Consider the following 72,089-nt stretch of genomic DNA (forward strand, 5'->3'; position numbering starts at 1 on the left):
GAAAAGGAAGCTGAGAGATCAGTGACTTTTTAATGCTGACAAATGTTGTCCACTGCAGGTAAAATTTGGTGCTTAAAGTCATAATGACCATTTTATATACATTTTCTTGAACTATCATCAGTGAAAAACAGCTTTTCTACAGAAATGTGTGTTTGATAATCCTAAGGCTCTCCTAATCTACCCCAGCAAGCTGATGCACAGGATAACTTAAAAACTAATTTTTCCTCCCCCTCTTTGATTCCTGTCCCAGTACAGTTACTGCAACCAGAGACCTATAGAGTGGATACTCAAAATGCAGCTGCATCCTGCATCTTCAGTGCCTGTAGCTCTGTCCTCAATTTTCAGAATTAACTCAAATAAATTATGCATTTCTGCATGCTTGACCAGGAAAAGTCTGCACAGTGACAGTGGAGAGTCACTCAGAAGGGAAAAAAACTCTGACCCTCTTTCGCTATGGATGACAGGTATTTTTGCCTTTTGGCTGGTACACTGCCACTTGGGATAATTTATGAAGAGAGAAAATAATGAAATTACTGGAGTGCCAAACAAAGAAGGTAAAACAGCCAGAAAGAGGAAAAGGAAAACTACAATAAACATCACACTACAGAAAGATGAAAATGCCTCCCACCTATAAGCTTCTTGAAAACTTTTCCATGGAGTCCCAGCTTCTAGTTTCACCCAGTTTTCCTCTACCCTGAAAAGTTTACCTTTGCACATAAACTGCAATTATCCCATTCATCTGTATCACAGAATCACAGGATAGTTAGGGTAGGAAGGGACCTTAAAAATCATCTTGTTCCACCCCCCCGCTATAGGCAGGGACACCTCACTAGAGCAGGCTGCCCAAGGCCCCATCCAACCTACTTAAACACCTCCAGGGATGGGGCAGCCACTACCTCCCTGGTAGTGCCTGTGCCAGTGCCTCACCACTCTCATAGTGAAGAAATTCTTCCTAATGTCCAGTCTAAATCTGCCCCTCTCCAGTTTATAACCATTCCCCTTCATCCTATCCCCACAAGCCTTTATGAATAGCCCCTCCTCAGCTTTCCTGTAGCCCCTTCAGGTACTGGAAGGTCGCTATAAGATCTCCTGGCTCTGTATTGTTTTTGAACTAACTTTCTTGCAGTGTTGTCCAAGGCACAGATGAATTGGCTAAGATCCTTCTGGGTAACTGTGCCAGGTGTACAGAGGGAGCAATGATGGCTCTGCTTAAGATTATTCTAAAATTGTTCTTTTTCTATGTGCTGACAATTATTCATAGGCAGTTACATTTGTACTTGTCAAGGAGAGCCCACACATATGGTGAAGTTCTTGTGAATCAGCACCCTTTAGGGTGAAATGATGAGGTAGCTGTAATTTTAGAGGAGGATATACATTCATCTCTGTGTCAACTTCACAGACTTTACACATTCGTATATTAATCTGATCCACAAATATACACCTTTCATTTTTTCATGGTCTTCTTTTCGTGGTCACCTTCAAAATATGTCTTTTGCAAGTTTATGTTTTTAAACTCCCTTTTTTTTTTCTCCTTCCTGTTTTTTTCTCATCCTAAAGCAATTACTTAAATTTTGTCCTTTGAAATAATTTAAAGAATCTGGTCTTGTAGTGCTTACTCATGCACACTATTCAGCTTTCCTCTGAATAAATATTTTGCAAAAATGACAGCACAGAATGGCACTGGTAGGAAATCAGAGTCTAGCACACAGGGAAAGATGTCCTCAGCCTGCTGAAAACAAAACATCACAGGCCCTGCAAGCTGAGCCTGTACAGTGAGACTCAGCAGAACGGCAACTTTATTGTGTAATATTCATATAGTGTGTATTTTAATGCTGGAAGGCAACTCTATTCTACCTACAAATGAGAAAGCAGTATTTTTTTTCACCAATTCAATCCCTGTTTTAGCCACAGGATTACCTGACAAACTCCCTCCTGCAGCAGCAGTGGGGAGCAATCCTCATCTACCCTAGAAAGCTGCAATGGGAGGAGGTGCAGGTGAGAACTGGTGGCTGACCAGTGGCAAGGAGCCTGCTCAGCCAGTCTCCATCTGCTCCCTGCCAAGGGTGGTAACTTTTCTAGTCATACAGTGAATAGTGTGAAACATATGAGAGAACCTGAACTTGTTGGTGAGTCTTCCCAATGTAGTCCTAGTAACAGAGAGTTAAGAATTTCTCGGGTTTGATTGTTTGAAACCTATAGAAACTCAAAGAAAATAAGGGAACCTCTGATTCCACATCGCTCCTTCTGCTGCTTTTTTTTCATGTGTGGGCAGTTTTCTTAATTGCAGAGCTTAAAACACAAGCTTTACTACAGCTCTGACAAGATCATCATGAACAAGCGAGGTGTGACACGCAAGACTAGCAGAAAGAGAAGAAGCTACCGTAATTCCCATTCTGCAGACGAAGAGGTAAGGTGGTAGTATGCAATAAGTCTGTTTCTGTCTTTAGCAATCTCAGTTGATGACTAGGAAAGAACTTGTGAAATAACCAGACAGACACGTTGTCAGCCAAGAAGCTATTTAAATATGTTTTTTCTGAAATATCATAGGACAGTGGCTCTGATTTCTTGCATGGTTTTGTTTGGGAAGTAGAAGTTCTGCTACTGTCAGCTGAACTACTGTTATGGCCTAGGTACATGGATGCTTACGACATACAAACCCCACTGGGCAAATATTTTGCCATGATTTGAACATGATGGGCTGAGCAGAGAATTTTATGGTTATGTCATCCTCATAACTCCTGTTTCTGATGGGATAAAGTTGTTTTTCCTTTTACCTTCCTTTACCTCTGCACAATGTCAGTCCAGAAAAGGAGACATGCTGAGGATATGTCCACAGACTAAAACACATTTATCTTTTTAAATTCCCAAAATAAGGTTGGGAAATTCTCTTTCTCTTCTTGGACTTTCTGCAAGCTGGCAAAGAAGCTAAATTAACTGCATACATTATTCATTGCAAGTTATTCACTCTGTGCAGCACGTACTGATTGTTTAGAAAATTCATTCTTTCTGTCCTAGAAATGTCACTGGCTGTAATTCATTACCTCATCATCGACGAATTCTGTTGATTGCTTGACTAGTTGCTTTAACTAATCCAGGATTATGGTTTGCAAGAATATAATAGCCATTTCTCTAGCACTTTGCACATCAGGATCTCAAAATATGATTTTGAAATGCTAATTAATCCCCAGAGCACCTGGAAGGTGAAGTATTCCTATCCTTACAGCAGAGTTGTAGCTCTCAAACCTTGTTGGGAGGTGGAAAGTCATTCTGCTGACTCATACAAGCTGCCAGGTCAGGCGCCTCTCATTAAATCCAACCAGCCAAGATAAAAAGGTGAGCTTTAGAAAGAAAAGGGGAAAAAAAGGAAATCAAGTGGGAGGAGGTGGGAAGGGTGGAAGAACAGTAGGTAGTACTTTTATTAGCTGCTTTAGGCTTGAGGAAGCATTGATAGTCTGTTTGATTTCAAAGTCTTGTTCTTAGTGTAGTTGTTGAGGTAGCTGAATAAATTATAGAGAGCTAAATGGGAATGCACAATTCCAGTTGAAGTCACAGACTAAGTTGAATCTTTCAAGCCTTTCTTTATTTATTTTGCAGGGCGTATTTTCAGACTTGCCTACATTAGCAGTCCAGAAATTGTATGAGAGGCATTTACAATGTACCAGTAGCTAGCCTGTGCAGCTGCAAAAAGTTGAAGTTGCTGTGTGTGCTATGCTAAGTGTGTAGTGATTATCTGTCTTGACCATCTGTGTGTTTGGTAGCCTGAAAATCTCTTGCTCAAAGATAATGACTAGTAGAAGAAGCAGTCTGTCACCTAAACTGGTGAATATGGTAGACTAGCAAACTAGCAAGATGGCCAAGGATTTACTTTGCTTAGGATAACTTCGATGTAGCAGAATATCTACAGTGGAATTCTAAAAACTATATATTGGACCATATATAAGCATCCCTTATGCTCTTTCACTCTCTCATCTATTGGGGAACTGAGGTAAACAAGGCAAGAAGAACACGTTCACAGAAAGATGTGGAAATGTTGGGATTGGGGTCTTATCTCCAAGTCCTTAATGAAGAACATCATATCTTGTGCCGTTTTAAATTTTGTCTGCATTTGTTGGCTTCTTAAGAGATCAAATAATATGACAACTAAGCACTGCTGTTAAGTGAAGCTCTGAAAACAAAGCATGTTGTGCTCTGCAGTAAAGGAACATCGAGCAAAAGCACCAAGTAAACCTCATTCATTGTCAGTGGGTTTTTCCACTAAAAGTGAAGAGCAGAGGTGCACAAACGTGTGTTATTCCTTTAAAAGTAAGCAGAACTGGAGATTTGGTTAAAACAAATACTGAAAGAACTGGATAATTTGATGTATCTTGAGGAGAATGAAATGGGTGAGTGGGTGGGTGACTCTTAACCCTGCCCTTGTCTAGAATTGTGTAGTGTGGCTGCTAGCATTTGTGCTTTAAAAGTGTACTTGCCATCTGAAGAAGTACAATCAGATAACCAGCAAACATTGACAGAATGAGAGGTAGGGGCCAGTCCATGGCTATAAGCTGTAGCACATGGATACTAATGTTGTTCTGAAACTAACATTTTTTTTTTTTAAAAGAGGAAGGGAAGGAAACAATATAATAATCCTGAAAGCCATGAGTGTTCATGGTTCAAGGCAAAACCAATAGTCTGTGCTAGGGGCATTTTATATAGAAAAAGTGTGATGAACCAAAGCTTACACATTGCTGCAGGTTATACTGCAGGGCTCTATGGTATTGATGTAAGTACTTGATTAAATAAGAGCAGTAAGTGTATAGAGAACTGCTGCTTAAATTTTTGGTAAATGTGCTTGCCAACCTTCATTGATATCAAAGAAAGGACTGACTGGGTGTATATCATGTGATTCGACTTTTCCTTACACCAGCAGACTAAAGAATCTCTTTCTGGAGGCTAATGGCTTTAGACTTGTATGTAAATGAGGGGAAAATCTGATCTTAAATCTCCAGGAAGAAAAAAGTAGTGATAGGATTTACTGCAGACCTCTTTCACAGAGGAAGACCATGGGGGCTGGCGGGGAGATATTGTGCAATTACAAGAGCTGTTAGCAGTGCCATTTGTCTTCCCATTTCAGTGCTGGCAAGCATGGGGGTTTGAAGAAGAAGTTGTTGACAGAATAGCTGTGGATGGGACCTGAAGAAGGTTGTTCCAGATCCTACAAGGGTGTGTTCGCATTGTCCTTTCCTGATGATGTTTTTCAGGCCAAGGTACTTGACTGTGCTGACTCAACTAGGGGTTGCATTTGGGCCATGTGAGAAGTGGCCCAGTTGGGGAGTCAGGGGGAACTTGGGCAGCCTTGAGCTCCTCAAGCCTTGGTGATAGTTCTGCATCTGTGACTGTCTGAGATCACAAACACACACACCACTACGTGGTGCAGTGGCGTAGGTGACGTTACCACCCCATTCCCCCATTGGCACTGCAAGACTCCTTAAAACCTTAGCAAGGTGGAAGGGGACCAGGATGATGGATAAACAGCCTGCTTCTCCCATGGATGTGTCGTGTGTTGGAGCAGCATAAAGATGATCAGATTTAATTTTGCCCAAGTGGTAATGAGGAAAGAGCTACCTGGCAGGATAGGACTAACCACTCCAACTGTCCTCATCTTCAGTTCTCCACAGCTACATGTCCCAGCCTGGCTTTGCTCTGGTTTCTCTTTTCCTTTCATAGCCAGGCCCTGTAAATCAGAGGCTGTTGACTGCTCGGTCTGCCCCTGGCTGATGGTACTGTGCCATTTCTATCTGGGTACCAAAGCTGCTTGCTATGCGTGAAGCTCACAAATGCATGCAGGCAGAGAAAGGTCTGGCATACAGGAGATACAAACCCTTCCTTATGCTGACCTGTACCTTTCTGTGGTACCTTTCTCTCACCTGCGTGACAGCAAGGAGGACAAGCTGAGCCCAGCTGCAAACCAGAGAGACTGAACAGCCACTTTGTGCTAAATAATGTGGTTTCAAGTCAGGGAGAATTGCAATAATTTTCATGTTCAAAGGCCAGAGAAAACAATAGCATGTTTACCACGGATGTCAGATATCTGAAAACCCAAATGGGTTTGTTTTGTAGCTTTATGGGCTTCAACAAAATTATCCTGGGACCAGTAGCAAGCAGAGACTTGAAAGTTTTCAGGTGAGAGTTAAGGGCACACCACTTTGCTCTCTGTGGAATGCATAATGTGGTTTTGCTTCTTGTCATCTTCAGGCTCAAAGACCTTCTGAGGTTGGCATCCATCCATTCATTCTTCTCTTGGAAAATATGTACATGCGCTCAGAAGCCCAAGGTCCTGCACTCTGTGTAGCTGGGGGCGGAAGGGCAGTACTAGTAATGTACTAGGCAATGAGACTGAACTCTCTCTCCTCTCTGAGTGAGGACTGGAATTCCCATGTGAGACAGGACAGAGAAGTAAGTACTACTAAACCCTGTACTGCTACCTCTGCTATGTGTGTTCAGTGCTATTAGAATGGAATTTCCCATATACACTTTCATTCATTCTTCAGGACAGGCGAAAAAATAAATAACATATTCTGGCATTGTCTACATGACATAGGATCCTATCTACCTTAATCTATTCTTTCATTTGCTCTCTGTTCGCTACCTCTGACCTGTTTCTTGGTTTGTTTCTTAATGGAATGTGATTTCCATAGTTTTCTGGTTCCATTGAATCATCAACAAAAACCTGGCATGAATTTTAACGACTTGCTACCAATATACTTATAAAATAACTTTAATCAATGCTACCTCTTCGGGAATTCCTAAGTAATTGCTAGAATACAACTAATTATTGTGCTGTTACTTTGCTGTTCAGTCCTTATTCTTCTGTGTAGTTGTATCTTTTGCTAGCTAATATTAGCTCGCTGATGAGCACTCCCATTAGGCTATGTTTTTTTTTCTCAAGAAAATGTGTAATTTGCTTAATTACTTTCACTCATCTGTTTAACTCCTCTGTTACCATGTTGCCAATTTTGAGAACACCTGGCATTTCTAACTTAAAAGTCTGACAGGAACTTCCTAAGGAACAGGTAGGTGGTTTCAGCTTTGAGAGAGCTCACTTACTGTGGGGAAAATGTTCAGCAGTCTTTTCCAAAACAATAAAACTCCAAAATATCAAAAGCTTTAATTTCTCAAGAGTATCAGAAAAGGGCAGGGGGGCTTATTCAGGAGAGTTAAGAGGGTGCTGAGTCGTGTGGTTATTGTGTTCTTTTCAAGCTGAAATTAAATATTCTGTGCAGGATGTAGCCAATGTTGGCAATTCAGTTTCAAATGAAGCATAATTTATTTTTTTCTTAAACTTTAGACTCATAGAACCATAGAACAGCCAGGCTGGAAGGAACCCTGAAAGATCTGCTCCAACCTTCCGCAAGAAAGCGAGCTTAGATAAGATTATTTAGTACCCTGTTTTATTGCATCTTGAAATCTCCAGTGATGGGGACTTTACCACATCCCTGAGAAGTTGTTCTAGTGAATCATTTTCACCAGTGTAAAAAGAATTCTTTTATATGTCAAGATGAAGCCTGTCCTTGTACAATTTGTGCCTGTTTTCCCTTGTCTTCATGTGGCTCATTGTGAAGAGAGAGCCTCCATCCTCTCTGTAGCTTCCCTTTAAATACTTGTTCTGATTTGAGCTGAAGTAGAATCAATTTCCTAACTTTTCAGCTAAGCCTCGTATAAGTAACTTCATTTTCTGAAAGTTAACTGCATGTTTTTCAGATAGTGTTTTTCTCTAGAAGTGATAACACAGAGCATTAGTATGCAGAAAGACCTTTGCTCGTACTTATTCTTATAGAAAACAAGGCCATCCTTGAGCTGGTGGAGTCCTCTAAGTGAAGGGCGAAAAAGGGTTGCACTGCAGGGAGGAGTGGGCTGGATAGTTGACCTCAAACTGACCAACAGGGTGTTCCATTCCATATATACCATACTCAGTATAAACCTGAGGGATCACAAGGGTCAAGACCTCTTCCTCGATGGCTGGTGTCCTATATGGACCTTGTCTGTCTTTTTGCCCTGATCCTGGACTTGTGTGTACCTGAATCCAGTTCCCAAGACCAGGTCCTTTCTGCTGCAGAGTCCAGCCTGGGACCTGTCCCTGCTCTGGAGCATCTGTGGTGATGTAGTTATCAGTCATTGAAAGAAACAATTTCATATATATATATTATTATTTTCTTATTGATAGTATTTTACATATCATTATTATTTATTTCATTGAAGCTGTTTTAGTTTCCAACCCGCAAGTCTTTTCTTTCTTATTTCCCTGGGGGGAAGAAGGGGAAGAGAACTGGAATGATAGCTGCTTGAGTTTATCTGCCAGTCAAGCTGGGCTGGGTCTAAATTGTGACAGTACTCTTTCTTCACAGAGAAGGTTCTCCAGCCCTTTAATTATCTTTGCAACTCTGCTTTGTCTACAGTCTATGACTTTCTTCAATTGTGTGGACCAGAACAGGACATAGTACTCACGGTGTGGCCTAACAAGCACTGAGTAGAGTGGGATGATCCTGTCTCTACCTCTACTAGTGGTGCCCCTGTGGATGCAGCCCAGGATCTGATTTGCTTTTGTTGCAGTAGTGGCACGCTGCTGACTCATGTTCAGGTTGTTGTCCATTGGGACCCTTGAGTCTCTTTCAGCAGGACTGCTCTCCAGCCACTGGTCCTACCCTGTAATGGGCCCTTTGGTTATGTCATCCCAGATGCAGGACTTTGTGCTTCTTTTTGTTAAATTGCATACTGGTTTTGCTAACCTGCTCCTCTGCCCCATCCAGGTCCCTCTGTAAGATGACTCTCCCTTCTGTCATGCCCATCTCACTACCCAGTTTGGTACTACCAGCAAAATCAGTAAGGGTGCTTTCAATCCCATCATCCAAATAAATTATGAAGATGTTGAACAGTGTGGAGCCTATTATTGATCCCTGTGAAACTCCATTCGCATCTTTAAGGTCCCTTCCAACCCAAATGATTCTGTGATTCTATGATTCTATTGTAGTTTTTAAGGTGGTGCTCTTAAAAATGTAACTTCGTGAATTGCAATGTGTTACTTTGTATTTTCCGAGTATTATATACAATATGCGTTTTTTTTTCTTAGCAATAACCTTGGCTTTTGACTGTTTGCAATGAGGTCGTGGTTCATTATTGTTATGATTGCAGTAAGTATATTAGTAAAACAAAGCTATCACTAAGATCTGCAATACCAGCAGGAGCTTCTCTCTTTGTCTTTCAATTTCTTTAGTGCTAGATACTGACAGGTAATAATGACTTGAAAGGGTGCTCCCAAAGCATAGAATAGGATAGAAAGGTTTTTATGAAATTATTGTAAGCATCAGATCTTACTTAGATTCAATCTGTTTAATAAGAGATTCTCATGTAATATGAGAGTGTGTTTTCCTTTATCAAGTTTCTGCTGAACTTTTTAGGTTTACTTCTACCTCCATTCCAAGTAAACACGCTTTAACAATAGTATAAACCATATAAACCCCATGACAGCCAGATCTCCAGTTTGTTTAGCAGTAGAGGCCATGCCGGCTTAGCTGACGTGGGAAATCCCTGCTCTTGCATCCCAGTTCAGTGGTGCATGGCTATGGGTGAAGAGCGCAGACCCAAGGGGCAAAGCAATGTGGGATGTGTACTGGCTATTCTGTTTTCTTAGCACTTTTTTGCTCCTTGATTTGCAGAATTATATTAACAGAGACCCTGACTGACTTGTAAGCAAGGGAGAGAGAACTGGAACTGATTATGTTTGCAGAATAAGGAGAGGGAAGACAACTATCCTCCTGTGAGGCCACACGGGGGCCTAATCACAAATAAGAAAAAATGGTAGTGTTGATAGAATTCCTCTTCACTCTGGTGTTTTTTATATTAATATGGAAAATTCTAGGCAGCTTAGTTCTCATCTATCTATGATCTATTGTAAAAAAGTCCTTCTTTGATACAATCTCAATCTCTGTTTAATGAAGAGACAGGCACCATGAGAACAGTCTGTAACAAATTTATTAGCCAGTCTTATGCATTTAATTAATGTATATCTCTGTATTCTTCTTATAGGCAACATTAATAAAAAGAACAGAAACAGATGGACATTTTTTTATCTCACTGAAAATGAAGACACACTTAATTCTGTCTGCTGATGATGTAATTCCAGACTGATCTGCTGCCAGAAGTTCTGGTTGTAAATCCATCTGCTGAATTATTCAGGGTGTAAAGAGAGTTCAGATCAAGTTTGCCAACTTAATGCCAAACAGCCTGCCTAGGAGAAATGGAACTTCATTCATTCTCTGAATGAACTGACAACCTCACCTGCCCTCTCCTTTACCTCCTACGAACAGTGTTGTTCCAAGTGTTTTCTTATTACATGGACAAACCTTACTTGGGGAGTCAAGAACAGTCAGGGTGCTCATGCCAGGAAAACACAGGCTGGTTATGACCTAAATGATCATCTATGAAGGTCAGATAAAAGTTTGCAAATTTGTCCCATGTATCAGAGGCCCCCTGGGGATGGCTCTTCCGTTGTGGTAGTGGCTACGAAGGGTAACTGCACTAATAATCTCTCATGCTTTCTCTGGTGTTACCAGATAGTCATTTAGCATCCTAACAACAACTTTGATCTGATTAATGCAGCTCAGTGAGGGTTTCCAGAGGAATCAGTGGTGTGGTTCTTTGGAGTGTGTGAACTTAGCATTAAGTAGCTATAGGTGGCCTTTTGGTATTAGAGGGGTAAAAAATGTAACTTCATATTGCTGAATCCTCCTGGAACTTCACACTGTGAGGAACTTAATCCCTAAGAATGCATTTGTGTTTTCTTTAGTCTTGAACTCACTAATCATCCATGCCTTTCTCTGATTTATGTACTAAGATGTTAAAACAGAAGGGCTAAGACTGCACTTATATTAACATAAAGCCAGAACAAAACCCAAGAATGTCAGTGTTTTGTGCAGTGTTTAGATAAGAGAAAAACTGTCCCAAATTGCAGACACTATACCCTACCAGTGTAATGAGTATATCCCTTTGAGATGACCTGGGAAGATGCTCTATTTCTTCCCTGCCTCCTCCTCTCCCTCCCCACCAAAATTACAGAGACGTACTAAGTTGTCAGGTCTGTCAATGCATTTTCACCTGCATAAAATGCATTTTGCTATTAATTCTCCCTTCCCTCCCTGCCTTCCTCCAATCTTCTCATCCAAATTGCTAATCTAATTTTAAACTGGAAGACTTAAGAAAACTTGTTGCTTACTTTTAATACAAAATATTTGTCATAGTTTGACATGGATGAAATACACATGTGTTTGGATGAAATTACTTTCCTGCAGAAAATTTCTGATGTTCAATTTTTAGTCAAATAGTTCTGGCATGTGGAACAAAGCACTACGTCTAGTTATTCTGTCAGATACACCTAATGATGCTGTTCAGTGGGCTATTGAGTCATGAGCCTTAAGTGATTTTCTCAAGACAATAAAAAAGAAAGAAAGGAAGCATTAAACAATTGGTATAAGAAAACTGAGATTTGAATAAGAGGAAAGAGCAAAATCAGTGGACCTGGCAATACTGTTAGGCATAGCGCCACCGATGTGATAGTCTGTATAATCAGATAATTTAGTGAGATTTAGTGGGTTGCTTTATGACCGAAATATGGACTAGAGCAATAATTATTAATCTGTCACTTTCATTGACTTTGACTACATAGGACAATTGCCGCTTGATCTACTCTACAAACACAGACTGATCACATTCTGACTTAAACTGTGCTAATTTATGTTGTCAGAACTCAAATTAATTGGACCTAGGGATGCCTGCCATGTCTGCTTTTCTCTGACAATGTCTCTTCTACTTATAGCTAGGAATTCTCTGAATCTATGGCCTGAGACAAAGGTAGAGTAATTCATCCAGCTGCCTGATCTTCAGGGTATGCAAGATATCTGCATTTCTGTAGCTGGACAGGTGTACTTCTTCCTTGCTATTATCCTTGCCACACAAATAAACATGTTTTTCTGTCAAAAAATCAGAGAAGTAGACTGAAGGTGCTGACAGAAGCTGCAGGGTTTTAGTGGCTGGGATGCTAAGTGTGGCTTCTTTTCTTATTCCTTTTGTTGTTTGTGTGTGTGTTCAGTAAGTCTCTCCTACACTCTGTACCTGTTTCCCATAACACTGTTCTATTGCTCAGTCTCTGGTGTATTAAATCTTTGTTTTTCTCTGTGTGCTTAGTATAACAGGCTACAGTGAGCCAAGCAAGAACAACATATGCAAGGTACTTGGGTGTGTTTGCCAAGAGGGCTTAACCTGGAATCTCTTTCTGTGCTTGCAGACAGTTGTGAGGGTGGCCACTTGTAGGTGTGATGGAAAAATGTAGACCTCTATCAACAGCATTTAGTATTGTGGGTCAACACACATATCCATTATACTCTGGCTTCAGTATCTTTAGCCCACACTTCACCTTTTTCACTACATCCACATTGGGGATGTGTGAATATCTGGCACAAATTACTTGATTCTTAAGAATACCAAATCTCCCTATAAAACTGCTGGACTGTCTGCATGTAGCAGAGCAAAGCATATGACATCTAATTTTATCGCTGTATTTCTGAATATCCTGGGTCCTCTTTTCCCTTCAATGTATGCTGTGCTGCACACATCAGCATGTGATCATGTTCCCTAGGTGTGGTGCTCAATCTCTGTCTGGGCCATAAATCTCTGTGTACCATGTAAATAATGAGGAATCTTCAGATAATCTGTCATGAAACTAATGGTGCTTCACAAATTCATACAGATTATAATTCTTAGCACTTTGGTGTCCTAAGTATCATCTACTAATTGTCCTGTACACACCCTGATGATCCTGCAATATGCTATTGTTTTTGCTTTTAAAGTTGTAGTTTAATGACATTAAAACTGTAAGGAAAATTAGGTGATATATAAAATGAGTTAACATTTCCTGATTCTTTACTATTCCTCTTCCTTCAAATAGGGGTGTGCACTATAGACATGGGATAAACAATGACATTGTCAGGTCAATTGTGTTTTTCCTTTCTGAGAAAGGATAGGTGGATTTGCCTTCAGCAGTGCTCTCCCTTATACACCCGATAACAGACTGAACTAGGTTTATTATAATTGATTTAGCATTGTGGGAGGATACTTCGCCCAGTAGTGGAAACTGGCTTGTGCCAGCTTAAAAGGTCATTGCTGTGTAAGCGTGCCCCTTCAAGCATTATCTGCAAACACAGCTTCTGATCCAGTGTAATTGATTTTAAAGCCTGATAGTTTGCCAAATTGATTTATAATATGAAACACTGCTGGAACTGAAATTTTTGAATTTAGATGTAAGTGACAAAACTTCATGAACCCAACCTGCCTTTGTTTGTAGCCTCTGTCTTCCTTATTGTGGTTAATTAATGCTTTCCACAGGAACTGGTGGAAACCCTGGAAGGCAAATGTGAAAAATAAAGGCAGAATTGAGCGTCTTGCATACTGCCTTCCTTATAAGAGAAGATAATATGAGTAGGAGCCAATTTAATTACAAAACCTATGGGTCTCTTTCTGTTCTCTTATACGTAATTCTTTCGTGTGCCTTTATAGATTTGCTAGATTTATTCCTGGATTACATATTTGTCACTGCAGTCAAAATTATATCTAATGTTCTTGTGGGACAGAGAAACTTCTGGCTAGGAAACTGCCTAAAAGTATACAGTAATTTGAAAAAAACACCAAACCACCAAAAAAAAAAAAAAAGCAATATTTGAAGACTACAATACAAAGAAATGATAGAATCTTTGCCTGTATAATAGCATAATAATAATGCAGATTAGGCCAATGCATAGGTTTGGCTAGCGCTTCCAGGAGATGTCATCTGATGTATAAGAATCATGAGGCTGGAAATAAATCTTTAATACTGGAGAGAATCATTTTGTTTTCACATAGACCAGCAAATACAAAAAGGGAAGATTTTATCTTATCTGAATTGTAATAGTCCTTGATACGTGTAGAATGCTGTGCCCTGAGATAATTTTCCTGTGATGGAAAAAATGCTCTGTCTCTGTGTGATTGGGCTACTGGCTGACAGAGTGGAGAGCACATTTGCAGTGCTTGTAACTCTGCACACGTACTGCAAACCTGATTATTTCTGAATGCTTGTGAGACAGTGACAGGTAACTGGTTCACAAAGTGAGAAAACAGAGCTATAAAAGTGGAGCAGGTCTTCACTGATTGGCTTTAATGTTCAGTGCCTTGTCTGCTCACGCTTACACACTTTCAAAAAATGAATCAGTTAGTTAAGATGGACACTGTTTACTCATTAGTGTGAGTTGGTTATTTATTTAAAAGGCATTAAGGAGCATGAAATTTTGAGAACAATAATGAAATGGAACAATCGAGAAAAAACTTAGGCCCATTTACTTTTGTCATCTTGTATTAGTGTCCTTATTAGTGGTGAGTGCTGCATGAGCCTCTTACTGTCAAAACCTGAAAGTGACCATTTCGTGCCCAAGGACTGGATTGTCCAGAAATAGCAATATCTTTAAAGTATCAACATTAGCACTGAAAATGGCTCATGCAGTGATCTGTGGCTCTGCTCTAATTACCAGGCTTAAATTCCCATTGGTGTTTAGTGAAAATAAAGTAAAAGAGATGTTTATCTATCAGTGTGATAGATGCACATGTTGTTTTATCTCCTATCTCAACAAAGGTGAGGAAAACCTTCAGCTGTAAACTGTTTTCAGTGGCTGATGGTATTTGTTCTTAATTGCCAGAAGGGCATAAGATTCAGTCTCACAAAGCCAGGTTAGAGAGAGGGAATAATAAAACCCACACAGTTTGCTCTGACACATTGAGATACACAGTTTCTTGTGTCCAAAACCTACCAAGTTTTTTTATGTAGGCTGTAATTCAAAGACACCATCAGATTATTGACAGACTTCCAGAGCTTAGGTTCCTGGCAGATAAGGAAAAGGGAAAGAAATCAAATGTTTTATAGGAAATATTCTCAAAGTGGGTGCCTCACTTGTTTCCTGTACACTGTGATTTCCATTTTGATGCTCTCACTTAATCACGTGTCATCTGTTGCAAGAAACTTATGTGACATGCAGAGCAGTCAGGCACTGACTGCAGTCTCCAAGCAGTTGGACTGATTCTGGGATTTTAACCACTGATTCAAGATCTTGTGTGCTGAAACTTGTCACGTAAGTCCTGAAATCCTGAACTGAGATCTTCTAGAAAAGAAAAAAATGTGCAACATAGGCTATCTGCTGAACCACGATATAGGCCTCCAGATGAAAACATTGCACAGATGTGTGATTTGAGAAAATAAGGGAAATTCCCAATGCACCTTGAAGATCTGTGTTACAGTTTGCCCTCTGAGAGACACTGAACATCTGTCCTGTCGCAACAGAAAGATTGTATATTTTCTTCTCAGTCTGTTATAGCACCAGAGACACTTGAAGTTAAAGGGTAAAGCATACCAATGTTAATTTTGGCTATGTCAGAAGTCATGAAGTGTAAGATTAGAGGCATCAAATCATTGTCTTGTGTGGCTTCTGTTGCTTTGTCTTTGAATCTATTTACATTTTGCATAATTAGATCTGCTTCACCAATATGAGATCTTGCAGTGGCTTTTTATCAGGCCATAAGGCTTTTGAGCACAGGAAGGAAAAAAACTAAAAGACAAAAAAAACGACTGGTGAAGATTATCTGTGTTTGTAGATTCCAAGATTTGTATTGACAGGACCCTGAACCAGTCAGAAGAGCTTCAAAAGAAGACCTCTTTTTTCAGCTCCCGAACTTCACTTGTTCTGCAGGTTGTCCTCCTGCTCTATGCTAAGCATGCTCTGCTTAGGTCTGCATCTGTGAAACATCTCCAGACTGAGTTTCACATGGAGCTCCCCCTTCTTCCTCATCCATGGGGTGCACCTTGCCACGGAGCCATAGTGAAACCATCAGAAACAGCAAGCTTTCCTCCCTGTTGCATAGTCCAAAATATTTTTAACACAATGTCATCAACTAAGAATGTCTCAACCAATTTCACCATTCACTGCAGTTGTACAGAACAATAATGATCTTTTCTAAAAAAATACACAATTAAGAGAACTTTTCTTCCATATTTCTAGTGTTGTGAAGGAGATGTGGTCAGAGAAGTATTATATCAGTTCTGCCTATTTTTATCAAGTCTGCTTTTCTGTTCTCCATTAGCATAGTTACCCCATCTGTCATGAAGGCAGCTTTCCTTCCTGTCCTAGCTCTGTAACTCAGATGTCAATAATTTTTAGTTTTATTTTTTCCTGTGTGAAATTGACTATAAAACTCTAATTTTCAATTTTCTTTTCAATGCTTTCAGCTTTACTTGAGAAAAACAAGACTCATTTTTTTTTCTTTAAACATGATGATGTTTGATCTGATAGGATGACAGAGAGAAAAAAGTGTTGAAGAGTTGTGCTTACTGAAACAGGACCACTTACTGAAACAGCACCACTATCCTGCTTGAGACCAGTCAGTATTTCCATAAAGATCCAAATGCAATAAAACTTTCATTACAATTGTCCTTTTTTAATGCTTTCCCACTGTCTTTCTCTACTGCATACTTTCAGACTGCATGGAGCAGCATGCATGGGCCACTGTTGTTAAGTTTAAGTCAGCTGGGAGCCAGTACAGCCTAAATTACAGTTGCACTATGTGCTTCTTATTCCCGTTTGTTTCACTCTTATGGATATACTGGTTTCATGCTGGTTATTCCCATTTTCTCACTTAATTACAAGGATACAAAATGTTTCAGGGAGAAAAACAGCCCCTCCCGGGAGGCTCCAGGAGGGACAAAAGCACTGAGTCTGTTTTAGAAGTGCAAGAGTTGAGTAGGTCTGAGAAATGATTAGATCTAAATATGTTTTTATTTGCATCTGTGTTCTGAAACAGAGACATTTCCGCTAAAGCCAGGCATTGTATTGAAGAGGTGAGGAAAAAAGGCATTTATAAGCCAGTCAGAAGGTGCACAAATGAGTCTATAGAGATGAAAGCTGGCTTGGGATGAAGAAAAGTTAAGTCAGCAAAGATGGGACAGGTTTGGGAATATTTTCTTGATTTTCTGGATGGGGTGTCGGGTTTGTTTTGAAGGAAGGCAAAAGAAGAACTTCCTTTCAAAAGGCAGGTTTTTGGGGGGCTGCAATTCCTTGAGGTTCCACAAACCTTCCCTGAACAGTTAAGTGTCTTAAAGGTTGCTTATATGTGTCCCAGCAAACTGGGTTTGGTGAGTGGCAGCAGCCAGGAGCGACCGTGCTGGCTGGGAGCGAAGGCTGTAAGGCAGCATGGCTGCAAGGGCAACTAGTGATGGATGGGACTAGCTGGAGTGCCAGTGCCAGCTCTGTGAGGGAAAGCTGGAAGAAGCCTGGCTGATAGTCTGCTGCACCTTCAGTGAGCTTTCACCACAAGAAAAGGGCCTGGTGTGTCATGGGAGTGGGGCAATACCTGCTGGGCTTTTCTAAACCTCAGGGGCTTAGAGTGCAGAAGGAAAGCACTGGTGGCCTCAAGAGGAAGGAGGTGGTCAGAGCTGTTTGCTCTTGTGGCTTGGAAGGCAACAGCTTTTGTTCTGGAGATGACACCAATTTTCCAAGGTAAAACCCATTTTCTTTTCCTTTTTGTCCTTCCTCCAACACAATTCTGCCTGTTTAGGTCCATCTGCCTAAGTGACTTTTGACTTTTGCACAGGAGGGAACATAATTCATTACATGCCCAGACTCTTTCTTCCTCTGTATCTGGGTCTGATGACGTTTGTTTTTTTGAAGTCCATAAGAAATTGCGTGTGAATGTGGCTTTTTTTTTTTTTTCCAGTTAGTGCTCTGTAGATTATACATCAGCTTGACCATACTTCCAGCCCATATTCCAGGCAATAAAAATACATTTGTTTCTCTTCATCTATTCTTTGAATTTAAAATGATTGACAGCTTGTAGCTGCCATCTGTCAGTGGAAAATCCAGTTATTACAAGAAAGCCAATTTACTCACAAAATTTGAAAGGAGAGTCTACCCTACTGTCTTCAGTGTTAAGATGCAAAACACTGACATAACAAAAATTGTGGTAGCTATCATTTCAGTATCTCCTTTTGTATCCCTTGATGGGATCATGCGTCTGCCTCAGGAACTTGAACAGAACAGTGTGAAAACCACTGCTGCAAAGTTTTAGTAGGTGAGTGTTTATCCAATTGTTGAGAAATACTGTGAATGAAATCTTCTTTTAAAACAAAGTGTGCAAGCGTGCATGCTCACTGGAAAGTCCACTCTTCTGACTGATATAATAAATTTTCTCACCGTCTATTCCTAATCAAGATGAAGACAGATTTGAAACACTTGGAAAACGTGCTTCTGTAAAAGGTCTTCATGTTGTTAAGCTCATGTGATCACTTAGACTATGCATCTCTGGTTGAGTATGACTCTATGTATAGTTACAATGACCTCCTCTTCAGATTGTAGATGGCCACCAACTTTGGGAAGTCTTACTGAAGATGTGGTGCCTTATCAAATCTGGGGCTTGAGGAACCCCTGGAATATGTATGGGATGTTGAGAGGTCAGAAGGTGAGCTCTGAAGTTAGACAACATGTGTTTCTGTGTCCCCTGGACAAGAGAATAAAAGCAAGACCTGTGCAGTGAATGTGTAAGCTGGCTATGATCCATTTTCAGTTGCCCAGGGATCACAGGGAAGGCAGGAAGAACTAACCTGGATAGGAGAGCATCAGATAAAATTGATGTAGTTGAGTTAGACCAAAGGAACCTACCTAGTGTGTGCCCCTTTGTTAAAAGCATCCTGGGAAGAGCAGAGGCAGCTTCAAACAGCAAAAGGCAGAGTGGTGCCTAGGATGTGTGAGTGATGGTTGCCAGTGTCAGGTGGCAAGGGAGGAACTGCAGAAGTACTACAGTGAGATGCTGGAAGCTGGTTATCCATAGTCTGAGAGTCCAGGTGCTGAAGATCTGTATTTGCCTGTCTTCTCAGAGCAGCATTTTAGGGCAAGATTACAGACATGTCTAGAAATGTTGCAGCTGAATGATTCTGTCCAAAATAACTGGTTTGTCAAAACTGACACCTTCACAAAGATATGTCAATTCAGAGAAATTTGTTTTGAAGGGTAATAAGAAAACTTTGAAGAAATTTGGCAATTCTGTTTGACTGTTTCAGCATGAGATGTTTCAGCTTTTCTTTTTAAAAGCAAGTTTGTTTCATTCTTCATTTTTCTGTTGTCTATACAACATGTGCAAGTTAGACTGAAGAAATTTACATCAACAGAATACCTCTGAATGATTAATTCAAAATTTTTGCTGGAGGTGGTGGCCTTTCTTACTCTTCTTCTGTACGTCATTGTATTCCAAAGTGGAAGAACTATTAAAATTTCAGCTGTGGGCAGAGGGGAACACTCAACCAACACAGATTTTTGACAGACTGAGAGAGTTTGAGTTGTTCAGCCTGGAGAAGAGAAGGCTGTGGGGAGACCTTATAGTGGCCTTCCAGAACTTAAAGGGGGCCTATAGGAAAGATGGGCACAAACTCTTAAGCAAGGCCCGTTGTGACAGGACAAGGAATAACGGTTTTAAAAAAGGGAGAGTAGATTTAGACTGGGTATAAGGAAGATTTTTTTTATCAATGAGGATGGTGAAATACTGCAACAAGTTGCCCAGGGAGGCAGTGGAGGCCCCATCCCTGGAAACATTCACGGTCAGGTTGGATAGGGCTCTGAGGCTCTGATGTCATTAAAGACATCCCTGCTCTTGCAGGGGAGTTGGACTAGATGACCTGTAAAGATCCCTTCCAAAGCAAAGCATTCTGTGATTCTATGGTTTCCTCTCCTTTGCTCCACATTGCATGTTTGTCACAGATTTGGCAGATGCCTCTTTCACCTGCATTTTTTTGCCACAAAATATACAGCTTATAAACACTTGAGAAGATGTGGATAAGCAGACTGGTATATTCTGTGTTCTTTGTCTAGCAGTAAATCTTCCAGTCTGAAATAGAAACAGTTTGGAGTCTAAACCCCATTCTGTTATCACAAAATTTATATACAGAATCAATGAATGTGCACCCAGGTACCAAATTATTAACCTGGAGACAGCTAAAATGTCCTGCTAGAGTTGTGATCTTTAATTCCACGAGAAAATAATAGTAATATAATAAAAATGGAAGTGGAATGTAAAGGAAGAGCTGTTAAGAAGTAGACCACTAAAACTGCTCACTGTTTTGCAGAGATGGGTCAAGTAGTGGGAACGTCTTTCTGTCCAGGAGCAGAAGCTGTCAGATCAGTGCATCGTCATATCCTCATTGAATGTAAATCTCCTTGGTGGTATCCTGTGTGTATTTTACAAGTGGAGAAGTGATTCAAGGAATATGTTGACCTCATTGATCCATGGGTATTAAGGTTCAATCCAATTTTAGGGCTCTGCATTCCCAAGGGGTGCAGAAAATTGCATGAACTTTCTACAAAAGCTATCTCAGGAGCTCTGGTAAATAGCCAAAGCCTTTTACTTGGCGTGATGCCACTTTAATTAACAAGAAAAGGCATTGGGCAGAATATCTGTAGAAAATAAAATAGGATGAAAACAGGTAGTGTAACAAGGGGAAAGATGCAGAAATACACATGATGCCTTAAAATTCCCCCTGTTTCTGAAAAACACCTATGCCTGAACTTGGCACAGTGCAGGAATGGATTCTCACATGCGCTGAGCCCATTAGTAAATACTGGCAGGTGGTAACTATGTAGAGAGTGCAAACATCTAGAAAAATGCTGTAGGCTTGCTCCTGTGCTAGCAGGATGCAAAAATGCAAGCATATTATCTGCTTGCTGCCCTCTGCAGAGAGAATCAAACCCCATTAGTTTCCTAAGCAATCTAGTATTATGCCACAGGTGCAGATAGCATGGTACTCTGACCCACCAGCAAGAAACAAAATACTCAGCATCTCTAGCTGTGGGGTGACGGTATATACATGCAGTTTTACCTTGCTCTTGTACCCTGCAGCACTTGCATTAGCCACAGATATGCCACAGGTGTCTTTCCTCTCATTGAACCTCTCAGTGAAACAAACTACTGTTTTGAATGTTTCACAATGGGGCTTGGTTCCTTGCAGGAAAATACACTTTAGCTAGGCTACAAAGTAGGAGGAGTTGTGGGTTACACTAGCTGAAAGTCTAGGCTGTTCATTTTTTAAATTTTAATTAAATAATAAATTTAATAATAATAATTAAATAATAAATTTTTAAATAATAAATGAAATAATGATTAAATAATTAAATAATAAATTAAATAATTTTAATTTTAATTTTAAAAAATGAAATGCTTCAGTATTTTTTTGTGAACAATTTGAAAGTGAACAATATTTTGAATTATATTTTAAATAATATTTGCAAAATATTGCATTTTCTTATTCATATTATCAGATTTTCAACAATAACATTATTGGTATTTATGTTTTCAGTAGTAAAAGCAAATTGTCTTTCTAATTTGCTGGAAGTATCCAAGATAGTTTTGGGTTTATTTTTGAGAAGAGGTTGTTTCCTCTTGAATAAAATACTGAAAGAAAAAACATTCATCCTTTTGGTTCTGACCTCCTGCATTCTATCACCTTTTCTCAGTTACTCGTCTGCCAGTTTTGCCATTCAACTAGACAGGAAGAATAAGAAAGATGCTTTACCAATAACCTCGGTATTTTTGTAGGCCCATCTTTCAATGCTTAGGTTCATTTTTTGAACTTTTACCCATCTCAGGAGGTCATTTTTTTCCTGTGACCAACATGATTCAGGCACTTCCCTTATGCCATGCTGTCAGCGAAGGTCCAGAACACTTGACTTTGTTATTGCTGTGCTTTAAGTTTCTTCTCCAGGCAATTGCAAAAAATGGAAGAAAACAGCAGTGGAAGTTGTACCGACATGTAGAAAGGCCAGGACCATTTATATAACAAACAAAGTATGTCCAATATTTTCAGAACCTCAGTAATAAGTGAAAAATGGAACTGAGTTAGCAAAGGAGGGAATTGAACATGGTGGGAAAACAAGACTAAGGAACGAGCATACAGTTGCACTAACAAGTTTGAAGGTTCCACAGGAGTGAAACAGTGTTTAGTATAATCTTAGTATGGTATTTCTAATAAAATATAACTGGGAATATTAGTAAGGAGCATATTAATACCAAAGGTATTAAAGCAAATGGAGCAAGCCAGCTGAACCAGCTGAGCATCTGATACTGAACATTCAAGAAAACAGACCTCTCAGGAGGCTGGAAAGTGAATAGACTTTGGGAGTAAAACAGAAACTTGAGTTGCGGAATAATGACACCAAACTCAGAGTTAGGTGAGTATGTGCACAGGGTGCAAGGGGGATTTGTCCTCCAAGCTCGCACACCAAGCTTTAAAGCCGATGCATATTTATTGTGCTATATTATACATATGCATCGGATTGACGTACATAATTATGACTTTTCTGAGAAGTGGGTAGAGTTAGTAAGATTAGCCACAGGAATTCATTATAATAGTAAGATTAATTCTGGGAACTCATTATCATATGTCTCCTCCTCTTAGCGTTTGCATGTTTTCTCGTGGTAGTGGTCGATAGGGTCTTTGGGGATGAAGGCAGGCAGTCTTCCACTTTTGAGGAACTTTTCACCCTTCCTCCTTGCACATGCTCTTAGGCTCTCTGGGTCCTCTTCAAGGCCGTATCTTGCCCAGCTGGTCCTTCTTCCTTTTATCGTTGTACCAGTCCTTGTTATCTGGCTTAACCAGATACAGTCACAGCCCCATTAAAATTCCTTATGTTTAAACTTATAATAGGTTAATAACTTACAATAAATGATTTATTCTTTCAAACCAAGCTGTGAGATGAAGAACTCCACAAAACTGTACCATTATAGAGAAACAAGGATTTCCAGCCTCCAACAGTTTTGAGGAAGATTGGGCTTTGTTCAAATGTAGGAATACCAATGGAGTAATAAAATGCTCCAGGTGCTAGCAGTTGTGCTTGCTGTAGTTCTACTCTATTGAGTGTTGCATGCTTTAATTTGTTTTCATTTCTACTAATGAAAATAAATAGAAATGAAAGAACTCCAAGGAGGTTAGAAACAAATGGCATTTACGTTTCAAAGTTCTGCAGTCTGCTCTGTAGCACGCGGTTGCAGTGCCAGGCTATGTTTATGCCTTGTTGAATGAAAAACAAAGAGCGAAAGAAGAAAACAGAGCTGTTTTAACAGAGAGCACAGATTCCATCTCCTGTTCACCACTTTACAGATTCTTTCCAGTCTCTGACCCAAGGCTACATGAACATGCATATCTGAATTCGAAATGCAATAGCTGACGCTTTTCTTTCCACTTGAAAACACTGGAAAAAGCATCACTAAATTCAGACTCAAGTTGAAAGGTATGGAAAGTTCCCTAAGAGTTATAGTCTGATGCCTGTTCAACACAGACAAGCCACAGGCCTGCTTTTCAGTTCCTGTATCTCCGCTAGAGAAAGACAACTTGAGCCTGGTACGTTATTATGGAGGCGCTCAAGTCCTTGGATAGGAGCAATCCAATGCATCCATCTCTTATGCTCTATCAACTCTTCCAATTAGACCCTGAAAAGGCGTCACTGTGAACCCGCCATCTCTGTCCTTGCTGATAAAAATTTCAAAAGGATTGCTGATTAAAAGTCTTTAGGTTAATCAACATTCTGACTACAACTTGGTTTGCAGTCAACAGTCAATCAACAGACTTAAAAGAGGAGGGCAAGCATGCACTGAGCACTGCCTCCCATGCAGCAGCTTAGATGAAACAGAGAGTGCATCACCCTCATGGATGTCACACCAAAGCAGATGCTTAATAATTTATCCCTGAGACAAGCATGTGTAGTCTAGTGGTGGAGTGCTTTCTGAAATAGTGACTCCATTGGATTTACGAACTGAACTGAGTTTATATTTGTCTCCGAAACATCTTTTGAGAATCCAAAATAACGTAGGAAATATCAATGTGGATTAAAACATGAACAGGATTCCTCTACAGTTTTGAACTAGTACAGTGTTTCTGTGTGGAGCTGAGAAGCTATTGGTAGGAGCTGTCTTTCAGGCAAGTTATTAGCTCTTTTTTGAGAAAATCCACACAAAGCTTGTTCAAGGGAGAGATGCACTGCAGCACTTTTGATATACAGATGTCACAGATGTAGTCTAAAATAGAAAGAACAGCAGAAACTGAAGTCTTGTAGGGGTTGACTGCTCTGCTCCCTTACTGTAAGTTACAGCACAACTTGTACAGCTAATGATCTCCACCTTTGCTCTCTATTCAACCTGTGAAACATTCTCTTCTTCAGTGACCCCCCTGGGTTTTGTCTGCCTGCCTCAGTCCATGCAGTCATTCTTTTAATACCTTTTACTTTGATGTGAAGAAGAACGTAAGGATAAGGGAAGCTGGCCTCCATCTTATTATATTTACTTGCATTCCTTCCACATTTGCTTCTTCGTGCTATTTCCTCTTCTCCTTCTCTGCTTGCTTTCCTTCCCACTACTGGCATTAGAGATAAGGTAACTCTTCACCTCCGGAGCAGTCATTTCTTCAAATATCTTAACACTCACCTTTTGCTTTCAGTTATTGCACAGCTCCTGCACTGACATAAATGATGGTGCCCTAGTGCATCTCAGAGCTGCCTCTGGCCACAAGCCTTGATGTGTTCCACTTCTGCTGCCGAATTTCCAAAGATTTAATAACTAATCTGACTCACTAGGTAAACAGTCGTTCTTTATGATAGCCATTAAATCTGTGAAACAGACAGAAAAGTAACTACCTGCCCATAATAGTAGTGTCTCATATCCCACCCTAATCATGGGATTTCACTCACTTTTAATGTTGCACCTGAGACTTTCCTAGCTTACATCTTTCTGTTCGTGTAAATTGAGTGAAACCTCCCACGTGTGGAGAGAGGACCACCTGAGAAATGTCCTTCCAGTGTTTTGGAGCTGTAAGGGGAGTAAGTGAGTCGGTCAGCATTCACACTTTGTGGAGCTGTTACTCTGCCCACTGAGACCTTTCAAAAGAATCAAAAGAACTTTGGACGAGTCCCTGGTTTTCAGACCTGTTGGAGTATCTTGGATCACAGTGGCAAACAACAGGGAGTCAGAAAATCTTTGAGTCTGAAGGCCCAGTAAAATCACACAACTTTCTGCCTCCCTTATACAACAGGAAACTGAAACAGAACCTGAGTACTGTCGCTTCTGTTGTGAAGAATGCACTATTCTGTTCCTTTGGGCAGATAGATATCTTTTTCCTTCTTTTCGTAACATGCTTTCATGCATTATACAACAAATGAAGGCTGTGTTGAACAGGAAACAATGAGAGATAGAAAAATTGAATTTTAATGCTTCCTCTTGTCTCACACAAGTGGTTTCTGTACAAAATCTGAAATCTTAAAGTGACCTACAATCAACTTAAACAAGAAACCATCCCATTGCCACTAATACACAGCTGCAGTAGTGAAGAGCAAAAATGCATGAAGGGAGATTTCACTGGCATAAATGAAGAGTTGTTGGCAGGATAACAGCACTGAGGGACATGCTTTTTCTCTCACTAGGTACATGGGGCTCTGAGATTGGTTCCCTCTGGAGCAGGCTGCAAGGCGTTGCTCTTCCCTCAGGATGTGGGAGCTCCTGGGTTTTGTTGTTATGTTTGTCACGCAGCTGTTTTATGCCAGTTGTGTGTTCAGAGGATAAGATATTAACATGCATTATGAATTGTGTTTTTAGGAGTTTGTAAAATTTTTGTATGCAAGGTAGCTCCTCAGACTCTTCTGGTATTAGAGTTAAAAAGACACAGGCCTTGGTGATCTATGTTGCAAGTTATTTAGGTGAATCTCTCCCTAAAAGTGCCTGTAACTTGCCACTGATTGTACAGGAGTCCAAAGAACCACCTCACACGTGTGTTGCAGATATCCTACAGGTATGGTTATTCTCACCTAGAGCTAAGGCAAAGCATGATTAAATTGTCAAACTCTGGGATAAAGAGGAATTCTTCAAGGATTTAAGAACCTACCATCTAGCGGCCTACTACTTTGGTAATTCATTTTTTCTTTGGAGATAACAATTAGCATCCACTTTAATCAATACAAAGAAGCACAAGGGACTTCCATATTTATTGTTCACCATCAGAGAAAAGCTGACCTATTTGGGGAGCTAAACCCACATCCTCAGTGGAAGAAAGCAGACAGAAAAAGCAGGTGGGCATGAACTTTGCAGCAGTGAAATCTTTTACTTCAAAGCAATGATCCATAGAAAGAGTTTCTGCAAAAATAGGCTTGCTCAGTACCTGCAAGATTAGGATATTTGAAGCACCGTGTACCCGAAGTTTACATTTAATGATACTCCATAGTGACTCCTCTAGACTTCAGGAGCACTTTAGAAGATCAAGTGAATGCAACCTGTATAACCAGTAGAAAATTTGGCATGATTTTTTGAGAAATCAATCTTTTGCAGTGTTTAAACCACTTTAAATGTTACATTGCTGATAAAGTACACAAAACATATTTATATGCATATATGTACGTAAGTATACACATGTACTCATGTATTCATATAGATTCATACAAATCACTATAGCTTTATAAGCTCCTGAAAATGCCGATTTATTCACAGGTGTATTTTCGTTTTGCATTCTGAGATTAAAATTTCTGCAGGTGAAACAATTCATTACACAGAAATTGTTGAATTGCTAATCATTTAATACAAATTTGGAGTTTGAGTCAAATTAGGAAGGAAAAAAGATTCAAGCTAGCTACTTCCCTGTTTTCCTATTTCTTTTACACATATATTTCACTCCACAGGTTTTATGATACGTTTCACTCTGGCAAAGTGTTTACAACATATTTATTAACCCTTCAAACTGAGGGGGAAGGGAGAGGTGATAGCCAGAAAATTAATGCGTGAGCATCACAATTTATAACCCATTATCACATGGTGCCATTTCTTTCCAACACAAAAGATGTAACCCATGATGAGAATAACTTAGAGTGACAAAGAGGATCAGAGTGTAATGCTACAAGATTGTTTTATTTTTTGAAATCTGCAGGAGAATGATCCTAGTGACACATCATGACATGAATGCTGATTATTGTTATGACACAGAAAGCCAGTGATTGGAGAACTGACCTCTAGCAGAAAAACACCTGTCTGGATAAATAATTCTGCTCTACTATAAAGAAAGAAGAAAGTAATGAGGTGCTTTCAATCAATTTTTAATCATACCCACAAAAATGGGTATCTATCATGGTGATGTGAGGGGAAGGACAAAGATCATCCTATCAAGTTTGTTCATTGGAGAAAGAATATGCTTTTAAGCGGTGCTCCATCACTTCTTGCTGAGCCAGCTTACCTTTGGTGGATGACTGACTGCTGTCTTTTGGAGGAGGAGCAATTAATTATGGGCTGGCCTAGCCCCTGCAGAGAGTGCTGGTAAGTTTTTCACAAAGTTATATGGACAACAAGAACCCCTGATTTTTAAATATGTAGCCAATTGCTTAAGTGTGTTTGAAATTATAATTCTGCCTTCTAGTATTCCATTGAATCTCTGTATATCTTTTGTATTGTTTTGTGGGGTTTTTATGTCTTTGGTTACTTACCGTGGTGCAGCTAAATCTCAGCCTTTGCAGTGTGGGTCTTTGCTGAAGTCAGGCACCCTGAACAACCTCGGTAAGCCAAGAAGGGAAACTGGCATTTTTACGCAACAAGTTCTCTGACCAGTTTTAGGCATCTGCATTAGGATGAGATTATTTTCATGTGAGAAGCAGTCATTTCTCTCTACTACACTGACTAAGACTGGAAAGGGTAGTTCAAACATCAACACAGGCGTTAGCAATGCTCTCACTTGGCCAAGTGAGTTCTGCTAGACCTTAAAAACAAACAAAAAAAAATGTACTAGGCTCTTTACTATAGTTTAGGTGTGCCTAGGACACAAGGTTGCTGAGTTCTGCAAAGCAAGACAAGCAAAGGCAGCTTCTGCATTGCTGCTTTCCTTGCCCCATGTAATTATTTCAGTCAGGCAATGGAAGAAGGCAAGCACAGGGAAATGAAGACTGCAAGATGTGTCTGTAGCAGTGTCTTAGCAGCAGCACTCACAGGGACTGCTGGCCCAATCCTTCCACACCCAGTACAAGCTCAATGTGAAATTACCTATCATCCACTTCTCTTAATTTTCTCTGATAGTGGCTATCCTTGAGGCAGCTGGGTTCCTCTCTGTACCCACGTCAAACAGACCCAAGCAGATGATGAGATGCTCTTCTTACAGAGGATGCTTGTGTTTATAAGGAAGTAACTAGTTTCGCCAAAGTTTGAATTACTTTTGTTTTGAAAGTAGATAAAGGAATTTTACTTTGGAAAAAGGGAAGGAATGCTGCTTAGGCTCACTTTTTTAGCAGCTGCAGGTGGCGATGGTCTTGTTCAAACACAGTGTGTTAACCAGGGCATGGAGGAGAAGTAGCTGCAGAGATGGGGTGAACGAATCTTTCTGATACTGCTGAAGGAAATAATCTGGCTTCATACTTTAATGATACAAGAACTTTTCAACATCTTTTGAGTGTGTTTCATAAAGATTTTAGTATTTCTATTTAGTGTTGAGTGCTAAAAGAAATTCATGTGGCTGAGGGCTCTCTCCCTCAATTGATCTCTCCTATTCCTTTTTTTTTTTTTTTTTTTGCTTTGACTGGTTGTGTATTTTTTTTTCTTTAATATTTTAGCCTCCTGGAAATTTAAAATACAAACACTTCCTTCTTTCAGTAAACTGTTGCCGTCGCTCCAAAACTCTTCCCTTTACAAGAGAACATAAAAAGAGCTAATGACACATGATGTTTCTGTGGCATCCAATCTTACCTAAGAAGACCCTTTAAGTAGGGTGACACTTGTCTTTCAAGAGGGCCTGATCCTCTGAAAAACTAACACAACTTGTTCAAATACTTGTTTTTTTCCACCTCTCTGAAAATATTTTATCTCCAATGGGTGTAAGGAATATATAGTCAACTGGCATTTTGTCAGATTTCACACTTAATTTTGACAAAGTTAATAGCACAACCTTTCTAAAGAGTTAACATAAACCCTCCAGAAAAGATAGTTGGTAAAGGATCAGAACACTAATCAAGTTAAACAATAAAAATGTAATGAAGCAGTGGGCTCAGGCATTCTTCATAGGCTTAGCCAGCTGGGCAGAGGTGGGGAGTAGTCTCCAAAGAAAAAGCTGCAGAGCCTATCTGGAAACTTGCGGGGACCTCAGACATTGCTCCTCTGCTTGCTACGTGGTCCAGGGTTCATTTTTCTCCCAACATTTGGTGGTCCCCCTGGACAAGACATGAGAGGTTGGGGATGAGGCAAGATTACAGGCACAGTCCTTCTTGTACCCTATATGCCACCTTGTTCTGTGGACAAGGATAAAATCAACATCCAAAAGGCCAGCTTTTATACCCAGAGACACATAATTTTCCCTCCTTGTTATTTAAAACAAGCAATATTATCTTAACTTTTCACATTGGTGCATATTCTTCTGGGCAGCAAGTGTGCCCCCTCATCTTGCAGAAGTTTCTTCTGAGTTTCATGAACAAATAAGATCAAGAACTAGAAGTCCGGGTCTCTTACTCAAAATGTTTAAGCTATGTTAAAAAGAAAAACTTTGAGATTATTTCTTTCAAGAAGTAGATAAAAAAAAAAACAGAGGATGCTAAAAACTGTTGACATTTTCTACACCACTCAAAGGAGCTGGGGCTGAACTTTGTCGCTTTTTTTTTGTGGGGGTCATGTTCTAGTGCATTTAAATTCACTTTACCTCTTTTATACCTAAGGTCATATTTTTTTCTTCTTAAATATCAAGGAAGTTCCACCATAGCAGGACACTTTACTGCACCTATATGTGTTCCTTGGGAGATGACAGAGAACAAACTGTGCAAATGTTAAGTGTTTTGCTTAATGAGGTGTGGGGGTGGAACACAAAATGTCTGTTGGAAGAACCTGGACAGAATAAAAGAGAAATTAGTGTGTGGTCAAGTGCAGAATCGTGCTGCAGATGCTCTCACGCAGCAAGCTACAACAAGGCTATCATATCAATAACCTGCATATTAATGAGTCAGAAGTCTTCAAATTAAAGCTTTCCCAAACCAGCTGTGAGACAGCAGGCCTTGACAGTTTTATTGCTGTCAAATAGCACAGGTCTCTTATTACTTATTGGTAGTTTTTTTTTCTCTGTCATTTCCACCAAAGGTGTAAGATCTCGGAATGAATCCTTCTACCCCAGAAACAGAAAAACATGTCTTTTATATATTTTTATTGTTATCATAATCTTTGTTGTTATGAGGGTTTTCTATGGGAATGTAAAAAAAAAGGATATGTACAGCTAAATAGACCTAAATCTTAAAGCTAAATACTAAGTTTTGAATTTTATTATAAGCTCAAAATTTGTGGGTTTTTTTCATGCTAGAATGAGCCAAAAACTTCTGGATGTTTTGAAAAAATACCCATGTCAAAATGTGCATTTTCTGTCTGAAAAGGTCAAGTTTTTCATTCTAGTCTTTTTCTCATTAGAAATTACCAGAGAGCCCTTAACTTCACAACTGAAATTTCTGGGTGAGAACGTCCTTGAGGACACAGCATGAAAATATTTAATCTTCAAAACCCACAGCATTCCTTAACAAATACATATTTCATGAGTATACTCCAGTTAGGCTCACAGACTTGTACAAGACACATACATGAATACAATAATCAATGCCCAAAGTAGTCAGAATCTCAACAGTCAACCTGCAGAAAAGATATGTTTATTCCTTACATAGAATGCTGATAACAGAGTCTAGAAAGCAGATGTAGGGATTATTTCAACTAGTGAGTCATTGAAGGTCTTCACTTTAGAGACAGTCTGAGCTAAATTAGAACTACCCTGATGTTTCTGATGCCTGATTATTTTACCCCAAATTTAGGATACTGTAGTGTCAAAATACTGCCTGAGCTAAACTAGAACTACCCTGAAGTTTCTGATGCCTTATTATTTTACCTCAAATTTAGGATACTGTAGTATTAAAATACTGTCCCTGGGTGAACTTGTTTGGATGCCCATCTCTAGAGTGGCATTCACTGTCTGAGAACTCGATATTGGGGGATACACTCGCCCTCACCTACCAGTAATATTCATGAGATCAACCACTTACACTGATAGGTTCTCCTTCCATCCTCTGCTGACTGGCTAGCAAAACAGCTCATTGAAACAACTGACAATTCACAGGTGCTCCAAAACGAGCCTTAGCAGGACAAAGCCACCCGGGGTGGGGGAATAATCCTGCAAGATGACAGAGTGTTTGCCTGGGGGTTAGATATGCTCAGCTGCATAACTGTGAAATCCTTACTGTGGTCACATATGGAACATGTAAGAGTCCTCTCGTTTCTTAAGCACAGTGACTGGATTAGCACATCTCTTTTGTGTCTCTGTATTCAAAGTAATTGAGAAAAGAGCACAGTTAATTATATTTTATGGCTCATTACAATAACAATTCAAATTCTTTTCAGACAAGCAAGACAACGGATGAGTGAAAGCTGAAAATTCTCATTTTGTCTTACTCATGAAACTCTAATTCCTTAGCAACCCTCTATGACCTGTGAACTGCAGTCCTGATACAACAATAGAAATTTAGCTCTGTTCTTTTCTTGTTCTAGAATTTCAAACTTGTGTGTGAGATTTTAACTATATAGCCTCTGATAAAATAAATTGGAGTCATGAAAGTTGTTAGAAATGGAGAAATTAGTAACAACTGGATAACTTGAATACGATGTACTGTCCTGCAGTATTCTACAAATTTCAGTAATCTCCAGCATTTAATGGATTATGTAGCAATTTCTTCCTTCCCTGCAGAAATGTCTTGAAACTGCATAAGATCTCCCACGTCTTAGCTAAACAGCTAAGAAAACTCAGACACAGCTAAGCAAAAAGTGGCAGTTCCCCCGGTGCGATTCTCCATTGGAGGGCAGTTTTGGACCTCTCCTTTCATATCTACCGCTATGGGCACAACAAATCTCTGCTATGCACTGGTTTTAGCTTTGCAAAGAAAGAGCGCTGCCAGATATCGGTACCAGTCATTGTGGGAGATGGAGTGGCTGAAGTTGAGCACTGGGCATCCATCCAAGTTGACTGGTACCAATGCAAGTTTCATGTCATCTAAGACGATGTGATACAGCAGTATATGATTAGATTTGCAAGCCCAGGAGCTTACCCAAATTGGAAGCATCAATATTTCCATGCAGTCTGGAGATGAGGCAAGTTTACATGGAATTGCAAGCGTGGGTATGTACTGAAGGTACAGAATAGCACACCTAGATGTGTCCTGACTTTAGCAGCCAGATCTTCGGCTGGGTTACCCTCACCACTCACCATTTTTCTGGAGAAAGGTAGTAGGAGCTTATTTTTGTCCCTTGAAAAGAAAAAAATTTAAAAAAATACTAACTTGCTTGTTTTTCTGTTTTGAAGTAAAGCAGAATCAGTTTTTTAGCTTCAGCTAAGTCTCGTCTCAATAACTTCATTTTCTGAAAGTTAAATGATGTGGTTTTCAGACAGTATTTCTCTCTAAAAGTGATAACACAGGGCATTGGTATGCAGAAAGGCCATTGCTTAAACTTATTCCTATAGAAACTAAGGTCATCCTAAAGCTGGTGGAATGCTGTAGGTGAAATGGGTGAAAGAGGGTCGTGCCTACAGGGAGGAGCAGATAGAACAGGTGACCCAAAACTGACCAACAAGTATTCCACTCCTTAAAAGTCATACTCAGTATAAAACTAAAGGATTATGAAGGTCACTCTCTCTTCTTCAATGTTGACGTCCAGTGAGGACCTCATCTGTCTTTTTGCCCCCGATTCTTGATCCACGCACTCCTGAATCCTGTTCCTGAGTCCAGCTCCTTCTTGCTGCTAAGTCCAGTCCAGGACTTTTCCCTGTGCCTGCTCTGCAGCATCTGTGGTGACATAATCATTTAATATATTCTATTACTTTTTATTATTAGAATGCTCTTCATTGTTATTATCATTTCATTAAAACTGTTTTAGTTTCTAACCCACAAGTCTTCTTTTCTCTATTACCCTTACCCTGGGCAGGGACTGGGGGAAGTGAATTGGGAGCCAAACTGCTCACATTTTAGCTGCCAAACAAGCTGGGCTGGGGCTGGGGCTGAACCGTGGCACTTATCTATAACATCTTTTCATTTGCCAATTGCTTCTGCTGCAATATTTGCCTGTAAAGACATGCAGGGTAAAGCAAAATGGCTTAAAAGTCTTCAAAGGGAAGCTATTGCCTCCGTCAAAAATAGTGTTAATGCCTTGACCTCCCGAGGACTTCTGCCCCCCAGCCTTTCCAGTTGCTCAGGTTTTGGGTTAGAGACCAGAAAGAGGAGACGAATGGTACTGTCCTTTGAAACAAAACATTCAGACTATTTAATCACTATGGTAGCTGGTTCCTTTATGCATGCCTTTTTACAATGTTGTCAAAGGCATCTAGCAGCAGGGGTAACTGCCTTCTTGTCATGTGGGCTGACAAAGACATAAAGGCATAAAATAGGTTTACCTCGTTCATTTTATGTGATAAAGGTAAATTTCCTTTGCTGAGAGCCCCCCTACCTGATCTGTATTGTTGTTAATTTACTACTTCTATCACAGTAATGCGTCAGCTCTGCAAGAGATTGATGTTCTATACACAAAGTGCTCCTTGTAAATATAACAACAAAGAGACCTTCTGCAAGTACTTAAACATAATAGTAAATGCTTTTTGCTCCACGTGTTACTTGCTACATTTTACTCACATTTATCTACCAGATTTTGGTTGCTAACCTCTCCAGCACTGCAAACGTCTAGGAGTGATTTTCCCTGCAACTCCTCCTCCTCTAAAGCTTAGCTACGAGCTCAGAAGTTTTACTTCTTCTCCAGTATCTACAGGGAAGGGTAAAGGTTCTGTCTGAGGTCTTAATGGTGTGAGAATGCCCAGATTTCTTGTCTCATGCATAGCAGCACCAAAAAGGGCTGCCATCATCTCAACATTTTTTAAAATGACATCCTCTCCAGAAGGCCATAGATGTTAACCGGTGAATTCTGGCACTTAAACAAACCTCCCTCCCCCAGCTTCAGATAATCTAAGTTTGAAAATATTTTTAAAGAGGCTTATGGAGAGAATGATCTGACACGTGGAGACTCCACAAACCTCTTTCAGAAACAACCTTTCTGGAGATCAGCATAACTCAGGTTCCATTTCTCTAAAATAAATTAAGTCATTTTGAGTGCCATGTCACTGCACACACAGGACAACCAGGTGATCAGGTCCACTCAGCATGTGTTTATGAAAGGCAGGTCCTGCCAAACTAACCTGATCACCATCTATGACAAGGTAACCCGCTTGATGGATGAGGGAAAGGCTGTGGATGAAGTGTACCTGGACTTTAGTAAAGCCTTTGACACAGTTTCTCACAGCATCCTACTTGAGAAACTGGCTACCACTGGTCTGGACGGGTGCATCCTCTGCTGGGTTAAAAACTGGGTCAACAGCTGGGCACAATGACTGGTGATAAATGGAGTTAAATCCAGCTGGAGGCCAGTCACAAGTTTAGCAAGACTAAGTGCAGAGTCCTGCACTTGGGACATAACAACCCGAAGCAGTGCTACAGGCTTGGGGAAGAGTGGCTAGAAAGATGCCTGGCAGAAAAAGACCTGGAGGTATTGGTTGACAGTCAACTGAACCTGAGTCAGCAATGTGATTAGGTGGCCAGGAAGGCCAATGGCATCTTGCCTTGTATCAGAAATGGCAAGGCCAGCAGGACCAGGGGAATAATTCTCCCCCTGTACTCAGCATTGATGAGACTGCACCTCGAATACTGTTTTCAGTTTTGGGTGCCTTACTACAAAAAAAGACATTGAGGTCCTGGAGCATGTCTAGAGATGAGCAACAAAGCTGGTGAAGGGGCTGGAGAAGAAGTCTTATGAGGAGTGGCTGAGAGAGCTGGAATTGTTAAGCCTGGAGAAGAGGAGGCTGAGGGGAGACCTTATTGCTCTCTATAAATGCCTGAAAAGAGGTTGCGTAGAGGTGGGTGTTGGTCTCTTCACCCATGTGATAGGTGAATGTGATAGGACAAGAGGGAATGGCCTCAAGCTGCATCAGGGGAAGTTTAGATTGGACATTAGGAAAAATTTAGTTCCAGAAAGTGTTATCAAGCACTGCCACAGGCTGCCCAGAAAGATGGTTGAGTCACCATCCCTGGAGGTGTTTGAAAGGCAGGTAGATGAGGTACCTGGGGGCATGATTTAGAAAGGTATGGTTGTGTCGATGATCTCAGAGATCTTTCCCAACCTGGTCATTCTATGATTCCATGATTTTAAGTCACACTCCTGTTTTCGCTCAGTCCTTCTTTTTGAAGCTCAATTGTGTAGTTTGCCAATCCGAGAATAGACAGAGCTCCTCTTCTCTGTCTGCACAGGTAATCTCTGCTTATGCAGCCTCAGGTCACAGGCTAAGAGCTCAGTAACTCTTCCTGGCTCTTTTATTTCCAATGAGTTAATGAGTCCATACAGATTGCCTCTAACTCCTGACTTTCACTCCTGAGTCATGGGCTGGACGCAGCCTTAATACATGAGCTGTTATTCATAAAGTCATTGCTAAGTCCTTACCACCTCAAGTACACGGCTGCTCTATGGAAAGGGGAGGTATGGAAAATAAGTATGTGCTTTCTACAGCTGCAACATGAATACATAATATGAACAGTTATTATCTTCATTGAGATTTATACAAAACAAACTCAGTGATGGCCTAGTATCCTTAAGGGTGCCTGAAGTAAGGCTTAGGTTGGACAGAGCTGACAGAAGCCAGAACTGAAATTTCAAACCCCTTACTCAAACTGTGGGTTTACAAATGCTAGAAGCAGTATGCACACAGATCTTCAGATTCCTGCGAGTTATAGCTCCGTATGAGTCAGAACAGACCTAGACTTGACAGCATTGTATCTTTTAGCCCTTTGTTTATGCCCAAGCAGAAGACAGCCCAGAATCAAAGTATTGCGGTGTGCCCGGTGGGGGCACTTCTAGCATATGTTCTCTGTATCAGACTTGCTGTGAAACATGGATGCTACCACTGCTTCTTTTCTGCAAAATGGAGAGTAGGAAAAGTGTTGCCATTTCCCAACTCTGTTTTATACAATATTGCACACATTAGACTGATTAACATAGGGAATAGAAGAATGTGTTTCAGGTCTTCCTCGTGTCCTAGGTGGCCCTAGGTGGATGCTGCCCAACTCTAAACTAAGAAGTGTTTTTGTTGGTCTTACTTCTTGAAATCCTAATAGCGCACAATAAAAAAAAGCCTCTGAGGGTGCAGGAGACAAAATGCCATGCAGGAGTCTAGGTCTACCCAAGTGTCACGGGCATGTATCTGTAAAGCAGAAAGGCTAATCTGTGTTCCCAAGACCACATCCAATTATCTGAATTAAAGCATGCTAGTTCTTTGAGTTCCTGTTCTGAGGGCACATTTTAGATGCAGAGGCCTGGACGCGTAATCTCTGCTGATACAGCTGACTTGGGTGTGATGCCATTTGGACACACTGATGTACAAATGTACTTGAGCCATTAAGTTCTGCCTTGCAAGTGACTCAGATTTCACATGCAGGTCCTGAGAACCCTGCCTCAATTGGTTAGAAGGCGGTCAACAATGACAAGGCTGTAGATTTAGTGCCCTGAAAAACCTCTGTTTAGAGGTTGGGAGACTGCTATGGCAAAGTAACCTACATGCCTGGCCTGATTGTATGTTTTTCCTTAGCCATCCACTCACAGCCACTGCTGGAAACAGAATAATGAACTACACCATCCTTTGCAACACCATGCAATGTTGTTCTTGTGCAACTCTTCCCACGTGCTGGTGGGAGGACATCTTCCATGGCCTGGGACTCAAGCCTGAGTTTCAGGCAGTGAAAAGCTACATTTTGCAGCAGCTAAATTTTAATCGTTTATTTGAATTGATCTCTGTTCAGTCATGTCTGTAGGGAGAAGCAGACAAAATGTCCTGTAATACAGTAGAGACAGAGATAGTTGTCAGCCAGTTCCCATTTCAAAAAAAAATCATTATCTCTTGCTCTTAACAGCTCCATCACCTTGCCCACCATCCTCTTGTGTAGTTTATCAAACTACTCTGGCCAAAGTTCTCCACTGAACTTATAATCAGTCAGACTTGGATTGGGACCTATCTAGCTGCAATGTTGTGTCATTATGTTGCAGTATTCAGGTTCTATTTTTTTCACCAGAGGCATTATAATATGAATTTCAGAGAAAAATGCTCAGAGTCATACTAAAACTGAATAAAATATCAGTCTGAAACACTTCCTCTTTGACATTTACACACATACACAGACACCCTTCATTTGTACTGAACTGTGGGATTTTGAGGTCTTCATTGATCCTGAGCCAGAACTGAACTAAGGAAAGAATGAATTTCTAGTTACTGGTTCAGCAAATGGACTAGTTAAAAGCTAGCATTCCTAGCAGGGTGTCTTTGGCTTGGAGACTGCCTGTACTAAGATCTGCAGAGCCGAGTATCATTGCAGTCAGTTCCTCTCCTCACCTGAGTGTTTGCCACAAACCTTTGTCTTTGCACAGGAGCACCCTGTACTGCTCCACAGGAGGGGCTCTGTTCAGCACAGAGCTTCAAATACCTTCATAAATAAAGCTCTGAGACAGAGTTGAGTCTATCTTTTCCTTCTGTTGCCCTACTCTTCCTCTTTAGTTCTCTAAGCAGAGGTGTGATCACTGGAGTACTTCACTACATGGGTAGGTGTTTAAACCTTAATATCTCTGATGCGTGTGAGTCATTTCTGCCACACATACATTGGTTTCTTGCCCCAGCTCTGGCATCCCCTGCATTTTTACTATCTCTGCTCTGTCTTCTTCCTCCCACAGGCCGGACTTAGAGTGATGAATGGTGGAGGTGTGCTGGAATTATGAGATGAGAAACAGAGGCTAAAGCTTTTTGCCTTTCTCTACAGGTTTACTCCCTCATATGATTGAGTCCATTTGTAAATGCTGTATTTCTGAGTTTTGACTGGTTTCTAAACGGTTAGCTTTCAACCAGCTTTAGTTTTATCTCAGCCCATTGTGGCAGTGAGCTGGGAGATGTGGTGGTTTGTTTCCGTGGAAATGCTCTTTTGCTGTTGTCTTCAGGCTTTAATATTATGTGTTACAGCTGTTTAAAAATTTAGTGGTAATTATGCACTCCAGCAGAGATGAGTTCATCAGGATGAGGGTGAAATGCTCCTTTTTTAGCCCAGATCAGGGCAGGGAGATCTGTCCCGCATTGCACCATTTATTTTGGAAATATAGCTGGATTGCAGCCTGGTCAGGCCAGGGTTGTACCTTGCCCTCAGCTCAAGACAACACTGGCCTTCATCAGTAGGGATGAATTGCAGTTCCTTCTCAAGCCCAACTGTAGGTTTGAATTTCAGCATTTCCAATAATAAGTTGAGCAAGAGGACTATGAAATGGCCACAGTGGTCGTTTCTACCATAATTTCTTCAAAACTTCTGTCATATAAGCCCAGAATTGATGAAATTGCAGCACAGATCTAATTTACAACCCTATTATTAACTTCTAAATGCTCTAAAAGAAAGAAGTCCAAATTATCATGAGACAAGAGTTTTTTACTCATTTTATCATGAAAAAGGCCATTAAATGTCATAACAGAAAGACAGTCTTTCCCCTACAGACATACTGACAAGGTAGAAACAAAACGTAATGCCTGTGAAGGAAGCCAGTTCACTACCTAATCCTGGTCTTTAAGCAGCTTGCTGTGATTCATGAATTCACCCTTGCCTGCCAAAAGTCACTTGTTTCTTTTGTCTGAAAGGACCTTTTCCTGTGCCAGCTAACTAACATTGCAGAGAAGCATTAATTTCCTCCTGTTCACATTTGTAAGAAATGTTGCTTTAGTGCAGGCACGAGTATCGTGTTGATGAAACAATCACATTTAGAAATCCAAGTCTTTAGCAAAAAGAGCTCTCAATGACAATAAAATGATATTTTGGATAACTGTTGATACAAACCCCTTTCTATCAAAGTAACACAACCAGTAGTCCTGGCAGCCAGAGTACACCCCATCTGTGCAAGCACTATCCAATTTGAAGCAATCAAGAAGAATGCGTTCTCTGGCTGTCACATTTTCAACATGTTTTCTCAGTTATTCCATCAAATCTCAACCAGTGGTGGTAGATATTGGCAGGCACCAATTAGTTCGTGAATAATAATCAGCATTTTCCCTCACTTACTGAACTTAAACACCCAGATTCAGAGTGTCTGTTACATTGCAGTTCTCATCAGCTGAATGAGTGAGTGAGGAAAATACATACATACTGCTGCTGAAAATCTAATTTATACTGGCACCTCAGTGGATTTGTCAAGCCTTTGTAACATTGCAGAGGCCCAGACACAGTGTCCATTTCGAGGTGATTTCTCAGTGGAGCTCAGATGGACAAGTTCTTCTTCAGTATTCCAAAATGCAATTGTGAGGTAGCCCCAGGCTTTGCAGTATCCAGCCTTGGCATCTGCAAACATAGAGGGTGTTGGCCTGTGTCGTAACAGAGACAGGAGGTGAGGGGAACATTGAGTGAACCCAGTCAGACTCAGTTCCTGCCTTAAGTTGTACTGTTCTGCAGGTCAGCTCTTGTGACTGTTGGCTTTTATGTTTGTCTCAAACTTTGTGTTTGGTGGTACTAGAAGAGCAAATAAGACTCTGAAATGCTATAACAATGGCACAAAGAAGATAGATCTCTAATAAAGTCTGTATAAACGCAGCTGCTTTGCTTGTGGCAGCTTGAGGCACAAAATGATGGGTTGACAGGCTCACAGGCTATGTAATGGAGGCTACATAAACTGTTAGCTCACGGCTTGTGCGTGGTAGTCACATACCAGTGCTCTGACTGGACCTTCTAAAATCAATCTGGGAGAGAATTCCATACCACCCACAGCAGAGACGGTATAATAGGTTGCTGAACCTTCAGCCCTTCTTCAGGATTTGACCACCACCAACACCCCGTGAGACAGATCCAGAGGACCAGACAATGTGAGATAGATGGGACATCACAGAACCATGGTGGTGACTCTCGTTATTCCCTCACACACTCTTCCCACACCCTTTTCTTTTTCTCTCTTTTTGCCCCCCATCTTTCTCTCTCTCTCCTAATAAACAGTTAGGTGGTTATTGACAATATCTGGCCTCATCTGTGCCTTAATCTATCTGTGGGTATTTGAACATACAGTCCTGGCAAGTCAGCATAACTAAGTTACAAATCAGCTACTTCATGAAGTGGAAGTGATCACAAAAGCTATAATAACCTTCAAATCATTTGGTAAAGCTAACTGTGCCCTAAAGTGTCCCAGTGGAGCAGGTATTGTAAAAAAACAGCCTGTGGGACTAGATTGCAGAAGGGATGACCAAAAAGACTATTTAGGAAATGCCTTCTGGACAGTAATGGCAGCATATGTGCCATGTTTGATGCAATAATTATTGCTACTATTTAAAATAATAACAGCAGACCTAGGTTGGAGACAGGCAACTAGAGGCTTCTAGTACATGAGCCTGAACTGGGGCAAGTGATGGAGCCTTTGTTGTTGGCAGAAATGAGTTGAGCACGTTGCACATTCTGGATAGCAACAGCAGCCTTTCCCCTGCACCAAATGGAGGATGTGGGCTTCTCTGTTTGTCATTTTGCTGCCTATCTCTGTCTGAAGTATCAATGAAGATGTGTGGAGACTGAACCTGTCTTTTTGGGTAGGCAGCCAAGGCTTCAGCGGAAACGTCAGGGTGGTAGAGCCCTTCCTCCACTTGTGCTCTCCCTATCACCATCCTGTTTTGCCTCCCTGTGCGGTGAGCTTTTGAATATAATTTTGTTAATAAAAATAATTAGGTAGCTAACTAAAAAGGTATGCAGATCTGAAATAAGCAGTGGGGCTAATAGGAAAGTTGAGGCAGATGAAAGGCAGGTGAGAACCTGCTGGGTTCCTTGCCCCTCCTTGTCTCTGCTTTGGTGTGGCAGAGCTGCCAGCTGAGATACAGCCTAAGTCTGTACCTCCAGACCTCCTGACTGTCCGTGGAGTACTGCAGAGCCATAGCCAGCTGTGATTACAGCACCTCCTTTCAAAAGCATATTTCTCTATTGACTGAAGGTTATTTATATCGGTCATTTTTTATGCTGGGCTTCATGGACATATGAAATATAACACATGCTGTGGACAAGAATGAGTTCTAAATGGAAGGATAAAGCTGTTGGATTACATTTTTTTAAGAAAACAGATCTAATCTTTCTCACTCATACTACAGATTTTTAATGTTTTTACTACTGTGTTCAAATGAAAGATCTAACTTGGTATATTGGCCTATAGCTTCAGTTTTTACTTACCCATGCCTGAAGCCCAGTGAAATGCTATTATCCTGAGTACTTCTGCCTGTGCATGATTTCAAGCTTGAGATGTATTCCTCAACATCTATAAAGTCTTGATAATAACAGTGCAGCCTGCTTTAAAATGCAGTGGCTCTTAATAATGTTGTGAGGACAAAGAAGGAGTTGGAAGTGGGTGAAGCATGCCTTGTTGAACATGGTGGATGCATGTATTCTGCTCTCAGAATAAGACCAAGAAGAGGAAATGTCAGACTGGGAGAAATCATTCAGAAAAAGGAGTCAGCTGACTGAAAATATGGAGTAAAATTCTGAAACTGGTGAAAATGACCACAGCCAGGCCTTACTTCAGAATCCCACATATAAAACTCTTATCTCTGACTGCAGCTTCCACAAGATGTTATTCATAATGACCTCTGTGAATACAGACTTAATAAAAGGTGTGAGTCTCTCACTGCAGACAAGAGCTAAACAAAATGCAGCTTCCTTCACCTGTTTATAGAAAGAAAAGGTTCATAAGCACAAACAGGAACATTGTGAGTACCATAGATGTTCTGACTAGATCGTATTAAAACAAATTTTCATATGACGAGTGGCATTTTAAACATGCTTCTTCTTCTGAAAAAAGTCAAGTAATGAATAATGGAGCTGAATCAGATGGAGCACAAGCTTTCTTGTAGATGATGAGTGTTCAAAACCACTGACATACTTGAGACCTATATTTTTTCCTTCTTGAAAGCTTCATCTGTGACGAATTTGACCTAGTGAATTGAAGAAACAAGAAGACAGGAAAAGGCAGCAAATAGATTATGAGCCATCCACTGAAAAAAAAAAAAGAATTGTTAACATAAAACTTTTATTTAACCACTATGAATAATGAATTTGCTGGTGTTTACACTGAACGATGTCTTAAGCTCAGTTTTCCTTTTCCCTGCTGGTGAAAACAACTTCCATTTTTACAAGAACACAAGGGAACCGTTTTGGAGAGAGGTCCTGACACAGGCTCCCTCTCCACCTCCAGTCTGACATTGCCTTCTGGTTAGTAAAGAGAATAAGGATTTGAGCTGGTTTCTTTTCCCAGTACAATGATTGAACCTGGAAAAAGTTCTAAAACAGGACCCCAAGGCCCAATGTCTGTCCCCATGACATAATACTGAGGCCATAGACTGAGGGTTTTAGTTGTTTGCTTACTTTCTGCCCCACTAAGTACTTTGTTCTTGTGTTATAAGAACTTTGTTCTTGTATCATAAGAAGGGAAAGGGATTCTGCCCCTCCATTCCTCTCTTGTGAGACCTCATCTGGAATACTGTGTCCGGTTCTGGAATCCTCAATGTAAGAAGGATATGGAGCTGTTGGAATGGGTCCAGAGGAAGTCTACAAAGATGATCGGAGGGCTGGAGCACTTTCCCTAAGAGGACAGGCTGAGAGAGTTGGACTTGTTCAGCCTGGAAAAGAGAAGGCTCAGAGGAGATCTGAGTATAAAGCTTTAGACTGGACATTAGGAAGAATTTCTCCACCATGAGAGCGATGAGGCACTGGCAGAGCTTGCCCAGGGAAGCTGTGGCTGCCCCATCCCTGGAGGTGTTCAAGGCCAGGTTGGATGGGGCCTTGGGCAGCCTGATCTAGCTGGATGTTCCTGCCCATGGCAGAGGGGTTGGAACTGGATGATCTTTAAGGTCCCTTCCTACCCTAACAATTCTATGATTCTATAATTCTAATAACTTCAGCAGGAAGGTCTTGGTGCTTCAAGGAGTCAGAGTTTGTGGCCGTTGCTGCTTCAATGGAGCTGCTGCCTGTTATTGCTGATGGTTCCACTCTGTTTTGAAGGAGCAAGTGGGAGAGAGCCTGGGCTCAGCAAAGGCAAGTGTTTCTGCACTACAGTGGCTTAGATCTTCCTGAGGAAGATGTAGGATTAAATTTTCTAGGGCTGAAGACAGAAATCTGCCTCTTTCTCCACAGCAATCAGATTCATACACGAGAGAAGAAACCATCTTGCCCAACGAATTTGCTTAAAGAAAACATTTCCTCCCTGCTTGCTCAAGAACCCAGCCCTAAAAAAGGACTCGCTGAAACATCCACTGTCCCTAATGCACAGCCTATCCAGAAAGCCGAGGTCCCTGAGAAAGGTGGGAGTGGGGGCCACATCCTTGTAGGCGTAGCTTCCTCTTGCTTTATTACAAGAAGCTACTTTCTCTGGGAAGCAGAAAAAAAGGGAGCAGGTCTAGACTGTGTTTTGCAGTTTACTTGCCTCTGTGGCTGTAGAGCCTGTATGGCATACCATTTTCCCTCCAAATCACCCTAAATGAGAAGTAGAAAGGTAGCCTCTCTTTACAAGAGGCATTCTTAGAAATGTCACAGTATCTCCTTGCTGAGCATCTCTTCATTTTTTTCATTTTCATAGAACTTCATTCAATCTTTCTTCTGTGTAAAGGCATAAAAAATTACCAGAGTGATTATATACTGACTCTGCATCAGGTTATTGTTACCAGTCCTCCAGTTGCCCAAGCTTTGGTGGCTTTCCGACACTGCACTAGAAGAAACTTTTGTCTGTTGATTTCAGGGCAAGATGATTTAAATATGCCCTAAAAGGCCAGATATTATGGAGAGCAGTTTTGAGTTTGAGTCAATTAGAATTCAAATTTACTTATTTCATTATGATACATTAGTGAACTCAGAGACCTATTGGACTGCTGGTTCTGAGAAGATCAGAATGATAGGATTTTTAAGCAATTTTGATGGAAAACTTAAGATAATACTCTTGTTTTAGATTTAGTCAAATCTCCAGTTAAAAGACCCCTAGAGCCATAACAGATGTTTTGGAGGATCATTTGGGTTCCTTTTAAGTCCTATGGGAGAATGGGGCTCATTTAGTTGATTGAGTTAGCTCATTTAATCAGTTAGCTTAATTTTGATGAGGCTGTGTTTCAGAAGCATTGTAACACCATGAAAAAGAAATTTCCTCTGTAATTTCACATATTAAATCACACTGTCCCCAAACAATGAGAGTTGTTGCAATAAAATAACAGTAAATTTTGAATATTTGTCAGCAGGATGAGGATTTTTCACTGATGAATCCATCTACAAGTATCTTTAAAAACTATTTTGTTTTAGAGCTACAGACCAACTTGTCTGTTTACATTCCAGTGTGAAAGGTTAACGCTAGGGTCAGCATCAAAGGAGCTTTTCCTTAGAAGTCACTACAAAGAAAGATTACAAGACAAATCTTGACCCAAAGTACTTTGTCATGATCATAAGATTGTATATGCAGCTTAACTAATGCTGACATATTTTAATTTTAAACTGTCAGCATTTAGTGAGAAGATATTCTACATACACAGCCTGAAGGCCGGAGCTATAGAAGCATAGAAAGGGTTATAATACAGTCTCTCACAGTGATGGGTTCCCAGGAGTAGAAAGCAGGTCCCAGAGTCATATGTCTGGGATTCTAATGGAGTGAGGCAGAGAAGCTGGCCCTGAGGCACAGGTTACACTGACGCTGTGTCTGAGAGACACCTGTGCACCCTGGATGAACACCAAGTAGGGGTGCAAGGTGTAAATGCTTGGGGAAATAAAGGGGACTAGGAGACCAGCATTCGCTCACAGGCTGAAGGGAGAGAAACCCAACGTCAAATCCCTTCAAGTGTTTCAAGGGGATATAACACTATCTCCTAGGAGGTTGTAGGGTATTTCATGTGAGGCTGTTTCAATCTCTCCTTTCCAAGTTATGTCTCATTGCCTAAAATAATTAAACAAGCTCCGAGACAGGGATAAAAAGGGATAATGACTCCATAACCAGCAGCAAAAACTTTAGCAATGAAATTTAAAACCCTGTTAAGGCAGTCCAAGAAAAAATAATAGAAAAGGTTGTGAGAAGCAATTTGCTAAAGGCGTGAAACTTCATAACAACAAAAACTTCAAAAGCATCAGAAGTAGGACATCTACCGCAGTTGGTGATGTTCAGAAGTGAACAGGATATAACAGAATCACACAGGGAAGGCAAGGTCATTGCAAGAGAGCTGAATGAGTACTGGAGGCGATGAAGTCCTACATAAACAGGTATCTGCACAGCTAGTACCACATCTTCTGGTACATGAAGGCATGATATAGCAGCAGCTGCTTCTGGTGGGCAGCATATCCTTTGCTCCTCCTGGGAAAGTTAGTAATTGGATTTCTTTGTCTTTGTTTTCTCAGCAGAGAGGTGAAGGAGAGACCTAGGACTTTGCTGTTCTTTAGGGGATGCCTATCAAGGTAACATCTGATTTAGTTGGAAAAAACAGTCGACTGGGGTATGGAACAAATCAATAAAAAAAACATTTCAAAGAACTGTAAAGGAGTTAAAGGCTTTGGTTTATTCTGAGAATAAGCAAAGTTGAGGCTCTAGATATCAGAAAATGAAAGGCAACAAGTGTAACACATTTCTTGTGAAAGAAAAAAACAAACAAAAGAACCCCAAAAGTGCAAGAGAGATGTGGGCAAATAAAGGTTGTTACAACTGGCTTTTGTACCAAGCAAACTCATAGCAACGTATGTAAATAATAGCCTTACTAGGCATGGGGGAAAAAGTGTAATTTACCAACACAGCTTTCACCAAGGCAAGTCATGACTCACAAATCTGTGAGTGCTCTGTGGAGGTGTAAGGAACTGTATCAATAAAACTGATTCAGTTGATGTAGTGTTTGAGGGTTTCCGGAAAACTTTCAGCAAGGTCCATCTCCAAAAGTTTTTAGAGGGATGAAGCTGTCATTTGAAAAGGCCTCACATGGATTAATTACTGGTTAAGGGATTGGAAACAAGGAAGAAAAAATGACGATTTATTTTTATTGCTGATGTTAACTATTTCAATGTTAACTGAGCTGGGGAGTCACCACATTGTCAGAATAAAGGCTAGGTGGCAAAGTTTGGTGGTAATACAAAATTACTCAGTACAGCCAAATCTAAAGGTGACTGTGAATGATTGCAGAGGATTGTGTTATATGCTAATGTAGACCCAGCACTGATATGTACAATATAATATATCTGAGAAAAAAAATATTTCTAACCAGAAATATACTGTGCTTGGCTCTAAATTAGCTGTTGCCAGTCAAGAAGTAAATCTTGGAGTTGTTTCTGGAAGTTCATTGCTCAGCAGTGGTCAAAAGGGCAAACAGGATGTTAGGAATTATTAGAGAGATTAATTGAAAGCCAGACAGATGACACTTGTAACTATCTGTATAAGTGCCTGATGCAGACATATCCCGAAGACTGTACATAGGGTTAGTTCATACCTGATTTCATAAAAAGCAGAGTAGAAGGAAGTACCAAGAAGTTTGATCAGAGAACAGTCTGCACAGTAGGAGAGACTGGCTTCAGAACAAGGCAAAAGGGAAAGGTGTACACTAAAACAGAATGAAGTTATTGCAGGGTTAGAGAAAGGGCATGAGGAAGGACCCTTCTCTGATTGTGATCACACAAGAATGGATGGGACTTCAATACCAAAGCATCAAGCAGCAATTTTAAAGCAAACTCAAGAAGGGGTTTTTTTTGCACAGTTCATAACTAAAGGCAGCATTCATTGCTGAGAGAAGCTGCAAAGGCAAAAATGCAAATAGATTCAGGAAGGGATTAGCTAAATTAAGAAAGGTCCATTGGCACTCTTTAAACAGGTTGGTCTTTGTATGACCTTCAGCTCAGGTGTTCTCTAAGGGACTGACTTCCAAAAGAGGTACTTGGCCAGAAATCTATTTATACTTATTATGAACTTCCCCTGTGTATCTCCTACTGGGTAGCTTGGGAAACAGGATTTGGCACTAACTGGGCCTGAACCAGGTTAGTCATTATTATAAACTCATGTTAATGCACTAAGCAATTAGTGCATTTGCTGTGCTACTGTGGGAGCAGCCTCTGCTCCACTGAAATGAATGTGCCCTTGATTCAGCAATTCATGTATATTGTTCCCGGGTATTTCTAACGTGCTTCCTACGAGTGAACCAAGTGAAGGCAAAGGGAACTACTCATGTTGTTGATGTTATATATGCAACTACAGTCTCACTGTCTGATATCAAGGGAAAGATGTTTATAGTATAGCAGTATAAATGCAAAATTTGTTTTCTACAATGTGAATTTCTGTGTTCACTAAGTGAGAGGCAAGTATACAGACATGGGGCTGGATTATAGTGCATACAGCCATACCAGCTGCTTTTACATTTTCCTATTTTAAAATGTATTAGTGGACTGAGAATGTTTCTGAAAATTTACCTCTTCTCAACAGGAAGCAATTATCATTTGAAATTTAACGTAAAATCGGTATTTGTACAGTACGTCATACTACTCTGTGATGTATACTTATATTATGCCAATATGTTCCAGAAGCAAGGTATAGGAGCAGGTTCTCCCTGGTAGCTGTTCTTCAGGCAAAATTCTGGTGATGTTACATGGTGGAGGAAATCCCTGAATAGATGAGCTACATGATAGATCATTGATCATACCAAGAGTTATTTGTAGCATTTAGCAATAGAATACAACATTTTCAGCATTATGTAAACCAGAGTCTGATTTAACGTGCAGTAATATAGCTCTGTGTGTGTGTGTGTTTATGCATGCAGACATTCCTTGGGGAGACGGGGGAGGGGATGTGCTAAGCAGTGTTTACATCTGCCAAGAGCATCTAATTCTTCTGGGAAAAAATCAGGCAGAATGAAGAACTTCTTTGTATAACAGGACAGGGATAAGCAGTTATAGGTGCAAGTAAGTGTCAGCATAAGAAGGCAAGAAGGAGAAAAGTGGGAGTGCTGAGATGGGTCCAGGACACTTCACTGGCAGACATGCATGAAGTGCTGATGTTTTGGATAGCTTGTTCAACCTCCCTCTGTTTTCTCCGAAAAGAAGAGCTCCCCTGAGGGCATCAGGGCTGAGGTTTGGCTGAGGGTAAGTCTTAGCTGGGGAGTTTTTGTGAACTTTCACATATCTTCACATGGAAAAGTACCTCCCTCCACCTACTCCACAGTCCTTTAGTACTGTATATGGTCCTTACACTTTCTTGTGCAGCACTGTGCCCTTGACTCATAGATGATAATAATGCAATAGGAGAATTTGGTAACAGATAAACACATCATTTATCACTGCAAGCAGAAAATGAGAAGGGGAATTGTTATTTCTTCACGCGTTTAGTTATTTTATTTACAGAACCCAAGTGCTTTGAAGATCATGTCCATAGCATTATATATATGTATTATACATATGTATCATACATACATCATATATTGGTAGAAGTCAATGAAGGGAATAGAGAAGTCATTTGCTCAAAGTCGCCCAAAGCATGAGGTTTTTAAATCACAGGCCATTGCAGGGAAGACTGCTTCTCATTTACTGTATGCATTATTCATAAGAGAGTTACTGTTGTTCTATATAGGAAACGTGATGTCAAATATATAGCATTTTTTTCAGTACTGAAGGATGAAAATGAAAAGAACGGTGAATGAAATATGAGCTTGGTGTGTTTTTCTTAAGGCAACGTCAATAGCATGACAATTAAAAAGGTGACAACATAAAGAAATGTTTTCTTTCCATCATAACAATAAAGAAATCTGTTACACAGATAGTATGCACAGTTAATTGATGTTAGAATTTAACCAAATAAGTTTCTATAACAGGTCAGTGTGCTTTTTGTACTATGGTCTTCAGACTCTTCTGTGTCCATGGACTGCTTCTAAATGACCCATGAAATGGCATCACAAAGTCAACACCAATGCTAGACTACCTAGCGAGTTTGCACTACTGTTTGGAAAAGTTTGCAGGTCTGCAAACTGAACAAGGTAGAAAATGCCTTAAACAGAAAATGTATTTAGATTGCATCCAGTGTGATAAACTTTTATTGCTTTTCTAGAATGTGTATCTTTGATCTCATCACAAATATTAATCCATTGCAGTCTTTGCAGTTGCATGTGCTTTTTATTTTTCTTGCTTTTACTTGTCATTCTTCAATTCTAAGTCAGTGTTCATGTCAGTCTTATCTCTGAGATTGATTTTTGGTTAAAGATGTCCCATTTGTTTTTCTATTTCTAAGGAACCACTACTATTTCTGCCTAAGAGACTCCCATGGAAGCAACAACCTTGTGAGCTCTTCAAAGAAAGCTAGTAGCTGGGGATGAAATTTGTCATTGACAAAGAAAGACCTTTGCAGCACACTGTGTGATTTTTCTTTTAAAGGTAATCTTCAATGAAATTTGGGGTTTGATAGGAATTAAACCTATGACTCCTTTTGTTGAATTTAGTAGATGTTTTTGACCCAAAGGTAATTATGAGATTTTAGTGGAACCCCAAACAGTTATTTCCGATGATCCGATGAAATATTTCTGAAACAGCAAAGTATATTGTTATTTCAGTTTCAAAACAGAAGTCTTTCACTTTTCCTTTTCAAATTGTCTTCAAGTTTTTTTGTACTTTATCCTAGCCTTGAATTAAGTACATATGAGTTTTAGCCACATCCAGTGGAAGAAAAACATTTTGTTTCAGAAAAACTGCAAGACATTTCAAAATAAGATAATTTCAAAGACACAAAGCTCTTGAAGACTGTCTATTAATTTGGGGTGATTCCCGCTCAGCCATTGCGTCATTTAAGTTACTGTGGCATAGCTTAAAAGAGCCTAAAGATAACAGAAATCTTATACTGGCCTTCACACATCTTGAATGATTCATTCAGATTTGACCCAATTAACTTAAGACTGGCTGCTTCCTCAGGCTGACAGTGCAAAGTGGGGGGAAAAAGACTCCATAGAAGGTACAGGGATTTCCCATGACTGTCTTTAACACTTGTAAGCATGGATTGGCATTTTGGTTATAGCTGTATCTTGCTGAGACAAGTATGTTTGTCGTTTAAATTACCAAAGACTCATTCTGTTTCTATGGTACAGCCTTACAGGTATAGTTCATATCACCATTACCAACACCAAAACTAGTAATAGGACAAGACTCAATAGACCATTAATGTTGGAAAGGGTAACACCTTCCACCCAGGACTTCAGAAACTTCATCCATTAGCAGGCAAACGTTGCAATTTACAGTGATTCCAAGCAATTCAGCCTAACACTAATGACTTGTTACTGAGATGAAAACCACAGAAACTTTGTCTTAGTAAAAGTGAAATTAGAAATTTCAGCAGACAAAGCCAAACAGACCACAACATCAAAGGTCTTTTGAATATTAATACATTGACTAAATTACCAGAGATTCATTTGGAAGCAAATGACACAGACATTCATTATATCTGCAACTATTTTTAATTTATCAGATTATGGTTTTCATTTGCGGCATTCTCTAGTTCTTAACTTATGGCTGTAAATGATAGGATTTTTTTTCTTTCTTTTCTATTTTTTAGGATAGACTTTTGGGGGTAATGGTCTAGACACCTTTAGAAGAAATCTCCTAAATCTCAAATGACTCATTTGGAAAATATCCTGCTAGTGAGAGCTATGTTTGCTAAGACATGGATAGGGAAAGCTAGTGAGAACTCTTGCAGCTGTGTTATATAAAAGGAAGAGACAATTTAATGGAAAATTTCATACTTTGCAGAAATTTGATTGCCTATTTTCTCTATGTAGATATCTTATTAGAGCAGCTACAGCTGCTGCACTGACGGTATATTTTCACTGATGATGATCAGGATGGGAGTGCCATAGCAGTATATGGAATTTAACATTTTATTCTGATGCAGAATTACAGCAAACATTTACAAATCTCTCAGCTGTTATTTTTCTTTTATTAGATGAGAGTGAGAATTTGTGCCTTATGGCTGCTTTTTTTTGTCCAAGGGGCACAGAGTATTCGTTGGTACCAGGACCTTACTGGGTTGTGTGTAATGGCAAAGAAACCATCGGTTAAGTGTGTCTGCCTCACCTGCTGGTTTTACTGAATGCAGGATAAACTGGTTCCTTTAGCACCATAAGTGCAGACTGTCCCACATCATTCTTCCCTTAACATCTCCACTAATTAAAAAAAAAAAAAAAAATAGATCCTTCTAAAATTACATTGTGAATACTACAGCCTGCCCCTTCATAGATCTCTTTGTTTATAATTAGAGTTGGAGGTGAATATGCCATGAACTCTACACCACAAAATCTCTTATCTTCATAGCTATGATAGATGTTTTTCTTCACTGAGGCCAAAATAATCCCAGAACTGCTGTCAAGCACTTTCCATTCTGCAGTTTTGAGTTTATTAGTGCTAACAGGGCAATGTTATATACCATTTGTGTCATGCAAAGTACTGCAGGCTAAACATTCTTGGGGTAAAATGGTTCAATAGCCAAAATATTTTTAAAATCCTGGTTTTATATTCTTCATGGAATATTGTTTGATTTTCACAAAACCAAAAACATTACTAAAGTCTTAGCAACCTCGAGACAATTAGCTACAAAGGCCACTTCAACCTCATCTAGAAATATATCATGAAGTATTACACCAAACTCTTCAGAACTGCAGCCTATCCAGCCAAACAGTGGGTTGAAATACCTTCTTCAGTAAAATAAACATCAGTGACAGACATTGGCTTAAGTGTTGCAAGAATCTCAGCAAATATTGCATTACTAAAACTCTTTTTGTTCTGAGTTACCATCACATATAATGGTGTCATTCTAGATGCCTCTTAGCACCCACAGAAAGATAGGAATCGGCACATAAGTGAGTGCAGAAACATTTCCCCAAACACTGTGGTAGGTATGCTTAAAACTTATTCTCCCTGTACATAACTCACAGTTGAAATCACTGTAGTTGAAAATTCCAGCTCCTGCTGAGTCCAGAGATGGCTTTATCATCAGATAAACTTCCAGCCAAAAGATGAGTTGCAGTTTTAGCAATGGACTACACAGTCCCATTTCTAGTATGTTATTTTTTATAAAAAGAAGTTGACTGTCCTGCAAGTAATTCAAGGCAATCTTCTTAAGAGAAGATGGCCTTCAACCTGTTCTGCCACTGAGACTATATTGCAGCATGTTTGGAATTGCAGATGATATCTCGGACTACTACTGTGAAAGCGCTGTCAGCAACATGGCCAAAGAGCTGGTTTAAAGCTATTCTACTGGTAAGACCTGAGCTCTGCTCACCCTTTTAGCAAGCAAATGTATGGTGGTATGGAGAACAATGTGACAAGCAGATGAGAAGGAATAAAAAAACAACGCCACAAAACATTTCTGCCTCCTGAATGAGTTTCCACTTGGAAATTCACAGGGTTTAGCAAAATAACAAGAGGAAAGAAAAAGAAAGTAACATTGTCTATAATTACTTGGATTTTACTGTGTGAAGGTATCATTATAAACTGCACAGCCATGCCTCCATAAAACCATCTCAAACCTATTTTTTAATCTCTGTACATCCAGCCTCCTTGAATTCATCTCCTTAAGTTGGGATCACCTTGAACAAAAAAAAATGTCTTGAACTGATGATGGCAGATAGTCATCTTCAAGGGAAAAATTATAAGGAAGACAAGGTCCTAGCTTCCTCTTCTAACAGGAACAGAGGTTGAAAATGACAAAAAAGTTCATCCAGAACAAAAGCCTGCTAACTCTACACCTGCCTTTCCATTCATTTTGATGTCTTGGAGTAAGAGATTTGTTGATGAGGAAAAGTCTTTAGTTTCTGCTACTGATAGTAGCTTCCAGGGTCAGAAGGGTATGAATTTCATCCCCATACAGTGGATTAGCACATGGCCATTTTATCAGTTGAGAGCAGATCTAGTCCTATTTGCAGCTCCATGAGTTGGGTGGGTTTGAAGTGATACATACAATTTGCATTGCTCCCTGCACTGGGGTGAATTTCACCCTCAGGGAATCATTAGTAATGAACAGCTTATTGGACGAATTTTACCTTTCCTGTTTGTTCAGGAACAAGACAGAATAACAAGTGATTTGTAGTGGATCTGGATACTGAGGTTTACTGAAGAACCAGAAAGACCGGAGCTCTTACCTTACCTGATAATTTAACACACTCAGTCACTCCTCTCCCTGCAACATCCTCATGAGGTCTCAACTTCCATCTCCAGCTGGTCTCTGCTGGTCTGGGAAGGTTGGACGAAAGTCATGTCAATTCATGCTGGCTGCTGGTCACAGTTAAATAACCTTGGACATCACTATCCAAGGTTCCTGAACCTCCCACTGCATATGTCTTCACTCTGGTCTGATCACCAAGAACTTCCCCCTGATTCCACAATCTTTTGTCCATCGGAGTTCTTCTTTACCTTCTTCGTTCTATAATAGGTATTCGTCTTCTCTCCAATGCAAGTTCGACTTTTTGGAGAGCCCTTGGTTTTGGTCATCTTGTCTTTCCATAGCCCCAAGTCTCTGATTTTTCTAGTCTAAATAGTCTAAGTACCAGAGCACAACACATGGTCAGCCTCCTAATTAGTGCTTCTGTCTTATATGTCTTCATTAATGAGAGAATTCAGGACATTTAAGGTTTGTTCAGTCAAGGTGCTATCAAAATTCAGAACCAGCCTGTCATGCTTGCTGCTAGCAGGCAGCAGGGTTCTGCTTGAGAGTTCAAAATTTAAATTTTGGATATGCATCCCCTCACACACGCATACACCCAATTACCTGCCACTTGTTAGCATTTACAATTTAAGCAGGTTTTTATCCTACAACAGTTTGTTCATCAGAAATTTAAGTATCTGAGCAAAATTCACCCTAAACATTGAAAAAGGCCAAATCCAAACACAGGGATGCCAAGTTCTATGAGGAATCCACAGTCAGCCACTTGTCCCTGTGGGATTCACTTAGGATTAGTAATGCAAGTAAATACAAAACATTCTGGAAACACAGTTCAATATCACCCTCTTGAATATGCAAATTGGTATTTGCTGAAATGTTTGCAGCACTATACTGGATCCAAAGAGGCAGGATTTCACTTAACTCCAGTGATTCTGGATCTGAAATCAGTAGCTGAAACAAAATCCCAGAGACAAGTAAATCTCCTAGCCACGACAAACATTTTGATTGCCAGCTAGTGTTAAGAAAACTGAGTTACTGCAAGATTACTGGCATCATGCAAGTTCCACCAGCTCTTCTTCTTAACAAATTAACTAAATTATTATAGTTGATCTCGTTCCTCTTTCTGCTTTCCTAAAGAAGGCATGTATCATGGTCCAAATTAAATTAACAGTTAACTTCTTTTGACTCAAGCTGTACATGATCAGAGCCCAAATGAGCTTTAATTTATACAAAAACTTGAAAACACAAGTGGAAGTGGTTGCAGATTTCAATGATAGAGCAGTGAGCTGCAGAGTTAGACCAGGGACAAGTACAAGCCTACATGATTCAGAAAAGTCTCTTCTGAACAGAGAGGTTAATTAAAGAATTCTAAGCAAATTAAGATGGTTTTTGATGCACGACGCTTGCTCAGAGCTTTCTTTGTATGTCTTGTAGATCCCACCTTCACTGAAACAGAGTTGAAAATAATTCTGTCTAAACCTGCTTATCTCAAAGATAAATCACTTGAATTTGCATCCTGTGACTCAAGCTCAGCACCGTATTTTGAAACAAAAGTTTTTAAATAGATGGGGTTTCTCAGCATAGCTGAAGACCCATAATGGACAACAGATTTAGGATGTTCGTTACTGGACTTAGGTATGTTCAGGTGAGTCCTTGGAAACACTTGTTGCACAGATAATCTTGTGACAGACCTACATTCACAAAGCTCTGTCTGTGAGGTCTATAGCTGCTGACATCCAGTGAATTCAAAGTTACCTTTTGTAAAGGCAAGGGATAGAAAGAAAGAAAATAAAATAGGAAAGGGAAAAGCTCTCCCAGGGTTGTTCGTGGATGCCCAGATAAGCATTTTCCTGAGACTGATCTCTCCAGTACAGGAAATTAATGCAACAATGAGGATTATTCTCCCCTAGAATCCCACCTTTCCCTCACATCTTTCCTCCAGTCAGTCAGAAAAGCATAGTACTATATGTTTTTTTCTGGGACCTGCTCAAAGTCTCTATTGTTTTTCCCCACTTCTGATGCTCTCATGTTGTTTGGAGCACACTTTGATCAAGTACGAGTGTTGCAGGCTGATGGGTGGCTAAGCTTTGTGCATTTAGTATTACTGGGTAATGCTTATCAGATAATACTTTAATACTTACTATGTTATCAGCTGAGACTTGTTTTTAATCTGTTATAAACCAAAGGGTACAAAATGTGAGTCAGGGGAGGATTCCCATGTTGTTGGAATTTGTATGTGCACATCCATGAAAATGACAGCATGAGAACAGCAAGGGGAAATGCTGTGCTAGCAGCTACTAGGAAAAGGTAGGCTGCAGAATTGCAGAAGGGAAGCTTTCAGCGTGACGCAGGCGGAGGTACTTTAGGCACTGCAATAATACCTTGCTGCAGAAAGGAACATTCCTGACAGTACTAGTACACCTGCAAAATATTGAGTGATGCCCTTCACCTTATTCTGTTTTCCTTCCTATCCTTATGGCTGACTCATTCCCAGCATTTTTAAGCTGACTGGGTAGGAAATATCTCCTGGCAGATGTTTGTGTTGGTAAGTCCTTCAGGGCTGTCATCTCCTTTGGGAATTCAAGGTATTGTGCCAATGCATGTGTTCTAAGTGACACCTCTCTCTCACTTGTCCCTGACAGGTATAGCAGTGTCTCACGCTAACACCCAGAAAGGTAAGTTGAGAGCCAGACGCTCCAACTAATACTTACTGAGAGCAACAGGGCATGGAGTGAGTTACAGCCTACAGTCAAGATCCTTCCTGCAGCTTAGCAGATAATTGCTCTCGGCAACTCATGGCTGGCATGGGGCGTGCAGCACTCCAAGCTAGCCTTCATGCACTTGAAAAAAGGTTGCGCAGAGTGGTTGTAACTGCATACAACGTCCAGCTGTTGTTACATTTCCTCATAGATGGAGGACTAGAAGTAGGACTAGTAGTGATTAACACAGCACTAGAGCAGGATACTCAAATAGAAATATAGGTCAAAATGGTTTCAAATATCCTGTATTAAAGACCTGACTTATTGCTGTAAGCAAAGGTTAATCTTTTTCTAGGGTCACTTGTAAGCAATTACAGAGTTGTTTTATGCTGATTTTGCAGCCTCCTTTGGGACTACAGGCCCTACACCAGAAAATTGGAAATCAAGTCGGGTGCTGACTGCTTTGCCTCCAACTATTTTAAGTATGAAGAAGTTTGCCTCACAGCTTTTACCTCCTCATCCCTTTTACTCTTCGCAAGTCTGCAGAGAAGTCAATCTTAAGTCTACAAGCCACTCCATGCAGTCTGCCCAGCGGGCTGCCACAAGAGAGGCAGATGGGACAGGAGACAATCTGGTAGTTTTTTGCCAGTAACTTGCACAGCAGGCAAGGTTTGACGTCCAAGTGCGCTGAACCAACCGCAATAGGTTCCCACAGTCTGCAGTATTTCATTCTGATGACTCAACATTTCTCATTGGGAATGGGCTCCACTGGAAGATTTCTGGCCAGATTTAATCAGGGATGTTTGAAAGCCATCCAAAACACAGGCCAGGAGAGGAAATAACTATAAAATATACCATCTTTTTCACATTTTCTGAATTGTTCAGTAATTACATTTGTTGAATATATAATTCATGCATGATTGTTTAGATTTGTCCTTGCAACATTTATCAGCTTATGCACAATTATCTGTCTTTCCTTCCAGAATCAGCCTGCAATCAGTTCTATAAACCCTTTGAGATATTTGTTTGAAGACAATGTTTTTTGTAGGGAATAAAGATGGGAAAGAAAAGTGTTTTCAAAGCTACATCCAAAGAGAAAGCCAGTAATCAGAAAAATAAAAGGGGAATGCAGATTTTTATGACCTAGTGAAAATGAATTCATGAGGAGTTAATTCTTTTTCCTATTCTGATTTTCTTCTTAAATGCTAGATTTTACTTCTCTTGCTAAACAGTGCAGGATTCCAGTGTAATGCCATAGATCCAACTTTTTTCTAAAAATGAAAAGCAATATTGGTTTAACTCCATGACCGTATATAAACGCTGTACTACATCAGTACAGTTCAAGTGGTATAACATTTTTAATTTGATTGCAGCTGCACCAGTAGATGAAGGAAGTCTGGGAAATAAATAAGCAAGGTAGCTGTAGCTCTTATGCCAAGATGGCTATGCCCACATTCAGGGTTTATTTGTGTGAATCAGTCGGTAGGAAACATTTCCTCCCTGGCACAGTGACAGCGGTTAAACCCAAGAAAACGTTGTCTGTGTACCAGGCCATAAGGATGAAATGTTGTTGAAAGTCTCTGGCTGCTTTGTGCTCCTATAGCAGTATATAGTATCTATAAATCCAGTTTAACAGCCTAATTAATCAGAACTACCGCAATTTGCATCACTGGGGCTGTTCAGGCAGAGCACACAGTAAATTCACCTCCTGGAGCTGGCTGCTGCCCTCATTTGTGCTGTCTCTATCCTCATGTGACTCCACTGACACAACCCAGCTTTATTCTCAACTTGTTGTGCTGTGAGAAGAGCCATCACATTTCTTTGCTCCTCAGACTTCAGCACTTGTCTTCCTTTCTCCATAGTATCATAGTAGTATCATAGTAGTATCATAGTATAGTTAGGGTTGGGAGGGACCTTAAAGATCATGTAGTTCCAACCCCCCCTGCCATGGGCAGGGACATCCCACTAAATCAGGCTGCCCAAGGCCCCATCCAGCCTGGCTTTGAACAACTCCACGGATGGGGTGTCCACAACCTCCCTGGGCAACCTGTGCCAGTGCCTCACCACTCTCATGGTGAAGAAATTCTTCCTTATGTCTAGTCTAAATCTGCCCCTCTCCAATTTATATCCATTCCCCCTGGTCCTATCCCCACAAGCCTTTATGAATAGCCCCTCTCCAGCTTTCCTGTAGGCCCTCTTCAGGTACTGGAAGGCTGCTATCAGCCCTCTTCCAACCACTTGTGAGCATTATCACATTCAAGATGGTTTTCCTGGACTGATTCAAGACATCACTGGAAGCTGGGGCTTGGTTTGTTCTTCTGGTATCACTCCATTGGATTCATGCCTCACCAGTGGCATGTTCCTCACCGCCCCCGACCCTCACCCAGGAAGCTGCTACCTTTATAAGCTGCTGGGAAAGCTTGAGTGCAAAGAGCTGGGTTTGGCTGGAGGGGTTTGTTTTGGTTTTGACAGATCATTAGCACTCATGATCCTCCTTGAGTAGTCCTGGGCTGCTGAGTTGGTTGTCAGCCTTCCTCCTGATGTCATTAAATCTGGTCATACCTTGCAATGCTCAAACCCACTAATGTGCTTTTCTGTGATGAGTAAGATGCTGCTTGCTGTGGATAATCTTGTGACTCGGTGATGAATGGATGCATCGTCTTCTGTGAGATCAGGTGAACAAGGACAGAAACACAGCTGTTTTCAGAGCGCTTCAGCAAAGCTTGCTTTATGTGCTTGTCCTGCAGATACCAGCCCTCCTGGAGGATGTGGGTATTTAATCTAGATATAGTAATCTAGATCTATTTCTTCAGAAATGAAACTGCACAGAAGGCTTACTTACAGATCTCTAAGGAACAATGTCAATAGATTGGCTATCTAGGTAGCAATGCGAATAGAATGTAAGCTGAAAGCGTCTGGATGGCTTGGAGTCAGAAGTTCTAAGCATCAAGAATGTGGCAATTCAAGGTTTTGAAGGTGGTTTCTGATTAATGGAAGCGCCATGGCAGTTCTGGATACTGAGCATTCACAACACTTTTGTATATCCAAGCCTGTGTTTGATTAGAGCCAGCCAATATGGTTAGAGGTACTTCTTCCTCACTGCAAGAGTTTATAACAGGATATTCAGCTATTGGTTCTCAGATTCAGTATCTATATAGTACCAGTAAAACGTGAAGCACTTCCCTGAAAAATATTCTTGGTGTTCTCTCCAGGGACACAACAGTCTGGTCCTATAAAAAAGTAGATGTTTTACTTAGTGGAGCAATCCTTTCTTGTTAGGTTTCAGTGAATTACTTGCACAAGGCCTACAAGTTGAGTAGAGATTTGTAGACTCAAGCTAGACCAAAACTAGACAAAATAAGACGAGCACATATGTTACAGGATTAATGAGAATGAAAGATAGCAATTACAGTAATATAGTCAGAAAGTCACGCTCAATGTATTATCACAGCAGCACTGGTCTTCCTATTTTTAGGTTCAGTCCTCCATGAGTGAAGATTAGCTTGTTTTCAAAGGGTGTTTTAAGAGAATGAGCAGAAGAGTAGTGACACAATTATGAAAGCAGGTCCAGGCATTAGGCATGGATGATAAAAACTCCATCAACTAGAGAGCTAGAGAAGTGGATGAAGGAAGTATCCAGTAGAAAAGTTTGGATAAAACAACTCCAGTCTTGCAAAAACAAACCAAAAGAGTTGTTCACAATAAATATATAATTTGGCTGTGCTTCTGGACATAAGGTCAAAACAAACAAAAAGAAGTATTTCATGAGTAGGGCCTTGAGGAAGATTCCAGTCTGAAAGTTGTAACACCAGTTCCATTACTATCGCTGTTTTTTCCCAGCTTCTTGGTCATACATAGGAAGACTTATTGTTGCTTTTTCTTCTTCTCCTCCAACAAAAAAGTGAAATCAATGTGTATCTGAGGAGAAAACAGCAGGGCAGGGCAGGCCACTTATTGTTTTCTTGATGAAGAATCAAAGTCTTTTGGGTAAATAAAAAAATTCCCATGTGTAAATTCTGGGTTTTGTGAAAAGGGTATTTTATAGAATCATAGAAGAATAGAACCGCAGAATGGTTTGGCTTGGAAGAGAGCTTAAAGATCTTCTAGTTCCAATCCCCTTGCCACGGGCAGGGACATCTCCCACTAGATCAGGCCGTCTAAGACCCCATCTCACCTGACCTTGAACACCTCTGGGGATGGGGCATCCACAACTTCCATGGGCAACCTGTGCCAGTGTTTCACCACCCTCATCATGAAGAGTTTCTTCTTAATGTCTACTCTAAATCTTCCCCCCTTCCATTTATAGCCATTACGCTTCATCCTGGCACCTCAAGCCCGTTTAAAAAATCCTTCCCCGTCTTTCCTGTAGCCCCTTCAGGTACTGGAAGGTCACTATAAGGTCTCCTTGGAGCCTTCTCTTCTCCAGGCTGAACAACCCCAACTCTCTCAGCCTGTCCTCATAGCAGAAGTGCTCCAGCTCTCTGACCCTCTTTATAGCCCTCGTCTGGACACGTTCCAACGGTACCATATCCTTCTTGTGTTGAGGATTCCAGAACTGGACACAATACTTCATGTAGGTTCTCATGAGAGCAAGGTAGAAGGGCAGAATGACCTCCCTTGACCTGCTGGCTAAGATTCTTTTAATGGAGCCCAAGATACTGTTGGCCTTCTGGGCTGTGAGTGGATATTGTTAGCTCGTATCAAGCTTCTCATCAATCAGCACTCCCTAGTCCGTCTACACAGGGCTGCTCTCAGTCACATTATCCCCCAAGCTGTACTGTATCAAAAGTATTTTAGGTTTTGGAATCTTTCTGAAGGGTTGTATGACTTCTCTTTTGAGATCTCTGACTTGTGGGGTCCATCATCTTATTTTATATCAGTAAACCCTCATGGGTATGAGTAGTCACTGATAAACCTTTTCTTCTTACTAGTTCTGAAATGAGGTCTTCTAGCTCCTGTGGAGAAATCTTTAATATTTAATAGAAAAGGTTCCAATAAGACCTTATAACAGCCTTCCAGGAGGTTGGGGTTCACAGTAAAGGTGGGGAGAGGCTCTTCATCAAGGTGTGCAGCAATAGAACGAGGAGTAGGGTAGTGGTTTTAATCTGAAAGAGGGTATAGTCTGATTAGATATTAGGAAGAAATATTTTACTGTGAGGATAGTGAGGCACTGAAACAGATTGCCCAGAGAAGTCACGGATGTCCCATCCCTGGAGGTGTTCAAGACCAGTTTGGATGAGGCTTTGAGCGACCTGATCTAGTGGAAGGTGTCCATGCCCATGTCAGGGGAGGTGGAACAATAGATGGCCTTTAAATGTCCCTTCCAACCTAAATGATTTTATGATTCTATTATTCTAGGAACATTCCAAATACATGCTGAGAAAGGAGTTTACTTTGTAAGCCTGTTTTGCAGATTTCCTCCATTGTGTGGTAGTGATTATCTTGTTAGCCATCTTGTTTGAAATCACTCTTTACTCAAAAGATTTTAAAGCAAATTGAGCATTGAACTTAGTTTCAGTATCCAAAATAGATGGACAGTGCCATTGCCTATATTCGTAAAACATACATCAAGACAGGAAATATACTTACACCAAATTAAATTTTGAATGACTCTCTCTTCCTCTGTCTCACTGACTTGTTATAGTCCTTTTATGATACATATCTTGTGAGGCACTCTGTCTTCCTTTGTACCTTACATTCCATTCATTGCAGGGAAACCCTTCTTAGTGGAGCATGCCAGTTTCATAACTGATTTCTTTGAAGCCTACAGAAAGATTTGGACAGAATTAATCTTCCATCTCCTCTCTAAATCTATGACTTCTCCCATGAAATACATTTAACTTGAATTTATGCAGGGGGTGACTATACCTCACTACAAATACTGTAGAGCAGATGCAAGGGAATGGGTCCACAGTGAGGAGGGAGCTGAGCTCAGGAGCTGGATTCAGGAATGTACAGATCAGGAATCAGAAACAAATAGACAGATTATGACCTCACTGGGCGCTGGCCATCACAGAAAAGAGCAAGACCCTTGTGATCTCCCAGTTTTATGCCTGGTGGAATACTCTGTTGGTCAGTTTAGAGTCACCTGCCCCATTCACCCTTCCTCGCACATGCAGAACTTTTTCAGGTAGCTCAAGAAAGGCCTTGGTTACTACGGGGATAAGTATGAGCACCGGTCTTTTTGCATACCAATGCCCTGCGTTATCACTTTGTGGGAAGAATATGCTCTTAAAAGCATGCAGTTAGCTTTCAGAGAGTGAAGTTACTTAGAACAGCTGAGTCAGTCACAGAAACTGACTCTAATTTAGCTCAAGCCACAACAATTGCATATGTCACCTTGTAATAAGAAGACATCTGGCTGTTTAATAATTCCTTCACTTAAAGTAAAATGTATCCCTTTACAGCCTTTGATGACTCAATATGCTTTTCAACATGAACTATGACTGCCTACAAAATATGTATTTATGTTGAACTGTACATTAACAAACATGTTAAGTGTAACAAAGACAGGTAGCTCATTACCAGCTCTTGAATGAAACACGTTATTTTCCTTTCTTCAGGATAATGCGCGTGAAAGCCCAGTCACTCATTCTTGGAGTAAACTCTCCAGAGAGATGGGATGGATCTGGAGGGTGACTGGCCTTAAGAAGTGCTGCAGAGCTTGCTTGCTTTGAGGAAGCCCTTCCACAACAGGATAGCGTTTAACAGCTCTGGCATCCTCTTCCATGGGGTAAACTACAGATCACTGAAAACTTAAAGATAGTAATACAGTCTGAAAATCATTATTTAAGTCCAGCTCAAAAAAGTTAGGTAAATTTCCAGAGATGTGATAGGATGGCACACTGATATTGTCCCCAGTGGTTCTCTGGCTAGAGCCTTCCCAATGTTTTCCTCCAGTTCAGGCATGCACCACAAATGCCAAGAGCCATTTTGGGAAGGATAGGAAGCTCACTGGTGGCTACTGTTAGAGACAAAAACATCTTGGATAGTGTATGTGGTAAAATTAATTTTGCTAGGAGATAAGGGAAATACCATAAAAGAGCTAACAGGCTGCTTGAGGAAGAGAGCGAGAAAGCACTCCCCACTCTTCCAAAGCTCATGCTGGCTGTGCCAGGAGGAGGTTGAGTGATACTGCAGGGCACATTTTTATCAGGACCTTGGTGGCTGTCAGCCCACCTTCTGGACCTGCAGAAGCCTGTACATTTTATAGAGTACTTCTAGGAAATGATACAGCCCAAAGCCAGCCAGGGACTCCTTTTTGTGATCATTTGTCGGTTTGTTGTGGTTTGGCACAGCATCTTCCTGCTGTGAATGCCCTTCTAGGTTTGGACACATCTGTAACCGAGCCACTGTGGGCACCATGCATATCCCTGAGCTAGCTTTGGTTTAGCTCACTTTGGTGCTACTGGCAAGGAAGCTGCAGTAGCCCAAGGCTTGACATAAAAATAGACTGCCAAGGGTTGCTTAACTGGTTGTTTCGGCCATTTCTGTAGCTCAAAGGGGACTTAAAACCCCAGTTTCTTATCTGCGCGCTCTTCATCACTAATGTCAGTAATGGTGATTCTGCCCATGGGGAGCTGTGCAGGACTCATCAGACACTGCTGGTTTTGAACAGGAGGACAATGTCTGCAGCTGCCCTTGCAACCTGTACCACACTTGGAGCCAGGCCATGGAGCAAAATGGCATTCCATTAATACGTGGCCTTCTGGCCAGCCCAAGTGAGTTCTGTGAGCCCCTTGTCCTGTCTCAGAATAGCAGCTGGTGCTACACTTATTGATGAGGATAAGACACATTTCGCTTGCAATATGTACTCCAAGCAAGCCAGGTCTCTGCAGGCAAAAGTCTGGTGCATCAACTCACTCCTCCAGGCTCTTGTCTTTCTCCTGGGTGACAGCATCGTATGTCTGCAGCTGGTCCTGGCTAGATGCATCCCTTGGGGCATAGGGCAGCAAGGGGCTGTGACAGCTCTCCAGAACTCAGGCAGTGTGTTTTGCCCACCTCATCTCAGAGGCATCTGTCAAACTGACCAAGCACAGAAATAATAGCTGTGGATGAGGGAAAGAGTGAAAAGACAGAAGGAGAGTTAGTTCTCTTCCCTATGTCTTTTGTAGTGTCCTAAATGTTATTGTGATATTTCATGGCACAGCATTCTAACATATAAAAAGGTCACAGTCTCAGCCTTTACCATGAGTCCTGTGACATCTCCAGGCACCTTTAACCAATGTGGAAGGCAGAGGTGTGACTAAACACAAACCCAGATACAGCTCATTATTCACAGTAGCAGGTTAAATGCTGCAGAATTTGTCCTTGTCACTGTGAGTGGCTCTTTTTTTTTTTAAATAAATCTCCCCCAAAAGACTCTGAGGTCAAACTTTACCTGTGAGGAAAGAGAGAGAAGGGAGAATGTCCTGGATATGTCCACGAATCCATACCAGCTCTCTAAACAATAAACATTTCAAAAATAGCCAAAGATTAAAAACTGCCATAAACCCTGATCAAGGTCAGCATTTACCTCAACATAAATATCTTCTTAATAGAGTCAGAGTTTTTTCGGTTGTGAAAAGCTTAAATGATTTTTTTCCATGCAAATACCATTTGCAAACAGAACAGCATCTGGAAAACCCCTCAACCAATCCAGGTTTAAAATCATGTGTCAGAGGCTCTTACAACTCCTTAAGATAAGAATTTCATCTAGGCCTAGTGACATGCACATTGCATATGATGCTTTAAAATGCAGAGTGAGAAAAGTTATCCTGACTTCAGCACATATATCATGTTTGTGAACATTGGGTGCTTTGTTTTCATTACACTCTCCTTTGTTGTCAGGACCTCAGCTAAAATAAAGCAATCCCTAGGCAACTTTCACAAACTCACAGTGGGAAGAACGTGTATTCATTATGTGGGGCCAAATTCAACATTGGCCAAATACATTTACTTTAATTGAAAGTGACTCATGCAATATACACAGTAGGAAGTGCGTATTTGGTTCCATATGTAGGGCTTTGGGAACTTTTGTGAATTAGCTGCAATTATTTGCCCAGCACTGTTGGCATCAAACACCTGAATGAAGAAATATTTTTTTTTCATAGCAATTCCAATGATTTATAAAAGAAAACACACTAAAAACCTTATTCCATTCCCCACTCACTCTCCCCATCAACAATATAAGTCTTAAATATGCAGCAATGTCCATATAGCCCTATGCCTAACCTAAAAATCAAGACTTATTCTTGCTTTTGGCAAGTTAGTAATTCAGAAGTTTGCACTACCTAAGTAAATGCAAAACAAAGGATCCTCAAAAAAGACTGAGAGTTTATTTCAGATCCTGTCTGTAAGTACTTGCTACTTTATTTCTGGTGGTTGCTTGCTGCCGATTATGACTTTGGAGAAGTTCCCCATATGTAAAATATTGCCTAGTTCCCGGTTTCTAAGTTGCCTTTACATTTGCAAAAGTCCAAGGAAGATGAAAACAAACAAAAAGTCAAGCTGATGGTCTCTGGAAGGGCAACCTTTTCTCCTAGCCAATAAATAGATCCTTGAAATCCTTTTCTGACAGCCTTGGAATTGGGCACCTAGCACTAACACCAAAGCTGTACTTTAAAGCTATAGAGTACAATTCTCCCCTTGGTTACAATGATGCAAATCTCCAATTTCAAGGAAGGCATCAGACTGACTTCAGGAGAGCTTTGCTGGCTTGGCTGTGGAGTGCATGAGATCTCAATCTTGTCCCACAGTCCTTTGAAGTCTTAGTATTATTCCTTAAATCACAACATTGCATTTTCACAATTATAATTACATTTTTATCATACAAGATTTTGCTCATCTGTGAAGAACACCACCACCACCCTCTCAAATGCTTTCGACTCAACATGGAAGTCTAGAAGCTCAAATCAGCAAAAACCAGTGTTGAGTTTTCGTCCACAATGTGGCATGCATTTAGAAATGGTGTGGTTATTTTCAGTTATAATTGACACTTTTTTCCCTCATGGTTCTCCCAGAGAAGGTATTCATCCTGCTGGAAAGGTGATGTTGCTGGCAACAGAGTCACAATGGCAGCTCAGTGGAAGAAGCTGTAAACAGGCCCTTCGGGATCTCCAAAATGCAGCTGTGTGTTGGACTGCGAAGTTTAAAACCAGGGGGCTTGATTTTCTGAGCCCTTCTGAGGGTCTTTGAGTAAGAAAGAAAGGAGAAGGAGCTGCTTCTCTGCCTGTACTGCAGCCCTCAGGGCTGGGCATTACAGGGAGCCCTCTTCTTGGTAGACATATCTGTGCTGGGAATGAAGCACTGCTCTTAACCTCCTGGGCCCAAATCTGCAGGCTGGGACATTTCACTGGCACACAGCAAGGCAAGACTCAGTGATGCACCCAGCTCCATGCCCATATTTCCCTGAGGAGGAAACATAGGTTCAAACATATGTTTGAACTCCTGAAACTTTGCCCAAGCTTTCCAATTGGCATTTCTATTTGCTGTTGCCATATGCTATACACGACTCCCTCTGTCCTTGTCCTCCCTTACTCTTCAACTTGCATCAGTCCTTGCTAAGTCAGCAAATGTGGTTCAGAGCCAAAAGCACATGGGCAGAAAGAAAATACACTAAGTAAGTGCAGAAAACACACAGTTAAATTAGGAAGTCACATCAGTTCAGCAGAGTGCAGCTCTTTCCTGTGGATGCAAATATCAGCATGGCAAAGCACTTTTCAAATCAGACAAGCTATTAATAAACACTTTTTGGGGTTATTTTTTGGTTTGTTTTTTGTTTATTTTTTTAAGAGCTTTGAAAAGAAACTTGAGGACCGGGAAAATTTGCAGCATTGAGCAACCAGCTCTTGTAAAGCCTTCTGTCCTGGGTTGCTCCCTGAGCACAAGCCCTTTCCCTCACTTTTGCAGTGTCCACTGAACCAGCCTCTTTAGAGGTGATTATTAGTGCCAGCTACAGCAGAAGCAGCACCACATTTCTCTTTTTCTCTGAAAACAAACATTTAAACCCCTCTGGCAGGACAATCATGCAACAAGGGGAAAAATGTCCTTGGTCATCGGATCTGTCAAGATTAAGTGACTATCTGTACCGGGAGGTCCCCAGCAGGCAACTTAATAGACATGCATTGTCTCTTGGCATTATTTTGTTAATGTGACCTCTATGAGATACAAAGATCTTTTGGAAACTTCAGCTGTCTTGACCTAGGAGATGCTCTCACCTGGGTTCCTCTAGAAGAGCCAGAGGATGCTGAGGGTTGGGAAAACCCAAACAGGACAACAATGTCAAAGCCTAGCAATAAGTCTCAGCACCATCAGGCCTTGTGAGGTCTCCTCAGCAGCTGAAGAGAGCACTGATTGCTTTTATAGGGACCCAATTTAGGAGGAGCTGTGCCAGCTGATGGGTTATTCCAGTGGCTTTTTAAAACAAGAAGCTCTGATTTCATACTGTTGAGTGTAACCATTGTAATAGTGAAGCAAAATGCTCCCTGGGCAGTACAAAGGGTATAGCAACTGAAGCTGCAGAAGTCCACACAGCAGCAATGAGATAAATGTAATAGATGGTGAAGCAGAATTGGGGTCAGATATGTAGCTTTTGGGCATGATATCTTGTAATTTCAGAAACCCATACACTGGAGCTGAAATATAAGTAACTGGTAGCCACTACTGAAACAGAAAAAAAAAGGTTTCAACTAGTATGGGACAAAGCCAGGAGTTCTGTGCAAGGAATAAAAATTATCCCTTGCACAAAAAAGAGAAGAGTGTTCCTTCATGGAGAAATCAGTTTTGAGGTTATACTTATTTTAGCACTACCCAAGGGAAAAGTAAACAAACAGAATACGTGGCATCATAGAGATACCAAGCCAGAAGGTAAGGCTGGGCAGAGTGTTCCAAAAAAAACAAATGCAGCACATCAAAAGCAGACAGTCAAATAGAATTTGACACACAGCCTGGTTAAGGCACAGTTCTCCTTCACAGGTAATAAGGGGGCTACCTTTTTACTAAGTTACAGGCAAACTTGTAAGCCAACCCAGAAAAATAACCCGAGATGGAAATCCAGTTCTGGGGAGAAACATGGACTGGGGAAGACTTTTACTCAATTATGAAAACACAGAAAATATACACCTGAAAATGCACAGGCAGGAAATACGAGCATCCAGCGGAATAAAGAGCATTCAAGCTATCCAAACCAACCAAATATATCAGATTATGCTAGAAATCTGTTTTTTCTTTCAAGCTGTTGAACATTTTGTTGTTTGTGCATACAGATCTAGCTGGAACCAGGGATCAGTAGGGGCAGGAGCACGGGGAGGAAGAAGGGAGGAAAAATGCGCCAGTGTATATAAAACTAGCTCAGCTGAATCTCCCCAAATATCCAGCTTGTATCAGATTCAGATAAAATTCCAGGTTAGTCTTCAGTCCTATTTGGTTCTGTTTACGCACCACACATCACAGAAGCACATGTATTTTTATTGATTACCTCTATTCACACCTCTATATTCTGTTCTTTTGCTGCATTGTTGCATTGATTTCTTCTACCCAAATCACTCTATTGGTTTTCCCTGTTCCTGTTACATGTTCCCTAGGCTTTCCTCAGCCAGCTACTTGATATAACAGGGAAAGTGTAAGCTTAAACACTCTTCTTACAAACACTCATGAATATGAAGAATTAACATACAAGGAGAAATCCAAGGCCACAGCCCTGTTGCAGTGTCTATGTGTAAAATTATATGTGTGATTTTTTATAAAGTACAAGGATTGTATCCAATCCTTTGCTCTTGTTATTCATCAAGGCAATGGCAAACAGTTCAAGGCTAACACTGAGCTTTCAGCTGTTCTGACAAAATTGTATGGAAGGGCAGTTTTAGTTAAAGTTATTAACACACTGATGAAGGTAAACTTTTTCTGCCAAGAATGGACTGGGTTTCCAACCAAGGTCAGGACTTGCAGTTGCAGCCAGATTTTAAGGAAAAGACAGCACCTGATATGCCCTGCATTGAGCCTCTGGATTTTTTCAGATACTCTGCAGTGGAGATGTTGGGAAGTAATCTGACTGTGGATGCAACGCTTTTGGAAATTCTACTTAAAAATACAATCCATGTATCAGATGCAGATCTTTCACATCTAGTCAGAAACTTTCTATCTACACTTCTGTGGGTAACTATATATTTTTTTTTTCCCTTACCTTGAAATGTATAACTTTAGTTGTAAGCCCAACAGTTCTTAGTGAAAACCAGAAATCCTACATGTATAAGCAGTGTTGGGGTTTTTTTTTCAGATTTTTAGGTGATAAGTTGACATAATCACAGAAGAAAGAGTATGTGTGTTTTTCAGAGTTCCTATAATATTTAATAAAATCACAGGTAAAGTAATTGTGTATGTGTCATTCTAAACAGAGAAATTTTAATATCAAGAACTGAGTAATTCTGTAACACCTAAAAAATGATAGTTTGACTAGTTTATTGAAATACATTACTGATATGTAGGAAGTATGCTCTATGTTTTTATATGATTTGGTATTACAAATTGTACATTACAAGATGTTTAGTACCCAGCAATTATTTTGTAAGTAGAAATTATTTCCTTTGAATTATAAACTGTCACTCTGCCTCCCTGAACTCTTGAGAAGATGAGGAGGAGTTCCTTGGAAATTTCTTTGTCAAACAAAATAAGAACCTCTTGCACAACACTGTTTCTTTCAGTCACTCCTGTTTTGAAGTGAGGGAAAAGGCACATACAAAAGCAAGAATGGACAATGTGAATTCATGGGGAAAACAGTGCTGTCTGATCATTATTACTGTGAGGTTTCACAGGTCCCTTGGATGTTATTTGCTATCGACATTAGAGGTCTTTCATGCAAAATCCAATAATTTATAACAAAATATTGTAGCCACGAAGGAGAGATTTTCCTTTTTTGTATAAAAGTCTCACACTTATGCTATGAAAATGGTACCACTTAACAATCTTTATGTGATGCTAAATATTTGACAGACATGTCTGTGACCACTTTACAGAGGATTTACTAGCCTGGGGACTTAAAGGTAGAAGCTCAGCATCACCTTACACTGAAAGACTCTTGCAAACTAGTCACAAAACAAGGTGCTAAAAAATATTGGCTCAGAGCTCTTAACTGAGAAAATCAGGAACAATTTTGTCCTAAGGAGAAAGAGGAGAAGGTGAGAAATCTGTTAGCTCCTTGATTGCAGCATAACTCATTAGCTGTGCATAGCAACTACCTACAACACAATCACAAATATGTGTTAGCAAGGAACTAGATTCTTGGTGGGACTGCAAGTTCTGCATAACTCCTAATGCCAGATTAGTTCTTCCCAGGTTTCGGAGGAGCTAGACTTTTGCAGTCAGAGGATCTTTCTGCTCATATGGAAGTTATATTGGCTAAAGTAAAGAAAAAAATCACATAGGCACTTGGAAAAATATGCAGGCAGATTACTTCTCTTTCGTGGGTGTTCCCTGCAACTCACCTGGCCCATGTAGCAGTCTACAGCTGGTGCTTCTCCCCTCAATGTGTCCCATAATATGTTGCTCCAGTACCATGACCAAGTGCCCCAACTCAGGGCAGGGACAAGAGGAGAAGGCCTTTGCTCCTGGGCAGGAAGTGGTGTTTTGGAGTCTCTTTTCACTACCCAGGGACAGCAGGGTGGTCAGCAGGCTTCCCTGGAGTGAAAATAAATGTTGGAATCATGCAAATGGTCGTAGAATCCCACAGGTCCTCCTTTGGGACTACTGCTGAAAAGCACAACAGATCACAAGGTATGGACAAAATTAATCTAAAAATGCCTTTTCTGGGTTGCTTTTGTCTCAAGATTTTCATGGTGTTTTCCTTAAGTTCCCATGTTTGCTTAAGGTTGGATTCATGGTCCTGAGCTCATGTTCATTACCACAGAGCTATAGCTGGCTATGAACATTCAAGCAGTTTCTTAGAAGTCTGGTGTACAAGAAATGTGTAAAGCAAATTGTATTTTAAGCTGTTCTTTGAAAATGGTCTGAAGATGGCTTATTTGTTTCTCTGTCCTAACATCTCTTTGTTTGTAATACCCCTCCAAAGGCAGAGACCTGGTTCAGTAGCTAAGGCAGTTTTATTCCCTGTTGTAGCTGCATCAGCAAATAAGCTGCACTGATGGAGAATATCGACTGTCTACTTCACATCTGTGTGAGCAAACCATGGCCATTTATTATTCAGCTATGTTCAATCCCCGAATTTTTTAGCCAGCAAATGATCTCAAACCACTCCTTTCTATCTTTTAAAATCAATTGGTAAATACCATTTGTTTATCTCCAAGGAATCAATGTACAATTACTTTGAACTGTTTCAAGAAAATTGGATTTTTGAGATACTATATCCTCCCTTTACTTTCTTCAACAAGTTTGAGTTAAAAAGCAAAAAGAAGGAAGCATGAGTAGCAAAGCATACTTACAGAAATGTGAATGTTCTACAGTCGAATTATTTTGTGAAAATGCAATCCTTATTGTTAATCTCAGGTGTATCTTTCCTTTGATCCTAGGCTCTGTTCTCCACAGGAGAAAGTGGAAGCTCCAGGCTTTAGAATCATAGAATCATAGAATGGTTTCAGTTGGAAGGGACCTTAAAGATCATCCAGTTCCAACCCCCTGTCATGGGCAAGGATACCTCCCACTAGTTCAGGCTGCCCAAGGCCACATCCAACCTGGCCTTGAACACCTCCCGGGATGGGGTATCCACAACTTCCCTGTGCAACCTGTTGCCTCACCAGTTGACTCACCATCCTCATAATGAAGAATTTCTTCCTAATGTCTAATCTAAATCTTTCCCTCTCTAATTTATAGTTGTTCCCCCTAGTTCTATTACTGCATGCCCTTGTGAATTGTCCCTCCCTAGATTTCTTGTACGCCCCCATCAGGTACTGGAAGGCAGCTATAAGGTTTCCGTGGAGCCTTCTCTTCACCAGGTTAAACAACCCCAACTCTCTCAGCCTGTCCTTGTAAGAGATGCTCCTGCCCTCGGATCATCTTTGTAGCCCTCCTCTGTTCCAACTGTTCCATATCATTCTTGTGTTAAGGATT

The 72,089-nt window shown here is 40.5% G+C and overlaps 1 long non-coding RNA gene across 1 annotated transcript; it reads left to right on the forward strand.

Annotated features, from left to right (window-relative positions):
* Window positions 1-5,111: 5,111 nt before the first annotated feature.
* On the forward strand, window positions 5,112-27,669 carry LOC128853766 (uncharacterized). Its single transcript, XR_008452517.1, has 3 exons — window positions 5,112-5,246; window positions 6,235-6,435; window positions 27,044-27,669. It is a non-coding gene; the product is annotated as an uncharacterized LOC128853766 (long non-coding RNA).
* The last annotated feature ends 44,420 nt before the right edge of the window (window positions 27,670-72,089 follow it).

This window comes from Cuculus canorus, chromosome 1 (genome assembly GCF_017976375.1).
Source record: "Cuculus canorus isolate bCucCan1 chromosome 1, bCucCan1.pri, whole genome shotgun sequence".
NCBI classification, from domain to species: Eukaryota; Metazoa; Chordata; class Aves; order Cuculiformes; family Cuculidae; genus Cuculus; species Cuculus canorus.